Here is a 72,089-nt window from a genome sequence, read left to right as displayed (position 1 = left end):
AGGCTACTACCGAAGGTTCATCCCCAGGTTCACCAAGATGGCAGCCCCTATGCAGGACCTCCTTATAGGACAATCTAAGACCAGAAGCCAAAAGCCACCCTTCAAGTGGGACAAGCCGGAAGAGGAGTCCTTCCGCCAGCTGAAGATGGCCCTCACGGGGATGAGATCCTGGCCTACCCTGATTATGGCCAGCCTTTTATCCTCCACACAGACGCCAGTAATGTGGGGCTGGGAGCCGTACTGTCACAGAACCAACAGGGCAGAGAAAGGGTGATCGCGTACGCCAGCCGGAAGCTGAGGCCCACCGAGAGAAACCCGGAGAATTACAGCTCCTTTAAGCTGGAGTCCTTGGCAGTGGTGTGGGCCGTAACAGAACGTTTCAAGCATTACCTGGCCTCTGTGAAGTTCACTGTGTACACAGACAACAATCCGTAGACACATCTGGACAATGCGAGACTTGGTGCCCTAGAGCAGCAGTGGATGGCCCGGCTAGCAAACTATGACTTCACCATCAAGTACCGGGCAGGCCGAGCCAATGCCAATGCAGATGCCCTATCGAGAATGCCCCACTTGCCCGATGAGGGAGAAGATCCAGGCGAGTTGGAGGAAATAGACCTCCCTGCATTCCACCGGTACGAGGCCACTCAGTACTCCCACCGTGTAAGAGACAAAGACTTGACCACTGTCATGTTCAATCCCTTACCTCACCACGGCTGGGCTAAAGCGCAAGATAGTGACCCTGCAATTCGCCTGGTGAAAGACCTGTTGACCCAGGCAGACGCTAGCCCTGGCTCGGACGCTCCAGAGGAAGCCAAGCAGTTATGGAAGGAGAAAAGCAGGCTATTCCTCTACGAAGGTAAGCTGTGCAGAAGGCTTGTCAACCACCGGACGCACGAGCTGACCTGGCAGGTAGTGGTCCCGAGTCGAGATGCAGCAATGGTCCTGGAGGCCTACCATGACAGAGCGGGACACTTTGGGTGGAAGAAACTGGAGTTCCTACTGAGAGAGCGGTTCTACTGGGTCGGAATGAGAGGGGCCATAGAGAAGTGGTGCAGGGACTGCGGCCCATGTAACCTCAGAAGGAAGGACGGTACCAGCCAGAAGACGCCCTTGATGCCCATCGTCACCAGGCAGCCTCTTGAGCGGGTAGCTCTGGACCATGTGAAACTGGCTCCAAGCTGGTCGGGCTACGTCTATGCCCTGACAATAGTGGACCACTATTCCCGGTTCCTGGTGGTGGTTCCTGTTAAAGACTTGACAGCCCAAACAGCGGCCAGAGCCTTCCAACAACACTTCTGCCAAAAACACGGGTATCCGGAACAGGTCTTGACAGATCAAGGTCCAGCGTTTGAGGCTGAAATCTTCCAGGAGTTCTGCAACCTCTACGGCTGTAAGAAGATTCGGACAACATCTTACCACCTACAAACCAACGGGCTGTGTGAGAAAATGAATAATATCGTCATTGATCTCCTCAAAACGTTGCCCTTGGAAGAACGCAGCCTGTGGCCGGAGAAGCTGCCAGACCTGATAGACTTATACAACCATATCCCGGTGAATGCTACAAATTGCACCCCGGCTTACCTGATGAGGGCAAGACCAGGTAAGCTGCCGATAGACCTGGAGATGGGAGTCCTGACCCCCGAGGACACCTCCCCAGACGCGGACTGGGATACGGAACGGCGGCTACAGTACAAGAAGGTACAGGAGAGTGTGGAGAGGAGTCTGGCTCAAGCGAGAGAAAAGCAAGAGAGGCTCTTCAACCAACACGCCCCTGCTGGTCCCCTGGAACCTGGTGAGCAGGTCCTGAAGCGGAAGAGAAGGCTTCACAAGCTAGATGACCAGTGGGAGAGCGACCCGTACACAGTACTGCACTCCATCCACAACAACCCGAAGGTATGTGTAATTACCAAGGATGGAGGAGAAACCACTAGCACCGTCTCCAGAGACCACCTAAAAAGGTGCCCCAAGCAACTACAGAGTGCAGGGGAAGATCAAGATGACCTTGAACCCACAGAAGACAAGAAAGAAATGATCAGCACAGTTCTTGGAGAGTTCCCCCGGAACTGGACTCGGATAAATGATGCAATAGTGGTACCCGTCCTACACTTCCTTCAACCAACCCAGCAGGAACCTACAGGAGAGCAGGAGGAATCAGAAGACCAAGCAGCACTAGAGGCAGAAGACCCCATGCCAGCAGCCCAAGAGAGTCAACCCTCTGCTGACAGTGAGCCTGCCATACCTGCGGTAAGCCAAAGGACCCGCAGATAGCTGCCTGCACTGCCTGTAAACCCAGCTAGTATCTGTACCCTGAATGCTAGTGGGGAAAGTCAGGTTAGACCACCACCAGACAGTGGGTTACGCAGGTCAACCCGGAGCACTAGGAGGCAAATACCAGCTCGCTGGAAGATCTAAATGCTGTATATTGTAAATGTTTTATGTTTGTTGCCTGGTTGCTAATTATGTTTTTCCAGTCTTTCTAGTTCATGGACTAACAGGTTATGGACGCTGAATAACCGGAACTGTCTTTTAGATAGTTGCACTTGGTGCCCTCTTTCGAAGATGGCCAAGCAAGAAAAATCTGTCCGGTGTGGCCTCCTTGTGGCCCAAAGTAGAGAGCTCAGCCTTGTCGCCACGCCCAAGGCCAGGAACTTGGGGTTTATGGAAACAGGTCCCCACACCGTGGAAAACTTCACCTTTTTGGGTGACATGGTCATGGAAGCGCCGTGACCTCAAGGACAAAATATACTTGTATATATGTTATGTTGTCATTTATACCCTGTATTTGTGTTTCCTATTTAGTCCGGAGTACTACATTTTACTAGGGGAGAATGTGTCACCCCAGGCCTGGATGCCACAAACAATAATCTGTGTCTGAGAACAGGAGGGAGGTCCCCTGGTTAGGGACAATTAGCATACAGCACCTCCTGTCCCAGGCCAGCAGGGGGAGCTGGCTGCCCCTATAAAAGCTGGAACTGGGGGCAGGGTTAGAGAGAACTGGAAGACCTAGCTCAGGAGTGAGACTAGTCCCAGAGAAGGAGGGACAGTTCAGCTGTAGCTGAGGAGTCCGTGAGGCAGAGGAGAAACTGCAAGCTAGGGACAGAGGTGACGAGAGCCGGTCCTGGAAGAGAACCAATCTACCGGACATTGGGGTCCGGGGCTGTCAGGGTTACAAGCCCAGCAGCAAAGAACCAACCTGCGAGTGATTTCAGGTCCCTTGGCTTAAGAAGCCTGGAGGCTCCACCACACAGAGGGACCAGTACATCGAGGAGCAAGCAACAGGTACCCAAGGCCCTAGTCGCATGCCATACAGGAGAGAAGTACACGGCCAGCTCAGGGACGTGGGCTATTACACCACGAAAAGGGGGATAGTCAGAAAGAGCATAGAGAGAACGGTAGGCCTACACACTCACCCTGACCAGTGGGGCTCGCCCGAATGCTCTCAGACACCCAGGCCCATTCCTAACCGGTACTGTTGGGTCATTAATAATATCTACAATAAAGACCCTGAACTGTTTGAAGCAGACTCTGAACTCTTACTATTGCGGCCTGCACTATCACCCCCAACATCCACCTACACTGCCCTGAGGCAACACTCTTCCCGTGGGGAGTTATCCTACACCTGTGCTGCACACCAACACCAGCCTCAGCAGTCTGCCTCGCAGCGGCGGTTATCCCTGGCCGCAATCCATGGGTGGCGTAGTCGGACATTCAAAACACTGATAAATAGACTGCCACCATTTGGTCTGACCACCCTGAGCCACGAGATCGGGTTGCCACTACTACCCCCATCAGCACCGTACACTAGAAGGCCCGGTTCCGTGTACCCCACGGCCCAGGGGGCGAGTCATGTGCATCAAATTATACATACACATATGGGGCAGTGGGGCTTCATACTATATACAGGTGCTTCTCACAAAATTACAAAATAATCAAAAGTTAGTTTATTTCAGTTCTTCAATGCAAAAAGTGAAACTCCTATATTATATAGAGTCATTACACACAGAGTGATCTATTATATAGAGTCATTACACAGAGGGATCTATTATATAGAGTCATTACACACAGAGGGATCTATTATATAGAGTCTTTATACACAGAGGGATCTATTATATAGAGTCATTACACACAGAGGGATCTATTATATACAGTCATTACACACAGAGGGATCTATTATATACAGTCATTACACACAGAGGGATCTATTATATAGAGTCATTACACACAGAGGGATCTATTATATAGAGTCATTACACAGAGGGATCTATTATATAGAGTCATTACACACAGAGGGATCTATTATATAGAGTCATTACACAAAGGGATCTATTATATAGAGTAATTACACACAGAGGGATCTATTATATAGAGTCATTACACACAGAGGGATCTATTATATAGAGTCATTACACACAGAGGGATCTATTATATAGAGTCATTACACACAGAGGGATCTATTATATAGAGTCATTACACAGAGGGATCTATTATATAGAGTCATTACACACAGAGGGATCTATTATATACAGTCATTACACACAGAGGGATCTATTTTAAGTGTTTATTTCTGTTAATGTTGATGATTATGGCTTACAGCCAATGAAAACACAAACGTCATTATCTCAGTAAATTAGAATACTTCATAACAACAGCTTGAAAAATGTTTTTAAAATCCGAAAAGTTGGCCTACTGAAATGTATGTTTAGTAAATGCCCTCAATACTTGTTCGGGCTCCTTGTGCATCAATTACTGCATCAATGTGGCAATGTGGCATGGAGGGATCAGCCTGTGGCACTGCTGAGGTGTTATGGAAGCCCAGGTGGCTTTGATAGCAGCCTTCAGCTCATCTGTATTGTGGGTTCTGGGGTCTCATCTTCCTCTTGACAATACCCCATAGATTCTCTATAATAGATTCTCTATGGGGTTAAGGTCAGGCGAGTTTGCTGCCAATCAAGCACAGCTATACTGTTGTGTGTAAACCAGGTATTGGTACTTTTGGCCGTGTGGACAGGGGCCAAGTCCTGCTGGAGAATGACATTTCCATCTCCATAAAGCTTGTGGGCAGAGGGAAGCATGAAGTGCTGTAAAATGTCCTGGTAGACTGCTGCACTGAATTTGGTCTTGATAAAACACAGTGGACCTCCACCAGCAGATGACATGGCTCCCCAAACCATCACTGATTGTGGAGACTTCACACTAGACCTCCAGCAGCTTGGATTGTGGCCTCTCCACTCTTCCTCCAGACTCTGGGACCTTGATTTCCAAATGAAATGCAAAATTTACTTTTCATCTGAAAACAACTCCTTGGGCCACTGAGCATCAGTCCAGGTCTTTTTCTCTTTGGCCCAGGTAAGACGCTTCTGGCGTTGTCTATTGGTCATGAGGGGCTTGACACAAGCAATGCGACACTTGTAGCCCATGTCCTGGATACGTCTGTGTGTGGTGGCTCTTGAAGCAGTGACTCCAGCAACAGTCCACTCCTTGTGAATCTCCCCCAAATTTTTGAATGGCCTTTTCTTAGCAATCCTTTCAAGGCTGCGGTTATCCCAGTTGCTTGTGCACCTTTTTCTACCACACTTTTTCATTCCACGTCCATTAATATGCTCGGATACAGCACTCTGTGAACAGCTGCTTCTTTAGCAATGACCTTTTGTGGCTTACCCTCCTTGAGAAGTGTGTCAATGACTGCCTTCTGGACATCTGTCAAGTCAGCAGTCTTGCCCATGATTGTGGAGCCTGCTGAAACTGACTAAGAGACCTTTTTAAATGCTTAGGAAGCCTTTGCAGGTGTTTCTTATTAATTCTCATTTACTGAGATAGTGACTTTTGTGTTTTCATTGGCTGTAAGCCATAATCATCAACATTAGCAGAAATAAACACTTAAAACATATCACTCTGTTTGTATTGACTCTGTATAACATATGAGTTTCACTTTTTGGATTGAAGAACTGAAATAAATTCACTTTTTGATGATATTCAAATTTTCTGAGAAGCACCTGTATGTAGCAGTGCGGCAATTATACTATATACAGTCAGGAGTATAAGTACTTGATACACTGACAATTTCGAAAGTTTTTCCACCTACAAAGAATGAAGAGGTCTGTTTTGTTCTACTTAACTGCTGCAACTTGGACCTTTAACAGGATTTATATTTCACCTATGAGAAAGCATACTATGTGTATTTGGCAGATTAACTCAGGCATGTTTATGATAAACGGAATACCTGGATTGGAGTCCTATTTGTATACAGAATATTGACTATTAATGCTGGCAGAGTAAGTCTTAGGCTATATTCACACTAGGTGTTTTTTTTCTGCAGCAAAACATAATCTCTTGGCAGGAAAGAAGTAGCTTAAAAAAACGCAGGTTTTGGTGTGTTTTTTGCAGTGGTTCTTGGTGCATTTTTGGTGCGTTTTTCAGGATCCCAAAGTTCAGCTTTGCTTCCACCATAGACACATGAAAACAGGTCACCATTGCAAGACATATGTTCATGAAAAAGTACACATTACAAATGTAATGGGGGGTGGTGAATTGGTCTGGAATGGTTTATCTAAGACCCTGGCAGTGCATTGAATTTGTAGGACACTATTTACTTTCACATTATGGTTTGCCATTGAGTTGCTCAGGCATTGTTCATTTTCACACCTCCCTGGGCCACACGTGTTGTTCAATCTCACACCTAGCTCAACCAATGTTTACTTTTTAGGCATTACTAATTTAATTAAACTGTAATAATCCAAGCTGCTATCTCAGGTGACCAAGACAAGATGGTTTAAACTTGGGAAAATCACAAGAATAAATGTGTGTCACATACTTGCTTTTTTCACTAAAAACGCAGCAAAATTTTCACACTAGGCTTTTTTTCAGCATTTTTTTCCACCACCCTTTTTTTTAATGGGTGAAAAACGCTGAAACAAGTGACATACTCTACTGCAAAAAGCCATGGAAAGCACAAAATACTGAGGACAAATAAGCAAGCTTTGTGCATGAGATTTCGGAAATCTCATAGACTTTGTTGGTACTGTAAAACGCAGCTGAAAATTTGCATAAAAAAGCCAGCTAAAAAAACGTCTAGTGTGAATATAGCCTTGTATAACAGTTTGCCAATGAGTTAGGATTAGTGTTGAGCGATACCTTCCGATATCAGGAAATATCGTATCGGATTGGATCGGGCCGATACCTAAAAAGTATCGGATATCGCCGATTCCGATACCGGAAACCAATGCAAGTCAATGGGACACAAATATCGGAATGAAAATAAACCCTTTCTTTCCTTGTAGGTTAATTCTACATGAAGTAAAACGACTAAGAATAATGTAGAATGACATGAAAAGCCGGCAATTCATCAGCGGCATTCACCGGTACCCGACAATATACAACAGAAAGAATAGAGCTTCACACATAGATTAGATAGATAGAAACATGTCAGTCACATATCTATGAAGTACAGTGACAGTGTTGCTTACTGTACTTGTCATTTAGTGTAAAGGATTTATTAAAAAAAATATTAGTGTTTTCGTGCACCGTCTCTTTAAAAAAGCCGGCCGGCAATTCAGCACCGGTACCCGACAATTTATAACAGACAGAATAGAGCTTCACACATAGATTAGATAGATAGAAACATGTCAGCCACATATATATGAAGTACAGTGACAGTGTTGCTTACTGTACTTGTCATTTAGTGTAAAGGATTTATTTAAAAAAATAATAGTGTTTTCATGCACCGTCTCTTTAAGAAAGCCGGCCGGCAATTCAGCATCTGTACCCGACAATTTAGAATAGAAGGAATAGAGAATCACACATAGATTAGATAGATAGAAACATGTCAGCCACATATATACGAAGTACAGTGACAGTGTTGATTACTGTACTTGTCATTTAGTGTTAAAATAAAGGATTTATTTAAAAAAAAATTGGCGTGGGGTTCCCCTTAATTTTAGTCTCTAGCGGAGGTTAAGCAGACAGCTGGGGCAAATGTTTGAAGCCTGGGAAGGGGGTAATACCCACGGAGCTTCCCAGGCTACTAATATCAGCCCCCAGCGGAATACCTAGCCTTTACTAGCTATTAAAATGGGGGAACCCCCCAAAAAAAATAACGTGGGGTCCCCCCTAATTTAATAGCTAGCACAGGCTAGGCAGACAGCTGGGGGCTGATATTAATAGCCCAGGAAGGGTGCCATGAATATTGGCCCCCTCCCAGGCTAGAAACACCAGCCGTCAGCCGCCCCAGAAATGGCGCATCCATAGGATGCGCCAATTCTGGCACTTAGCCTCGCTCTTCCACGCTGCCCTGGTGCGGTGGCAGGGGGTAATAGGGTTGGGGTTGATGTCAGCTTATAATGCCAGCTGACATCAAGCCCAGGTTAGTAATGGAGAGGCGTCTATAAGACACCCCCATTACTAACCCCATAGTCAAAGTTAAAAAAAAACACAAACACCCAGAATAAAGTCCTTTAATTGAAATAAAGACACAATTCTTTATTGTTCTAAATTAAACCATACTTACCGTCACGCCCATTCCAGCTGAAGCCAACGATCTCCTGCAATAAAAGTAAAATAATAAAGCAACCTCATCCTTACCTTTCCATGATTCCCACGACAGCTTCAGCTCTGCTACATCGAGATGACAGGCTGGACCGCAGCAGAACGCTGCCATCCAGCCTGTCATCCCGCAGACACTGAGAAGCGCAGGCATGCTTGCGCTCCTCAGTGTCTCTCTGTGACGTCATCCAGATGAGCCGAGTTCATGTCCAATGAACTCAGCTCACCTCATGCACGTCACTGACAGCGTGGGAAAATTCTCCTGCACTCAGCGCTTCAGCGTGAGAATTCTCCCACGCTGTCAGTGACATACATGAGGTGAGGTCATGTCCAATGAACTCAGCTCACCTCATGCACGTCACTGACAGCGTGGGAAAATTCTCACGCTGAAGTGCTGAGTGCAGGAGAATTCTCCCACGCTGTCAGTGACGTACATGAGGTGAGCTGAGTTCATTGGACATGACCTCGGCTCATCTGGATGCCGTCACAGCCAGACACTGAGGAGTGGAAGTATGCCTGCGCTTCTCAGTGTCTGCGGGATGACAGGATGGATGGCAGCGTTCTGCTGCGGTCCAGCCTGTCATCTCGATGTAGCAGAGCTGAAGCTGTCGTGGGAGCCATGGAAAGGTAAGGATGAGGTTGCTTTATTATTTTTCTTTTATTGCAGGAGATCATTGGCTTCAGCTGGAATGGGCGTGACGGTAAGTATGGTTTAATTTAGAACAATAAAGAATTGTGTGTTTATTTCAATTAAAGGACTTTTTTCTGGGTGTTGTGTTTTTTTAAATACTTTACTAGAAATTCATGGTGGTCATGTCTAATATTGGCGTGACCCCATGAATTTCGGGCTTAGGGCCAGCTGATAATGCCAAGCTGGCCTTAACCCCTTTATTACCCAGTGAGCCACCGCACCAGGGCCCTGGATGAGTTGGGTACAGCGCCAGAAGATGGCGCTTCTATGAACGCGCCATTTTCTGGGGCGGCTGCGGACTGCAATTTGCAGCGGGGGTGGCCCAGAAAGCTTGGGTCTCCCTGCGCTGCGGATTCCAGCCCCCAGCTGCCTAGTTGTATCTGGCTGGGCACAAAAATAGGGCGAAGCCCCACGCATTTTTTTTTTTAATTATTTCATGAAATTCATGGAATAATTAAGAAAAAAAGGGCTTCCCTATATTGTTGTGTCCAACCAGGTACAAATAGGCAGCTGGTGGTTGGGGGCAGCCTGTTCCTGCCTGCTGTACCTGGCTGGACACAAATATAGGGCGAAGCCCCACGTCAATTTTTTTTAAAATAAATCCTTTATTTTAACACTAAATGACATTTGAGGAGTTAATAAAGATGCAGTCCCTAAATTATTATTTATTTTTTAATTAATTTTTCCCAAAACTTTTGACGTGGGCTTCGCCATATTTTTGTATGCCAGCCAGGTACAGCATCCAGCTTCTATGAACGCGCCATTTTCCGGGGTGGCTGCGGACTGCAATTTTCAGCGGGGGGGGGGGGGGCAGAAAGCTTGGGCCTCCCTGCGCTGCAGATTCCATCCCCCAGCTGCCTAGTTGTACCTGGCTGGACACAAAAATAGGGCGAAGCCCCACGTATTTTTTTTTTTAATTATTTCATGAAATTCATGGAATAATTAAGAAAAAAAGGGCTTCCCTATATTGTTGTGTCCGGCTAGGTACAAATAGGCAGCTGGTGGTTGGGGGCAGCCCGTTCCTGCCTGCTGTACCTGACTGGACACAAATATAGGGCGAAGCCCCACATAATTTTTTTTTAATTATTTCATGAATTTCCTGAAATAATTAAAAAAAAATTGACGTGGGGCTTTGCACTATATTTGGGTCCAGCCAGGTACAGCAGGCAGGAACGGGCTGCCCCCAACCACCAGCTGCCTATTTGTACCTGGTTGGACACAACAATATAGGGAAGCCCTTTTTTTCTTAATTATTCCATGAATTTCATGAAATAATTAAAAAAAAAAAAACGTGGAGCTTCTCCCTATTTTTGTGTCCAGCCAGGTACAACTAGGCAGCTGGGGGATGGAATCTGCAGCGCAGGGAGGCCCAAGCTTTCTGCCCCCTGCTGAAAATTGCAGTCCGCAGCCGCCCCGGAAAATGGCGCGTTCATAGAAGCTGGATGCTGTACCTGGCTGGCATACAAAAATATGGCGAAGCCCACGTCAAAAGTTTTGGGAAAAATTAATTAAAAAATAAATAATAATTTAGGGACTGCATCTTTATTAACTCCTCAAATGTCATTTAGTGTTAAAATAATGGATTTATTTTAAAAAAAAATGGCGTGGGATCCCCCATAATTTTAGTCTCTAGCGGAGGTTAAGCAGACGGCTGGGGCAGATGTTTGAAGCCTGGGAAGGGGGTAAAACCCACGGAGCTTCCCAGGCTACTAATATCAGCCCCCAGCTGAATACCTAGCCTTTACTAGCTATTAAAATGGGGGACCCCCCCCAAAAAAATGACGTGGGGTCCCCCTATTTTAATAGCTAGCAAAGGCTAGGCAGACAGCTGGGGGCTGATATTAATAGCCCAGGAAGGGTGCCATGAATATTGGCCCCCTCCCAGGCTAGAAACACCAGCCGTCAGCCGCCCCAGAAATGGCGCATCCATAGGATGCGCCAACTCTGGCACTTAGCCTCGCTCTTCCACGCTGCCCTGGTGCGGTGGCAGGGGGTAATAGTGGTGGGGTTCATGTCAGCGCCAGCTGCCATGAAGCCCAGGTTAGTAATGATGGGCGTCTATAAGACACCCCCATTACTAACCTACAAAGTGTTAAAAAGAAAAAACACACTACACCCAGAAAAAAATAATTTATTTGAAATAAAACACACAATTTTATTTAATTCTTAGTTTACTAAAAATAATAGTTACCTGTCCACGTTCCTGCGCTGATCTCCCATGCACAGCTGTCACATCTGGAGATGGTGACAGCTGTGCATGGCTGCTGTAAGCTCACGCTGCCGGGAACACGTCCGCTCCCGGCAGCGGGAGCAACTGACTGAGGTCACCGGAGTGCATTCAGGCAGCGCAGCTCCGGAGACCTCCTTTACGGCACTGCTGTACCGTGGGAATTTCTCATGATACAGCAGGGCCGTAAAGGAGCTAACCGGAGCAGCGCTGCCTGAACTCCGGTGAACCCTTACGGCCCCGTCATTCTAGCGGCGGCAGCGGTTCAGAGCGGTCACATTCTATGTGGCTGCTCTGAACTGGAGATCTTCGTGGGACACTCGTGGACTGCTACGGAGGGGTAAGGATAAGGTTGTGGTTTATTATTTTATATTTTATTACAGGAGATCGATGGCTTCGGGGAATTAGGTGTCTTGGTGAGTATAGGTGTAGTTTTTTATTTTTTACTTTATTTTAGGTGGCGATCGGCGGGGACAGGTAATGTATGAACTAATTTCTTTTAGGTAACCACTGGCCACCAATGACATGTATTTAACATTTATTGGGGACACAGTAGGGCAATTTAAATAGCAGGATCAGTCTGATGGGAACTACTGCTCCCATCGAGCTGATCCTGCTGGCAGGAGTGGACGGGGGACAGACATAGGCCGATGGGAGTAGTAGTGTCACATCGGCCTATGTCTGCCTGCACGCACACACCCGCACACACACCGCACACACCCGCACACATCGCACAGACACCGCGCACACCCGCACAAACATCGCGCACACACCCCGCACACACACTAATCATGACGGTCTGATCGTCTGGGAGGTGAGGCTGACCTGTGCGGCCGTGGGAAAGTTCATGTGAGTTCATGCAGTCAAGCATGAACTCACATGAACCCTCTGAGGGCAACGCGGCGACTTCAAATGAACAGCTGATCGGCATCAGCTGATACCTCAGCTGTTCATTTGAAATAACCGGCGGGAAAGCGCAGCACAGAACGGGAAAGCCGACGGTGAAGTCTTTTCACTGCGGGCTTCCCCGCCCGGGTCCTTCACTCCCCGCTCCTTGGAGCTGCGCTCCCCGCCCGGTCCTAACTTACGATCGGGATGGGAGTTGGCGAGGGGAGCGGAGGATCGGGGTGGGAGGCTGCGGGGAAGCAGTATGGGGCTGTGTGATTGTTTAAAAGCCGGCGGCTTTATACCGCCCGCCGGCTTTTAAACAATCAGGAGAATTCTCCCCCGCTGGGATGGCATTCTGATGACAGGCTGGATCGTGCTGCCATCCAACTTGTCATCCTTCACAGACACTGCAGAGCGCAGGCATTATGGGAACTTCCGATTCCGGTATCCGATATTGTAAAAGTATCGGAATTAAGTATCGGAATTCCGATACCGCGAATATCGGCCGATACCCGATATTACAGTATCGGAATGCTCAACACTAGTTAGGATATATGACCACGATGCAGAAATGATGCGGATTTTTCCTAAGCGTTTCTGCATCTCCCTGGGTTGTCAAGCGCTTTGCCAAGTGATTTTATCATCACTTGGAAAAGTGCTTGACAACTTGGTCACACTATATAATTCCATGCAACCGGCATGGATTTATATAGTGTGACCAAGTTACAATGCTGCAAATGCAGCATCAATAATAAAAAAAAAGAATAATAATGGTGAACAATAAAAAAAACCCATTATACTCATCTTCCGATGGTCCTCGATCTCCTTCTCCGGTGCGTCCGGTGTCTTCGGCGGATCACGGTGCTGTAAAAGGACCTTCCATGACGTCATTTAGTCATGTGACAGGTCACGCGACCGCCGATGTCAGCGGTCGCGTGACCTGTCACATGACTAAATGGCGTCATGGAAGGTCCTTTTACCACCGCGAGCAGCCGAAGAGCCAGCAGCACCGCCGGGAGCAGACAGGGGCCATCAGAAGGTAAGTATATGTTTATTTTTTATTTTAATTCTATTTTAACTACAGGTACTATGGTACCCGGGTCTGGAGGAGAGTCTCTTCATCTCCAGACCCGGGTACCATCCACGCATTGAGTCGCATAATATCCACATGTGTATTTGTAGTCATGCGGATGTTATGCGTTCCAATGCAAGTCAATGGCGGCTAAATCGCAGCGACTCTGCAAAATTAAAGGAAGAGCTGCGGATTTTTCATTGGGAACCATTGCAGACCTATCTCCAAGCGTTTTTTAAGTGTTTCCGCGGCGGAAGTTACGCTGCAGAAACGCCTAAAAAACGCATAGTGGGCACACAGCCTTAAAAGTTCTATGGTGAAGAAAAACACGTGAGATAATAAATGCGAAATATACAATATTTCCCATAATATGACTGAGGATATCTTCACGGTGTATTCACTGTTTTTTCTTCTGCAGCAAAAATGCTGTGTTTTACAGTACCATCTTAGTGAATGACATTTCTGAAATCTCATTCACATGCTGTTTTTTTTGCATTTTTTTTAAATCTGCAGCTTGTCAAGTCTTTCAGAGGTTTTGCAGCATTTTTCACCCATTCAAATGAATGGAAAAAAAAACACAAGTAAAAACACCTGAATTTTAAGCAGCGTTTTTCCTGCCTCCTTTGATTTTTGAGGTAGAAATAAAATGCTGCCAAAATCCAACTTGTGAACACACCTTTATCCTGGTTGTGTTCTAATTGGATATAAAATAGAACGGTCATGATAACATGGGTAGTTAATTGTATGGTGTTTTCACTTTATATATTACCAGGCCGCATTCTATTTGCGCAGAGCTGCTCCGTGAAGATTCTATCACAAGATTCCGCGATGACATCACAGGTGATGGTGACATCACTGCTCACAGTCGCTATATATACAATGCACATAGGCTCACCCGTGCCTTTATTGGCTCTATAGTGACTGATAGCACTTGCAGTTTTTCACTATGGCTGGAATTGTTTTGGACATTCTTCAGGTAAAAGCACTATTGTTGATCCTTATGATCAATCGTCCTAACAGTGTGCTTCTACCACCCGATGGCGTCCTCAGCTTCACTCACCGGCTGGTGATGGAGCTAGTAAAGGATTGCCTGCCCAAACACCGACAACGTCGTCTAACGTCAGACTATCTGACGGATTTACTTCAGAACATCAGGACATTACTACACCAGGTAAGTGGCGGACACTCTGCACAGAACATCTCAATATTAATAGATAATAATGGAGGGATAGAAGCTTTTTCTTCTAATATATCGTATTTTGCAGACCATAAGACGCACCAAAAATTTTTGGGAGGTAAATAGGAAAAACATTTATTATAATAAAATGGGGTTCTGTCTTATAGTCCTGTCTTATAGTCCGAATTTTCGGTTGCTTACTGAGGGGGGTGGTGGCAGTGGAGCGAGGTCACAGGAGGCAGAGTCGCTGCTGCAGGAAGTCGGCAGTAGGAGTGGGGCACTGCTGCGGGCCCCAAGCTGGGAGGAGCGGGTTGTCCAGAAGGTGCGAGGCTGCGAGCCCTGGGCTTCAAGGAAATGTTAGCGGTAATTCAGGAGGGGAGGCCCTGCTCTGCTTATTGATTTCTCTGCAGTGGGCTTCAAGAAGTAGGCTGCTGGAGATGGCCAATACGCAGATTGAGATCTCAGCTCCTCATTGAGCCGAGGTCTAAATCTGCACATGCACTGCCTCCAGCGGCCATTTGCTTGAAGCCCACCGCCAGAAAATCAATGGGCAGAGCGGGGACTCCCCTCCTAAATCACCGCTAACATTTCCTTGAAGCCCAGGGCCCGCAGCCTCGCACCTCCTGGATACCCTGCTCCTCCCAGCTCGGGGCCCGCAGCAGCGCCCCACTTCTACTGCCGGCTTCCTACAGCAGTGACCCTACCTCCTGTGACCTCACTCCACCACAGCCACCCCCCTGGTAAGCTACATTCAGACAATTATTATTATTAATAATCTGTCTGATATGCTGGGGTGGAGAGTTCCAGAGTAGGGGGGATGCACGGGAGAAATCTTGTATGCGATTGTGGGAAGAGGAGATAAGAGGGGAGTAGAGAAGAAGATCTTGTGAGGATCGGAGGTTGCGTGCAGGTAAGTACCGGGAGACTAGGTCACAGATATATGGAGGAGACAGGTTGTGGGTGGCTTTGCATGCCAAGGTTAGGGTCTTGAACTGGAGTCTCTGGGTAATGTGGAGCCAGTGAAGGGATTGGCGGAGCGAGGGGAGAAGCCAGGGAATAGCGGGGGGACAGGTGGATTAGTCAGACAGCAGAGTTTAGGATAGATTGGAGGGGTGCGAGAGTGTTAGAAGGGAGGTCAAACATTTTGGAAAAAAAGGCATCTTATAGTCCAAAAAATACGGTAAAACACAACGAGTCCCCAAATACAGTATGTAGTCATTGTATCTGCAGACAGAGAACCGATGTCACATACAATTTCCGCCTCCATTCTGACCGCTCTCATCTCAAAATTCTCCTTTCCATTTTTCCTTCTTTATAGGCTGAAGAAAGATCTCAGACTGAAGATTTGGCTGTCTTTAAAGAACTGGCCGAAAAAGTCCTGTCTATACTAGAACGCTCATTGGAACGCCCGGTAAGGATCAATATTAATAGACGTATCTTAATCCACCATATCTGAGGAGACTTTCTGAGAAAAGGTCTGAAGATGGCGCGGGATTTGTATCGTTACAATTGGTGCATCTGTAAATGTTGGTTTAGTCCTTCATGATTTATGTATTTGGTGATTTAGTGAAATCTTCCACATATTAATTATATATATTATATCTATCAGGAAACAACAGGAGGCGACGCCAAATATGGGCAAAATGTGACCCCGAAAATCCCTGACCCTAATAGGAGTCAGCCGGAGCTGAACAGCGATCTGATTACAGGTGAGCGATCACCCGACCTTCTACAAGGAATGTCCAGATATTACAGAGGACGGAGGATAATGTTAGATTTACTCTCTACTCTGTGTAATGGGAACCTGGCAGCACATTGTTACATATAGAAGTAGTGGTGTGACGGTATAGGCCATTGTCCCCTAATAATAATTGTTTGTAGAAATCCAATGTGCCAGTCAGGAGAAATGTAAAGTAGACACCATATACAAATCAGAATGGAAGTGCGCTGGGGGCGAGAAAGAAGAAATCCAAGTGCAGTGACACGCCCCCAGTGCACTTCCAGGCTAATTTGCAAATCTCTCCTATGTTTCAGCTCTCTTACCATCACTCATATGTGCAGCGTGGGTGGGGGGTTCCTCATTCATGTGATGGAGGGTCCATTCTGCAGTGCTATAGCAAGTAACATGAAATAAATTAAATTTAAATTGCATTACTGCTCTAGAAAATGGGAAAAAACTAAGATACTGAGCACATAATTTGGCCAATTCATGAATGCCCAGCAGCCAATGACAAGGCGATCTTTTTGTTGGAATCCTCTCCTAATGTGAATCCTCTCCTAGGCTGAAGCCTACATTTATATGGGTAGGTAGGATCCTGTTGTAATTAAAACCACCCCGGGCTGATGGGTGGAGATAGGTTCTCAGCAAAAAAGGTCGCCTTGCCGTGACTGCTGGGCATGCACCGAGCAAAAGAAGGTCGCCTTGCCGTGGCTGCTAGGCATGCACCCAGCAAAAGAAGGTCGCCTTGTCGTGACTGCTGGGCATGCACCCAGCAAAAGAAGGTCGCCTTGTCGTGACTGCTGGGCATGCACCCAGCAAAAGAAGGTCGTCTTGCCGTGACTGCTGGGCATGCACCCAGCAAAAAAAAGGTCACCTTGCCGTGGCTACTTGGCATGCACCCAGAAAAAGAAGGTCGCCTTGCCGTGGCTGCTGGCCATGCATGAATTGGCCAAATTATGCGCTAAGTATCTTCCTTTTATCCTATTTTCTACAGCAGTAATGCAATTCAAATTTCATTTATTTCATGTTTACATGCTATAGCGTTACAGAGTGCAACTTTGTTAGTTATGTATTTGGATGGCTACCCTTAGTATGCACCTGTTCACCCATTTTCTTTTCGGAAGTGATGGTCAGTCTTTTGTTATTTATGAAGGGGTTCCTCCATCATTTACATTACATTTATCTATGGATTCCCCGTATATTCTCATATTTAGAATCCCCATATAACGAGTATTAATCCCATTTACAGACATCTTGTCATTTCTCCGTTATATTGCTGTATTATCTATGTAGGAATAATATCCTCTAATACATTTCATTTCTTCATCATTATTTTAGAAACAACTGAGCTGTCGAATCCTAACAATGGAATTAGTGAGATCCCGGAGATCCAAGAATCCGTAAGTATCATAGAGGGGGATGCGTGTGTGTCATCAGATCATGGGGTGTGAATGACTCGTCCAGTATTATCCCCCATACAACCATGGGACGTCTCTATTCTAAGTGTAGATGACCCTATGGTGTTAATTACGTTTGAATTACAGGGAATCTGTCACCAGGTTTATGCTATTTGGTCTGAGAGAAGCATGATGCAGGGACAGAGACCCTGATTCCATGTGTTGATTACTTTACTCGGTGGAGCAGTTGTGATAAAATCACTATTTTTTTCTGCTGCAGAGCTCTGAATGCTGAGTCTTGTATAACCCCGCCCACACCATTGATTGGCAGCTTTCTGTGTACACTGTGCATAGGCAGAAAGCTGCTAATCAGTGGTGGAGGCAGGGGTACAGAGCAATAGGACTACCTGGCTAGACAGATAGTCTTCTAGTGATAATCTACTGATTTTATTGAAACAGCCACACACAGCCTAGTAAGTAACACATCACTGGAATCAGGGTCGCTGCCCCTAGATCATGGTGCTTTCAGAATACATAGCAAACACCTGGTGACAGATTACCTGTAAGTTCTCCTCTGTGTGATCTCCCACATTATCCAGAATGTTATAGTAATGTATGATGACCGTTGCAGGGCGGCTCCAGGATTTCGTGGGCCCTGGGCGAAAGAGTCTCAGTGGCCCCTTTAACACATACCACGATTCATGATGCACAGATACCGCAGATAAATATATATATATATATTTATATATATATATATATATATATATAGTACAAGCCCGAAGATTTCACTTCTTACATTACATGAGCGATATCTATTGTAAATTCCACAATAACTCAGAAAGCGGCGAATCCTCACAGCTCACAGTGCAGACCGGACAGTAATGTCCTCCACACAGTATAATGGCACCACATAGTCCTCTATACCGTATTATGAGCTCCATATATTGCTCCATATAGAATAATGGACCCCATAAAATGCTCCACGCAGGCTGTGCCCCCATATAATGCCCCATGCAGGCTGTGACCCCACACATAATGACCCATGCAGGCTTTGCCTCCCACATGATGCCCCATGCAGGCTTTGACCCCCCACATAATGCTCCATGCAGGCTGTGACCCCCACATAATGCCCCATGCAGGCTGTGCCCCCCCCCACATAATGCCCCATGCAGGATGTCCCCCTCCCACATAATGGCCCATGCAGGATGTCACCCCCCATATAATTCCCCATGCAGAATGTCCCTCCCACATAATGCCCCACGCAGGCTGTGCCCCCCCACATAATGCCCCATGCAGGCTGTGCCCCCCCCACATAATGGCCCATGCAGGATGTCACCCCCCATATAATTCCCCATGCAGGATGTCCCCTCCACATAATGCCCCATGCAGGATGTCCCACCCCAAATAATGCCCCATGCAGGATGTCCCCCACACATAATGCCCCATGCAGGATATCCCCCCCACATAATGTCCCATGCAGGATGTCACCCCCCATATAATTCCCCATGCAGGATGTCCCCCCCACATAATGCTCCATGCAGGATGTCCCACGCCACATAATGGCCCATACAGGATGTCTCCCCCCATACAATGCCCCATGCAGGATGTCACCCCCCCATATAATGCCCCATGCAGGATGTCCCCCCAACACATACGGCCCCATGTAGGATGTCACCTCTCACCCCATATATTGCCCCATGCAGGATGTCACCTCTCACCCCATATAATGCCCCATGCAGGATGTCACTTCTCCCCCCATATAATGCCCCATGCAGGATGTCACCCCCCCATATAATGCCCCATGCAGGATGTCCCCCCAACACATACGGCCCCATGTAGGATGTCACCTCTCACCCCATATATTGCCCCATGCAGGATGTCACCTCTCACCCCATATAATGCCCCATGCAGGATGTCACTTCTCCCCCCATATAATACCCCATGCAGGATGTCACTCCCCCCATATAATGCCCCATGCAGGATGTCACCCCCCATATAATGCCCCATGCAGAATGTCACCTCTCACCCCATATAAAGCCCTATGCTGCATGTCACTTCCCCCCCCCATATAATGACCCATGCAGGATGTCACTTCTCCCCCTCATATAATACCCCATGCAGGATGTCACCCCCCTATATAATGCCCCATGCAGGATGTCCCCCCCATATAATGCCTCATGTAGGATGTCACCTCTCACCCCATATAATGCCCCATGCAGAATGTCACTCCCCCCCATATAATGCCCCATGCAGGATGTCACTTCTCCCCCCCCATATAATACCCCACGCAGGATGTCCCTACCTCCCCCCCATATAATGCCCCATGCAGGATGTCACTTCTCCCCCCATATAATGCCCCATACCTCCATACATAAAAAAAAAAAAAATCAAATGCTCACCTCACTGCTCACCAGCTGTGGAGAGGTAAGTATTGTGCCGGCCGTGGTCCTGGGCAAGCATTGGGGGGGGGGAGCAAGGCCCACTAGCTGGCGCTGGCACCACTCTCCTCTGCTCACCGGTCCCATAGCGCGCCAGGGTGCCCGACAGCAAGTGGGCCACTCGCCTACTCAGGGCCCCGGCACTTGCCTGGGTGTGCTGGGTGCTAGCGCCAGGTCTGCCCAGCGTCCGGTTTGTATCCTCCCAACATCATATCAGTGTAAATCCCTCACTGAGCTTTATAAAAGGGTTGTCATTGGTGAGTAGAATAAACCGATCATTGCGTTGATTGGTTACATTTGTTTAGTTATTTCCTTTGCTTTATGTTACAGTCCAGTAAAGAAGTTTTATTTTCTGTAATTTTCTATGTAACAGGAGAACTAATTTGGAATTGTGATCGCGCTCCACCCCTGGATGCTCAGAATCTCATCACTGAGCTGCTCAGAAGAAATCCTGTGCGTAGACTTGGGACAGGTAACAGATATACTAGTATTAATATTCCCTTATTAGACCAAGGACATATCGCTCATGTTCATGAAGATCAGCATTTCTCTATCAGCTCATCTACTGTATTTCTAGTTCTCCACACTAAGACTTTCAGTTTATTTCCTTCATGTCGGCTCAGTTTTGCCATTAGTTCAGATTACGATAAACTGTTCAGATATGGAGCCATCCCTGACTATGCCCGCATCACTTTTGTTTTTCTTTTTCTAGGAGGAGCATTTGAGATCAAGGTTCATCCATTCCTGAGTGACTTGGACTTTGAAAACATTCTGAGCCAGGAGCTGGAGTATGTTCCTCAGCTTGTTTCAGACGCAGACACCAGCTTATTTATCAGTAAGTAGAAGGAGACGTCATCTAGACTAAGCGACTGTTTGTCTCATCTTCCCTAATATGTGATCATCTGTTCCCATTAATATTAGTGATAAATAGTGACTGTGCTATACTGACAATCTCTAATAATACTTCATTACCTATTTCTTGTAGATCATTCTGATATAAACAAACATCTGGTCTCAAAGGATGAGGAAGGCACAAGTGAGAACAATGAGAGCCTTGACTTCCAAAATTTTACGTCATCTTCTGAAAAGCTTTGTAAAGTAAGTATGTGATTAATAAATCCAAAATATGTAAAAAAAATGTAAAAAAAACTCTAAAAGTACATTAAAAAAATATTTTATATCTTATTTTTATCCGTATTTAGCTCTGTATCATCGCTACCAGGATGTTGAACAATGAGGATCCCAATGCCCCTCCAGAGTATACACCAGAAACCAACACAAACATCTCAGAAATGTGAGTAGATTATAAAGAGTCATTACTTCATTACTGGGAGTTCCAGGCTGATCTATGTACACAACACCAAATATAGGACATAAATATCAGAATATCAAATTCAGCATTCACCGCTTCATGGTTAACGGTCATTGTACTTTTGGCTTCAGAAAATGCAGAAGATAACAGCCCATAATTGTGGCAGGTCATGCATTTTTAGCACTGCCTACTCTGTAGGAGAGCTGTAGTATTACTTGCCAGCCATTCTTGGTAGTTGTGTTCTGATCCATGGAAGGTAGTTTTGAGCAGAAAACCTTCCCCACTATGACAGTCATATGTCCTATTAGGCCTTATAGTCAGTGTTCTTATAGTGAGACAACCCATTTTATACTGTGTTTACTTACGATTTACATGTTTTTCTTCTTCAAACAGGCAGAAAGAATCTGTTCCTGTATGTAATACAGACGATGCTGTTACCATTTTGCCACCCTCGTCCCCATTGCCAGGTATGTACATGTCTACAGCACCAACAATGTGAATGTTGACTTCAAGGCTCAAATATTTCCACATGGTTTTTCTGGTCTACTATGTTATCCATGTTTCATGGATCTCAGCTATGTTGACCATGGGTTCGTACTGTATCCCTATTTCCCTAATTTTGTACAGGAGTTTTTTTTCATGTATTCTGTATATTACGTTGTATCATCTAGTAACCTAGTGAGATATAGCGACTGTGTTATACTGACACCCTCTAACAATCCTTCCTTACCTATGTCTTGTAGATCACTCTGATGAAAACAACCATCTGATCTCAGAGGATAAGGAGGGCACAAGTGAGGACGATGAGAACTTTATCTTCCGAATATTTGCATCATCATCTTCTGAGAGGCTTTCTAAAGTAAGTATGTGATCGATAAATCCAAAATATGTACAAAAAAAGGATCTATAAAATTAAAAAGTATGTATATTTAATAACTTATTGTTATCCACATTTAGCACTCTACCACCACTAACGGGATGGTGAACAACGAGGATCCCAAGGCCCCTCCAGAGTGTACACCAGAATCCAACACAAACATCTCAGAAATGTGAGTAGATTATGGGGTCATTACTGGGAGCTCCAGGCTGATATATGTGCACAACACCAAATATAGGACATAAATACCATAATATCAAATGCAGCATCCACCGCCCCATGGTTATGGGTCATTGTGCTTTCAGCTTTCGGAATTGTTGGAGATAACAGCCCATAATTGTGGCCGGTCATGCACTTTTAGTGCTGCCCTCACTGTAGGAGAGATGTAGTATGAAATGCCGGCCATTTTTGGTAGTTGTTTTCCTCTCAGCTCTCTATAAAAGGTAGTCTTGAGCAGAAGACCTTCCCCACTATGACAGTCATATGTCCTACTAGGCCTTATAGTCGGTGTTCATCTAGTGAGACAACCCCTTTTATACGGAGTTTACTTGAGATTTACATGTTTTTCTTCTTCAAACAGGCAGAAAGTATCTGTTCCTGTATGTAATACAGACAATGCTGTTACCATCTTGCCACCCTCGTCCCCATTGCCAGGTATGTACATGTCTACAGCACCAGCAATGTGAATGTTGACTTCAAGGCTCAAATATTCCCACATGGTTTTATACAATACTATAGGTCTCTTATGTTATCCATATTATGACAAAGCAGATCCTATAAGAAGATATTGTTATTGATTTTTTTTTAAATTTTTCATCAGAATTTCCATCTCATGAAGAAAGAAAATCGGCAATAAATCTGAGTATGGAGCAACAAAACTCAGAAAATGGAAAAAATGGGAAAAAGAGACGAGGTAAGTGTGAGAATCAACTCCATGTTGTGTGATGTCAGTGAGAATAATTCATGTGGAGTAGATGTCATCTGTCAGTGATGGGATTGTCACATGTATGATTGCTGACAATGACCCCTGACCTCTGTATGATAATATTCCTCTGCCGTCCGGCCACAGTGACTGCACAGCATTATCATGTAATATGGAGTCCCATCACTTACATTATATTTATTTCTCTTCTCATAGGTTCCATCTTCCGCCGGATCTTATCATCCTGCCGGCGTGGATTATCCAGGGCTGCTCGCGCATTTGCATGCTGTCACTGTTGCCCTAAAACCATCTAAAAGACGGGACACCTAAGCATCCAGCGTCCTGAAGTCCAGCAGATCCATCATCACTGCTGGAGCTGTATAGAAGGACCTTCACCATCTACCTGTGGCCTTCTGACTGGTCAACCTGGACAAGTTTCAGTAACGCCTCTGTCATCGGGCTCCGCGGTATTCATACTGCTCGTCTGACTTGTCATTTACTGATCACCTGGTATCTGACCTCGACTATCTTCCTGACTTTGATTTAGTCTATTGATAATGTTCACGATTTTATTCATCCCATTATTAATTAAAAAAAAGTAAAATCTGTTACTCTTGCTCTGATTCCTTTTTGTCTTGAATTCACAAATACTTGTAACTCACTAATTGCTCTTCTTCTCACTAAATGTATTTCTCATTATCCTTAATGCAGCAGTCAGTCTCATATTTCTGTCCAGCAGTTACACTGGTGCCTCCACCCTGTACCAGTCATTACACTCATCCACAAACCTCTCCACACTGCTGCACAGTCCTGCATCTCTACCATATCTACACTCCAATGAGCTAATATTAACATCCTCCCTAATCAGGACCTCCCACTCTCATGTCCAAGACATTTTCTCTGCTGCACCAGCTCTCAGGAGTGCACTACTGCAGGCAATCATGTTCATTACCACTATCAGAGATTTTAAGTGTGCAGTAGAAACAGATTATTTGTGGCAGGACTATCAAATCACCTCACTATTCTAAGTTTTTCCTACAGCACTCAGTAGCACTTAATATTTGTACATATACAGATAATGGTTGGTGACTGGTTCATGCAGCCTTAATTCCACAAAGATAGAAATAAAAGGTCAACATGTTTCATACATCCAAACCATCCTTATTCATGGCAGAAAAACATAATTTTAAGTTCCCACTATGAATATTTGGTGAGATATCACAGCTGTGTATTTTCACAGCACAAAGAACGCATCTTACAGATCAGCAAATCACAGTGTGCTGACGCTTAGTGTTGTAGTTTTGAACAACACCATTCATTTTATCATATAATGTGTTGAAAAATGAGAAAAAATGCCAGGTTTGGGTTCCTTCATTTTACAGTGTGTATTGTGTTGTAAAAACAAACTGACAAAATGATTCAGAGTCAGTAGTACGATTACCGTGATACCAAACTTATAAGGTTTTTTTATATATATATATATATATATATATATATATATATATATATATATATACAGTGTTTAGCATAAATCAGTACACCCAAATAGATTTGTCAGCAAACCTGTAGTTTCCTTTTAGAATCATCATTTTATATGGGATACCATACTACAAAATACTCTCACAAATTTGAGCCATTGAATGCAAACAAGATTTGGTATTTTGCAGACCCCAAAAAAGTAATTTTCTTAACAAACTCATTCAAGATCATGTTTCAAAAATGAGAACATCCCAGTAACAGTCTTAAGAGAAAAGCTAAGTTTAGACAACAAAATTCTAATTAACAAGAACTGAACCACAGGTAAGTGTAATTATTCATTAAACAGATGTCCAGCAGACAGGTGTCTGTAAAAGGAAGTTACTTAATAAAGAAAACTCCTTCCCATTTCATGCTATCAGCAATGGCACCACATAGAAGGGAAATGTCACAAAACCTGAGAAAGAAAATAATTTCTTTGCAATAAATGTGAAGTCTACAAGAAGATCAGCAAAACTTTACTTATCAGTCAGAATACTGTAGCAAAAGTGATGCAAAACTATAACAAAGATGGAACTGCAACCATCTTACAGAGACGTCCAGGCCGACTATGGAAGTTAACACCTAAACAAAAGCGTCCTCTGATGAGAATGGTAAGTGGCACCACATAGAAGAGAAATGTCACAAGACATTTCTGAGAAAGAAAATAATTTCTTTACAAAAAATGTGAAGTCTACAAGAAGATCAGCAAAGCTTTTCTTATCAGTCAGATGGAAGTTAACATCTAAACAAAAGCATCTTCTGATGAGAAGAAAATCGACAGGCAAATTCATTGCTATTAGCTGAAGAAGTAGAAAGCCAAACTAGGGTGAGTGTTTTCCATGACACGACACAGTGTACACTGCAAATGAATGGCATTCATGAGTGTCCTCCACAAAGGAAGCCTCTCTCCCTTAAAGCCCATGAACAATAAAAGTCCGTCTACAATTTGCCAGGGTCCATGCTTAAAACTATGAGGACTACCGGGACTCTATACTGTGTATGTGCATCTTATGTGTATGTCCGTATTTTATGTTTGTGTGCACTATGTATATGCATACGTTAAAATGTGTATAGAGTATTAGCATGTACAAATTTTATATGTGTGCCTAATATAAATATACATGGAAATGTATATGTAGGTGGTGCCTGATGGAGGGTGGGGGGCCCAGATCAGAAGTCCTGATTAAGGGCCCTTCACTGTCATTGTCTGCCCCTTATATAAACAGTAAAATCTCCTTTAATAAGTGGACTTCCATTGGGGTGGACTTCTCATAGATGGCCAGTATGCATACTATATTGTGAATCTGGGCATCTCTCACAGAAAATCTGATCTGGATATGAGGGTGGTCTTCTATAAGCGGTGATGTTTTGGAGAGATTTAGGGAAAAGTCCCAATGCTTATCCATCGATCTGGTAATTTGAGTAAAATATTTGTGTTGATAACTAGAGATGAGCGTTGTTCTACTCGAACTGTTCGCCAATCTCAAATTCGAGCTGTTTTGCCCGGTGTTCGAGCCGGTCGGCGAACACGAACAATTTGAGAAAAATTCGGCTGTTCGAGGTTATGTTCGATAACGGTTCGTGCACCAAAATCATAACTGGATTTTTTCTCAGTAATGATGAAAATTAATGTTAATACGCAGTTTGAGTGTACAGCGGGGCGGGGGGAGGGGCAGGGGATGGATCTCTGCAGGAACAATGAAGATCTCCATTTTTTTTTCTCTTTCCCGCATTTGCAGTGGGGAGGTGCAATCTGTCAGCCTATCAGCAGCGCACACACGGAGCGAAGTGCTTTTTTTCACACAAGCAAGGGCATGTGTGATTGGCAGTGTATGTCACATGTCCTTGCCCTATAAGACCAAGCCATTTTCCCCGTCGCCACCATTTTCTCACTGCTGCAGCTGCGTGTTAGACGGCACCGCTGTTGCTGTGTGCGCTATACCTTGTTAATTTCAAGCCAATTTTCGCACAAATATACAGATAGCTTGGGAGTAGGGAATAGTTGTGATTGCAGTCCTTTTAAGGACTAGGTTACAGCATTTCCTACGACTTTTATCAGGCAGGTCTGTGCTCTTAAATAGATAGATTGTGGGAGTAAAGACTAATTGTAATTGGAGTCCTTTTCAGGACTAGGTTACATCAGTTCCTATCAGTTTTTGCCAGGCAGGTCTGTGCCAGTGCTGTGCAAGTTTTTTTCACAGCATTTGGCTGAATCTAGCAAAGCTAATCCTTTTTGGCCTATTGCAGAGTGTGTTAGTCAGTGGAGTAGCCTATCTGTGTTGCAAGATATACCACCTGTGTATAGAATACCAATTTTTTTACTGCACCTAGTGAAGTAAAATCTTTTGGGCATAGCATCATTCTATTAGTCCATCTATACTGACCTCCATCAGGTTGCAAACTGAATATAATTTTTTTCTGCATCTAGCTCTGAAAAAATATTTGGGCTTCTAGCAGTGTGTGGGACTTGGTCTATTAGTCCATCTATACTGACCTCCATCAGGTTGCAAATTAAAAATAATTTTTTTCTTCATTTAGCTCTGAAAAAATATTTGGGCTTCTAGCAGTGTGTGGGACTTGTTCTATCAGTCCTTCTATACTGACCTCCAGCAGGTTGCAAATTGAATATAATTTTTTTCTGCATCTAGCTCTGAAAAAATATTTGGGCTTCTAGCGGTGTGTGGGACTTGGTCTATTAGTCCATCTATACTGACCTCCATCAGGTTGCAAATTAAAAATAATTTTTTTCTGCATCTAGCTCTGAAAAAATATTTGGGCTTCTAGCAGTGTGTGGGACTTGGTCTATTAGTCCATCTATACTGACCTCCATCAGGTTGCAAATTAAAAATAATTTTTTTCTTCATTTATTTCTGAAAAAATATTTGGGCTTCTAGCAGCGTGTGGGACTTGTTCTATTAGTCCATCTATACTGACCTCCATCAGGTTGCAAATTAAAAATAATTTTTTTCTGCATCTAGCTCTGAAAAAATATTTGGGCTTCTAGCAGTGTGTGGGACTTGGTCTATTAGTCCATCTATACTGACCTCCATCAGGTTGCAAATTAAAAATAATTTTTTTCTGCATCTAGCTCTGAAAAAATATTTGGGCTTCTAGCAGTGTGTGGGACTTGGTCTATTAGGCCATCTATACTGACCTCCATCAGGTTGCAAATTGAATAAAAAAATTTTCTGCATCTAGCTCTGAAAAAATATTTGGGCTTCTAGCGGTGTGTGGGACTTGGTCTATTAGTCCATCTATACTGACCTCCATCAGGTTGCAAATTAAAAATAATTTTTTTCTGCATCTAGCTCTGAAAAAATATTTGGGCTTCTAGCAGTGTGTGGGACTTGGTCTATTAGTCCATCTATACTGACCTCCATCAGGTTGCAAATTAAAAATAATTTTTTTCTTCATTTAGCTCTCAAAAAATATTTGGGCTTCTAGCAGTGTGTGGGACTTGTTCTATTAGTCCTTCTATACTGACGTCCAGCAGGTTGCAAATTGAATATAATTTTTTTCTGCATCTAGCTCTGAAAAAATATTTGGGCTTCTAGCGGTGTGTGGGACTTGGTCTATTAGTCCATCTATACTGACCTCCATCAGGTTGCAAATTAAAAATAATTTTTTTCTGCATCTAGCTCTGAAAAAATATTTGGGCTTCTAGCAGTGTGTGGGACTTGGTCTATTAGTACATCTATACTGACCTCCATCAGGTTGCAAATTAAAAATAATTTTTTTCTGCATCTAGCTCTGAAAAAATATTTGGGCTTCTAGCAGTGTGTGGGACTTGGTCTATTAGTCCATCTATACTGACCTCCATCAGGTTGCAAATTAAAAATAATTTTTTTCTTCATTTAGCTCTGAAAAAATATTTGGGCTTCTAGCAGTGTGTGGGACTTGTTCTATTAGTCCTTCTATACTGACCTCCAGCAGGTTGCAAATTGAATATAATTTTTTTCTGCATCTAGCTCTGAAAAAATATTTGGGCTTCTAGCGGTGTGTGGGACTTGGTCTATTAGTCCATCTATACTGACCTCCATCAGGTTGCAAATTAAAAATAATTTTTTTCTGCATCTAGCTCTGAAAAAATATTTGGGCTTCTAGCGGTGTGTGGGACTTGGTCTATTAGTCCATCTATACTGACCTCCATCAGGTTGCAAATTAAAAATAATTTTTTTCTTCATTTAGCTCTGAAAAAATATTTGGGCTTATAGCAGTGTGTCGGACTTGTTCTATTAGTCCTTCTATACTGACCTCCAGCAGGTTGCAAATTGAATATAATTTTTTTCTGCATCTAGCTCTGAAAAAATATTTGGGCTTCTAGCGGTGTGTGGGACTTGGTCTATTAGTCCATCTATACTGACCTCCATCAGGTTGCAAATTAAAAATAATTTTTTTCTACATCTAGCTCTGAAAAAATATTTGGGCTTCTAGCAGTGTGTGGGACTTGGTCTATTAGTCCATCTATACTGACCTCCATCAGGTTGCAAATTAAAAATAATTTTTTTCTTCATTTATCTCTGAAAAAATATTTGGGCTTCTAGCAGCGTGTGGGACTTGTTCTATTAGTCCATCTATACTGACCTCCATCAGGTTGCAAATTAAAAATAATTTTTTTCTGCATCTAGCTCTGAAAAAATATTTGGGCTTCTAGCAGTGTGTGGGACTTGGTCTATTAGTCCATCTATACTGACCTCCATCAGGTTGCAAATTAAAAATAATTTTTTTCTGCATCTAGCTCTGAAAAAATATTTGGGCTTCTAGCAGTGTGTGGGACTTGGTCTATTAGTCCATCTATACTGACCTCCATCAGGTTGCAAATTGAATAAAAAAATTTTCTGCATCTAGCTCTGAAAAAATATTTGGGCTTCTAGCGGTGTGTGGGACTTGGTCTATTAGTCCATCTATACTGACCTCCATCAGGTTGCAAATTAAAAATAATTTTTTTCTGCATCTAGCTCTGAAAAAATATTTGGGCTTCTAGCAGTGTGTGGGACTTGGTCTATTAGTCCATCTATACTGACCTCCATCAGGTTGCAAATTAAAAATAATTTTTTTCTTCATTTAGCTCTGAAAAAATATTTGGGCTTCTAGCAGTGTGTGGGACTTGTTCTATTAGTCCTTCTATACTGACGTCCAGCAGGTTGCAAATTGAATATAATTTTTTTCTGCATCTAGCTCTGAAAAAATATTTGGGCTTCTAGCGGTGTGTGGGACTTGGTCTATTAGTCCATCTATACTGACCTCCATCAGGTTGCAAATTAAAAATAATTTTTTTCTGCATCTAGCTCTGAAAAAATATTTGGGCTTCTAGCAGTGTGTGGGACTTGGTCTATTAGTCCATCTATACTGACCTCCATCAGGTTGCAAATTAAAAATAATTTTTTTCTGCATCTAGCTCTGAAAAAATATTTGGGCTTCTAGCAGTGTGTGGGACTTGGTCTATTAGTCCATCTATACTGACCTCCATCAGGTTGCAAATTAAAAATAATTTTTTTCTTCATTTAGCTCTGAAAAAATATTTGGGCTTCTAGCAGTGTGTGGGACTTGTTCTATTAGTCCTTCTATACTGACCTCCAGCAGGTTGCAAATTGAATATAATTTTTTTCTGCATCTAGCTCTGAAAAAATATTTGGGCTTCTAGCGGTGTGTGGGACTTGGTCTATTAGTCCATCTATACTGACCTCCATCAGGTTGCAAATTAAAAATAATTTTTTTCTGCATCTAGCTCTGAAAAAATATTTGGGCTTCTAGCGGTGTGTGGGACTTGGTCTATTAGTCCATCTATACTGACCTCCATCAGGTTGCAAATTAAAAATAATTTTTTTCTGCATCTAGCTCTGAAAAAATATTTGGGCTTCTAGCAGTGTGTGGGACTTGGTCTATTAGTCCATCTATACTGACCTCCATCAGGTTGCAAATTGAATAAAAAAATTTTCTGCATCTAGCTCTGAAAAAATATTTGGGCTTCTAGCGGTGTGTGGGACTTGGTCTATTAGTCCATCTATACTGACCTCCATCAGGTTGCAAATTAAAAATAATTTTTTTCTGCATCTAACCCAGCCAATAGTTTTGGCCTAATACCACAGTTTGGCCACTCAGCTCTGCTCGGTTACCATCCATTGTTTTTTTGTGCAAACAACTCCAGAGTTGTGAATTAGTTAACCACCAAAATGAGTGGAAAAAGGCCTGCTGCTGGTGGAAAGGGGAATAGGCGTGTTGGGAAGGGGAAAAAAGGTTGTGTCCGTGGGGTAGGTGCAGAAGAAAGACCATCTTCCAGCCAAACTAAAATGTCTACTTCTTTTAGCGGACAATGTGATAAGATCCCTTTCTTACGGCCACGCCAATCGCTACAAATTCCAGATGAGGCACAAAAACAGCAGGTGCTTCAACGGATATCAAGTGCTCCTTTAAGTGGGCTCTCCTCCACATCAACTTCAACATCACAAATACTCCAGTCCTCAAAGGTGTCACCCAAATCGCACTTGCTTCCTCACAGCTCCCAAATCTCCAGCTGCCCGTCTGAGTATGAGGTAGAACAGATGGTTGAGTCTGCAGAGCTGTTTACTCATACTATAGCCTGGGAATCAGAGGTCGACTCCAGCGCTTCTGTGAATCCAGACGAGGAAATGATCTGCACTGATGCCCAGAATCTTTATGAGTCGGATCCAGGACCAGACGCAGAAGGTTCTGACCATAATGTAGACCCTCATTCCCAAACTGTAACTCCTGTTGGTGGAGACAATGAGGAAGACGATGATAAGACTCAAATACCTGATTGGAGCGACAACTTTAGTTTTTTGTCAGGGCAGGAACAGGTTGGCTCTGAGGACGACGGGTGTGATAACGCACAGGGTGATGATGATGAGGTCGGAGATCCCACTCAACCCACAGTCAGCCAAGAGATGAGGTCAGCAGAGGAGGTGGAGGAAGATGCTAGTGACGACGAGGTCAGGTTGCGCCTTCCTGGACATAGACGTAGTACTGGAAGCACGTCAACAACTGCATCCTCAAACACAACTCTGCCTCTCACCACAAGTCGTGGTGGCTCTTCAGGTCGCATGGGTGCTAAGCCTTGCATAGCCTGGGCATTTTTTCAGATCGATAAAGATGACCCAACTCGTGTTATCTGTAACATTTGTCAGCAAAAGCTAAGTAGAGGCCAAAAAATACATAGTTTGAGTACTTCATGCATGAACCGGCACATGGACATGAAGCATAAGTTGCAGTGGGAAGCTCAGTGTGCTACAATGCGGTCTAGCCGGCCGGGCCAACCACCGTCTGCCATATCTTGTGCATCCGCGGCCTCTTCATCCTCTGTGACTGGGGGGACAGCAGTCACACCTGTTTTGGGGCGCAGACCTGCCACCTCTTTACCCGCAACAGCCAGCGTGATTGGCAGGTCATCATTTTCTTTGGAGGTGGTAACACCACCTGGTCTTGAGCGCTGTCCGACATCGATAGCACCACCTTTGGATCAAGGCAACCTAACATGTCCGCCTGCATCTTCCTCACAGACCGGCAGTTTGCCGGGGACACCCTTATCAACCCCGTCTAAGCACAATAGCCAGCCCTCGGTCCCTCAGATGTGGACAAGTAAAAGACCATTTCCTCCTAGCCATGAGAAAGCTAAGAGGTTGAATTTCACCATCTGCAAGCTCTTGGCTACAGAAATGCTGCCTTTCCGCCTGGTGGACACAGAGGATTTTCGAGACCTTATGTCCGTCGCAGTGCCCCAGTACCAGATGCCCAGTCGGCACTACTTCTCAAAGAAAGGTGTGCCTGCGCTCCACCAGCATGTCGCACACAACATCACCGCTTCTTTGAGAAACTCTGTGTGTGACAGGGTGCATTTCACCACAGACACTTGGACGAGTAGGCATGGACAGGGGCGTTACATGTCGCTGACTGGGCACTGGGTAACTATGGTGACAGCAGGACAAGGGGCTGCTGTCCAAGTCTTGCCGTCCCCACGAGTTGTGCGTCAATCCTCTTTATGTCATTTTTCCTCCACTGCTTCTGCCTCCTCAACCTCCTCTCGGTCTTCCACCTGCACCCAAAGCCTGTCTGGTCATGCCACAAGCTTTCTAACTGCGCAGAAGGGATCCTGCACACCTCCTTACTATGCTGGCAGTAGGGCTCAACGTCATCAGGCGGTTTTTACATTGAAATGTCTGGGAAATGTGAGTCACACAGCTGAGGAGTTGTGGTCAGCTCTGGAGAACCAATTTCATGAATGGTTGTCTCCACTGGACCTGAAACCAGGGAAGGCCGTGTGCGACAATGCTGCAAACCTGGGTGCGGCCCTTCGCCGGGGCAATGTCACACACGTGCCTTGTATGGCTCACGTGTTGAACCTGGTTGTCCAGCAATTTTTAGCCCACTATCCCAGACTAGATGGCCTTCTGCAGAGGGCACGGTCGCTGTGTGCTCACTTCCGCCGTTCGCATCCCGCAGCTCAGCGACTTACATCTCTACAGAAGTCGTTGGGCCTGCCACTTCACCGGCTAAAATGCGATGTGCCTACCCGGTGGAATTCAACTCTGCACATGTTGCAGCGACTGTGGCAGCTCCGACAAGCCCTGGTGCAATACGTTCTGACGTATAGCCTGGGCCAACGAGATTCAGAGGTGGGGCAAATCACGCTGGAGGAGTGGTCTCAGATCAGGGACCTATGCACCCTTCTGCACAGTTTTGAAATGGCGACGAAGATGTTTAGTGCTGACGATGCCATTATCAGCATGACTATTCCGGTGATTTACATGCTGGAGCACATGTTAAACAGAATTCGGAGTCAGGTGGTGGCACAAGAGGAGGTGGAGGAAGTAGAGGAGGAGGAGTTGTATGCGGAAGGGCTAACATCTGCAAGGTCCAGACGGTCGGCAGCACCAGGGCGGCAGGCATGTGAGGGTGGGGGAGATGATTTTACCAGGGCGCATGGTAGCAGCCAAACTAGTGAGGAAGGTGCAGGAGCCCAGGAAGAAGTGGAGGACGAACTGATGGAAGACTCATCAGATGAGGGAGACCTTGATCACATTTCTGTTGTGCGAGGTTGGGGGGAGAGGACAGAGGAAGGAAGCATGATTGTTACCTCGCCACCAACACAACAGGGACTTGGTGCTCCTGGATGCGCAACACACATGAGTGCCTTCTTGCTGCACTACCTGCAACATGACCCTCGAATTGTGAGAATTAGAAATAATCCTGACTACTGGGTTGCCACACTGTTAGATCCCCGGTACAAAAGTAAATTTGCAGAAATTATTCCTGCCATAGAAAGGGATGCACGCATGCAGGAGTATCAGCAGAGACTGTTGCAGAATCTTACATGTGCTTTTCCACAAAATACCAGTGGTGCACGTAGTGAATCTCACAGTTCCAACTTGCCAACCGTGGGACCGTCAAGTGTTCAGCACTCAAACCGTAACAGAACCACAGTATCTGCTGGTAACATCAATTTTGCGGAATCATTTCACCACTTTTTTAGCCCATCCTTTGCAAGGCCACAGGAGACAAGAAGTCTGACACATAGTCAACGCCTAGAGACGATGGTACAGGAGTATCTCCAAGTAAACATTGAAGCCACGACTGTGTCACTGGACCCTTGCTCTTTTTGGGCTTCCAATCTGGATAAATGGCCGGAGCTAGCCACTTACGCCTTGGAGATCTTGTCATGCCCCGCAGCCAGCGTTCTGTCTGAACGTGTGTTCAGCGCTGCTGGTGTGTGCTGACAGATAAGCGCACGCGGCTCTCCACTGATAATGTAGACAGACTCACGTTCATAAAGATGAACAAATCATGGATCCGAAACGACTTTTCTACCCCTGTGTCATCCTGGGGAGAGTAAAAGCTTGATGATTGGTTAAAATCACCCTACCAACCGTTTTAAGCTTTCAAATTACTAATCATGTTTATCTGTATCTTGACTGGAAAATAATTTGGGCTTTGTAGCAGTGTGCAGCACTGATCCTATTAGGCCATCTATAATAAGCTTCACCAGATTTAAAATTAAAAATAATTTTTAGCTGCATCTAGCCCGGAAAATAATTTTGGGGCTCCGAGATGCGCAAGACACATAAGTGCCTTCTTGCTGCACTACCTGCAGCATGACCCTCATATTGTCAGAATTCGAAGTAATCATGACTACTGGGTTGCCACACTCTTAGATCCCCCAAACTTTTCGATCAACCTTTTCATTTTAATAAAGACCAAAAAAATGGTCATTTTTGAAATTATAAGCATTAGCAGGTTGTTAGAAACTGAAATCAAACAGTTTTCAACTCAAAACTTTATTCTAGGTGATGTTACATTTTCACATAGGACCCCTTGTTCGAAAGGAGCTTCTGAACTCTCTCGTCCATTGAATTTGTCAGGTTTTGGATGGTTTCTGCTTCAATTGTTTTGCATGAGGACAGAATACCCTCCCAGAGCTGTTGCTTAGATGTGAACTGCCTCCCGCCATCATAGACACTCCTTTTAATGATGCTCCAAAGGTTCTGAATGGGGTAGAGGTCAGGGGAGCATGGGGGTCACACCATAAGTTTGTCCCCTTTTATGCCCATATCAGCCAGAGATGCAGATGTTTTATGTGCAGCATGAGATGGTGCATTATCATGCAGAAAAATGATCTTGCTGTGAAATACACGGTTCTTCTTCTTGAACCATGGCAGGAAGTGCTGTTTGAGAAAATCCACATACATTATGGAGTTCATCTTTAGCGCCTTCAGGGATCCTAAAGGGGCCGACAATCTCTCTCCCCATGATTCCAGCCCAAAACATTACTCCACCTCCTCCTTGTTGGCGATGTAGCCGTGTTTGCGTGGGGTGTCCATCAACCAGCCATCCTCCACTCCATTCATCTGGACCATCGAGCGCTGCACGGCACTCATCCGTGAACAAAACAGTTTTGAAATCAGTCTTCATGTAATGTTTGGCCCACTGGAGCCGTTTCTGCTTGTGTGAAGTGGATAGAGGAGGTCGACAGGATGGCGTATGCACAGCTGCAAACCTCTGAAGGACCCTGCATCTTGTTGTTCGGGGGACGTTGGAGGCACAAGCAGCTTCAAAAACTTGTCTGCTGCTATGACAAGGCTTTTTTGCCGCTGCTCTTTCAACCTGACGTAATTGCCTGTAGGAAAGAGTCCTCAATTTGCCCTTATCAGCACGCACACGTGTGTACTGTGAATCAGCTACATACTTCTTGATTGCCAAGACACTTCATCCTGATCATCGCACAATGTTGATTGTAGTCATGCCTTGACCTAAACACTCCACAATTTGTTGCTTCTCAGCAGCCGACACATCCTTTTTCTTTCCCATTTTGGCAGAAAATGTAGGCTGCTTAATAATGTGAGAGAGCCTTCTTAAGTAGTCTTGCCTTTCATTGGACACCTGCCAAACTAATTAGCACAGGTGTCTGCAATTGCTTACAGTGATATAAAGAGCCCTGACACACATCACCATCAATGAGTTTAACTGACAAACAAACAAATTCTTCCCTTATCACTCCTAAACACTTTTTGCATAATAATTTGGAACGCGGTGTACATGTGCTTTTCCACAAAACACCAGTGGTTCACGTAGTGAATCTTACAGTTCTAACTTGCCAACCGTGGTCTGTATGGAATTGTTCAATAAAGGGCCCAAAATTAAGATAACATAGATGGGAGAGGTCTCTATGAATAGGAATTCCTAAGTATTTGATACCCTGTGAGGGCCAGGCAAAGGGAAAGTTGGACTGGATGGAATCCTATATGGATTTAGGGAGGGAGACATCGAGGGCCTCAGACTTCGCTGCATTGATTTTAAAATTTTACCATGTAACAAAGTGATCTATTTCAGCCATAACAGCAGGGATGGATATATGTGATTGAGTGATATATACTAGGACATCATCAGCAAATAGAGAGCACTTGTACTCGGTGCCTCCCACCTCAATCCACCTAATATTGGGGTTATGGCGAATTGATGAGAGCAGGTGCTCCGTCACTAGGATGTATAAGAGAGGGGACAGAGGACATCCCTGCCTTGTCCCATTGGTGATTGTGAAAGGTGATGAAAATGTTCTGACGCACCCCCTGGGCCTTGGGACACCCGGAGCCGGACCCTTTTTGGTGGATGCTGGTGGTTGTAGTCTTCGTGGCGGCGATCCGGTTCCGTGGCTCAGGGCGGTCAAACCAGTGGCGGAACTATTTATGTGGTTTTGATGTTTAAATGTCCGACTACGCCACCCGTGGATTGCGGTCAGAGTGAACCGCCGCTACAGGGCAGACCGCTAAGGCTGGTGTTGTGGGTGCAGCAGAGCGTAGCATAACTCCCCACGGGAGGAGTATAGCCTCAGGGCAGTGTATGCGGAGGATGGGGGTGATGGTGCAGGGCAGCAGCAGTAACGACACGGAGTCAGTGATGCAGTTCAGGGCCTTTACTCACAGTTCTTATTATCCAGACCACGTCTGCAGGTAACGGCTGCCCACGTCGTACTGTGCTCACCAGGTGAGGGGCTCAGACAACTCCCAGATAACTTTGGAGCGCTTCACAGGACCCCCTTTGTGTGTCCTTTGTCTGGCCTTTCTTACCAACACTTCTGTCCGGCTGCCTCGGGCCTCCTCTTGGTAAACTTGGCGCCAGTTTCCCTGACCCTATGTGGTGCCTTCCTAGCGGGTGGAGCAAGGGGCTGCGCCACATAAAATGTCAGAGCCTCCGGTTTCTAGCTGAGGGTCGTTTCCTGCCTCCACTAGTTCGGGGACCGGTCTCCCCCTTTGGCCTGACCCCTCCACGCAGGTGGATTCGGGCGTGCGGTGGCGACTCGCCCGTCCGCACCCCTGGGATCCCTTCATTCCTCGTTCCTGGAGCCTTCTCCGCTCCTCTTCCTTCCTTCTCCCTCTTGCAGGCCTGGGCCTCTGTTACTAGGCCCGCCTCCGGAGCAGAGCTCATGCAGAGCCCCTGCTCCCTGCCACTTCTGCTCAGACTTCTCTGCACTGAACTAAGATGGTGCCCACCTTTTATACTCCCTTCTCAATGCACCCAGGAACTGCTTCCTTCCTGCTCCTGCACTGCAGGGTTCCCCTTCCTCAGTGTTCCCTCCCCCCACTCCAGCCAGGGACAGGGACTGTCGTGCCCATCTCAGGGGCATATTGGTCGCCCTGCCCCACGGCAATGTGGTGTAATGCATGCAGGTGTTGGGTCCTGATCCACACTCCATCCTTATCTGAGAGTGAGATATCACACCTCTGGGTGAGGTGCAATACGTCTGTAGCAACCGAGCCCTCGGTGCTACAGTTCCATTTATCTTCAGCCTAGGTGACGTATTGTGATACAGGGCCGTGATTTTGGCTATAAAAGGGTCCCCTAGACCCCTACCCCAAGCTTTTTAAGAGAATCATATATGGCGTGCCAGGAGACTCTATGGAATGCTTTCTCAGCATCCAACGAGAGTATCTACTTACAAATTTTTAACTGCATCTAGCCCAGGAAATACTTTGTGCCTAGTAGCAGTGTCTGCTAGTCAGCGGATTATCCCGGCTGTTAAGCAAGCTACACCACCTGTAGTTTGGACACTTAATTTTTTCAAAGGAAATGCTTCGGGACCACGGGATACTTAGTGAAGAGCATCAGGAGGCACCCCAAGGCATAGGGGCTGGGACTGGCACTAGGATGCCTTGCGGTGGACAGCCGAGCTCGATTCTTATAAAAGCTTTTTAACTGCAGCAGCTTTAGTGGACGCTACTGGAGCTGGAATTACGCGGCTGCTGGCATGAGACTTGCCCTCCAATAGATCCTTGTAAATGGATTTAAAGTGTATTCATTCAAATTAGAGGGACAATTTAAATTAAAAAGCTTAGAGCTGCCTCCACCACAGGGGGGCTCTCTCGACCCACCAGCGGACAGGCACCAGTATTGGGAGAGGGGGGCTGGCCGTCAGGGTTCACCGCGGCTCTGGCACAAACCCGGCGACACGGAGGTGGCACGGGCAGGAGCGGACTGGCCGTCTCGGCTTCTCACTTTTTGGTTTTTAGAAGGGCATGACATGCCTATATCTGTGTCTCCCCCTCCTTTTACTCCTCCACCTCTTTTCTTTTCGCATGACTATATGTACTTGTCACTTTTCCATGTGTTAGTTGTGTCTTCTGAGCAGTTTGTCAGCTTTTGGACACCTTTGAAGGTGTTTTCTATGTGTTTCTATGTGTTTTTGTTTGCCTGCCATTGGTTTTAACGGTGTTCGAAGGTGTTCGACGAACAGTTCGACGAACAGTTCGGCGAACACACGGGTGTTCGACGAACCGAACCGAACTCGAACACTACGGGGGTGGCTCAACACTATTGATAACTGATCACAAAGTCACAAAATATGTAAGATTTGGCATAACCTGGTTCATTTTTCAAAAAGTTATGCTCAATTTTTTTAGCACCAAGTTTTGTTGCTTTTTTGTAGACTTACACTAACTTAGTATATTGTGTGAGAATTAAATAAATTATGAATTAGTTGGCGCATTTTACCACACTCTGGGGGTCCCTGACAGTCATTCTTCACCGGCCCTGTAGTGATGCCAATGTAAACTTCCAAGTGACCGCGCAGTCAATCACTGTCACGAATGCAGGACAACCTATGATTAGCTAATTTTTGGGAAATCCTTATAACAAAAGGGGATTGAAAATATTTACAATTATTTTAAAAGCATTAAAAAAAAAAACAGACCCAATACTTATAATTAGTTTGTTGAAAGTAGTCTAATTAAAGGGATCTGAAAGGATTAGAGATTATGAACCCGATTCACCAGTGTTTTTGCTAGAAAACTGGCATAAAGCTCTTGAAAAGTTGCAAAGTTTTGTGACTTTTCCCATTTTCACATAATTTTAACTTCTTTAAAGCCCAAGACGTACTGATACGTATCTGCGCCCTGGGACTTAAGAGCCTGATACGTATTAGTACATCTTTGCGATCGCGCACACAGGCTGTGCGGGCGTAATCGCCGCCCGGTGTCAACTGATTGTCACAGCTGACACCCGGTGCTATGTGCTGGGAGAGGTCCCGCACATTAACCCCCGCAATGCTGGGATCGAAGTCGTTCGCAGCATTGCGGGGGCAAGGGGAGGTGATCGGGATAGTCACCTCTCCTGCCGGCGTCCAGCAATGTGTGCCGCGGCTTCCCTGATGTTGCCATGATGACCCGATTCACTGAGGGGTGCAGTTTTAAGAATGGTGTCACTTTTGGGTATTTTCAGTCATAAAGACCCCTCAAAGTGACTTCAAATGTGATGCGGTCCCTAATAAAATGGTTTTGTAAATTTTGTTGGAAAAATGAGAAATCGCTGCTCAATTTTAACCCTTATAGCTACCTAATAAAAATAAATTTGGGTTCCAAAATTGTGCTGATGTAAAGTAGACATATGGGAAATGTTATTTATTAACTTTTTTTGTGTGACATATCTCTCCGATTTAGGGGCATAAAAATTCAAATTTTGAAAATTGCAAAATTTTCTAAATTTTTGCCAAATATCTGTTTTTTTCACAAATAAACACAAGTGATATCGAAGAAATTTTACCACAATCATAAAGTACAATATGTCATGAAAAAATATTCTCAGAACCAGGGGGATCCGTTGAAGCGTTCCAGAGTAATTACCTCATAAAACAACAGTGGTCAGAATTGTAAAAATTGGCCTTCTCATTAACGTGCAAACCACTTTGGGTTGTAAAGGGGTTAAGGACTCTACCTGCATATACAGTCATGGCGGAAAGTGCTGGCACCCTTGAAATTGTTTCAGAAAATTACACATGTTTTATTACACGCATGTTTATTTCCTTTGTGTTTATTGGAACAACACAAAAAAACTGAGAAAAAAAAGGCAAATTGGACATAATTTCACACAAAACTCCAAAAATGGGCCGGAATACATATATATATTTTTGATGGGACAACACTGAAGATGCGACACTTTGATACAATGTACAGTAGTCAGTGTACAGCTTGTTTAACTGTAAATTTGGTGTGCCTGCAAAATAACTCAACACACAGCCATTAATGTCTAAACCGCTGGCAACAAAAGTGAGTACACCCCTAAGTGTGTTCTCAGCTGATGTTATTTGTTGGTCTTTCTTTGCATCCCGAACAATTTTCTTGGCAGTTGTGGCTGAAATTTTTGTTGGTCTACCTGACTGTGGTTTGGTTTTTACAGAGCATCTGATTTTCCATTTGTTAATCACAGTTTGAACACTGCAGACTGGCATTATCAATTCCTGGGATATCTTTTTGTATCCCTTGCCTGTGTTATACTCTTTTTGCCTCCCTTTCCTGTGTTATACAGTTCAACTACCTTTTCCCGTAGATCCATTGATAATTCTTTTGCTTTCTCCATCTCAAAATCCAGAAACGTCAGTGGCTGGATCCCAGAAACTCACTCAGCTTTATGCACACACACTGATTACAAGCAAACAGGTCATAGGTGAGGATGTTACCTTTAGTAGCCATTCAAACCCATTTGTGTCAAATTCTGTGCATGTTATCAGGCCAAAATCACCAGGGTATGTGAACTTTTTGATCAGGATTATTTGGATGTTTTTGGTTGTCATTAGTGATGAGCGAGCACTAAAATGCTCGAGTACTCGTTGCTCGGGTCGAGCAAATTGAAATACTCGGGTGCTCAACCCGAGCAATGAGCCCAATATAAGTCTAGGGGAAACTTGAGCATTTTTCAGGTGGCTCCCCACGGCGGTCTGCAGAGGGCCTAAAAATTGCCCAAATCGATGGGAACTGTGCTCAAATGACATGGGAACAGCATGGGGAAGACCCCTGGAAGCATCTCTGACTCCCAGAACACTGCTGTCAACAACGTCGTCAGAGTATTACGACACTTTTACGGCGTAAGGAACATCCTTTCCAGGGTGATGACTTGTATATAAGGCAAAATAAATAAACAAAAACAAAAATACTCCTACACACGTAGCATTTTTGACTCGTTTTTGCACTTTTGCATTGCTTTCAACCAAGACAAATGCATTCACCAGGAAATGTAATTTTAACATTTTACAACCTTATCTGGCCATGTGGTGTGTGACACATCATCAGACACATGCATACAGTGCTGAAAAGACATGGGAACAGCAAGGGGAAGACCTCTGGAAACATCTCTGACTCCCAGGTCACTGCCTAAATGTGTGCCCATCAAAAGTGATCCTTGGCACATGCGAAGATGACTCCCGCCATGCACCTGTCGTTGCAGACTTGAAACAATCACCATCCACGTCCTTGTCCCACTGCAGTGTTCAGTTGTCCCTACCCCATTCCTTGGAATGCAAGCACAAGAATGCCGGCAGCCACACAACCACAGGCTGCAATACTATACTGCCAAATTTTGACAGCTGCTTGCACTTGAAATGTGGCCTTTTAGGCTTGTGGAGGCGGAAGCTTTTCATAACCTCATGCTGGCGGCGGCCGGGTGTCCATACTCGGTCCCCAGCCGCCACTATATTTCCCGGTATCGCCTCCGCCTTCCACAATCACGGGTCCCATAACATTACCCGTGCCCTCCCCAGTGCACTTACTGGGAAGGACCGCCTAACCACAAACACGTGGACAGGTGAATGTGGCCAGGGACGGTACGGAGCCAGTCCACAACTTTTTTTGCTAAGAGTTGTATTTAGCTCGGTGAAAGGACTGGCATAGAGGGAAACCGTATCTACCCTGCGTGTCATTTCTCCCAGAAAATCCTGTAAATGAGCTTGTTGCAGAAGCAATGGCAGCCCATCCAACATCAACTCGCACTTGTCAATGGTGCTTTGACACACACACATCTTTCTTTGCGCATTTAATTTCTTGAATACAGAGTTGGAAAATGGCCTGATCCGTAATGCGTTTTGAGAAATAACATGCATAAGTGACGCGCCCCCTGGGCCATGTTTGGGAAATACCCGGAGCCGGATCCGTTGGGGGTGGTAGTCCTCGTGGCGGTGACCCGGTCCGTGCCCAGGGTGTCAAACTAAGTGGCGATGTTTTTAGTGGCAGATGTGATATTGTTCGACTACGCCACCCGTGGATTGCGGTCAGTGGGGACCGCCGCTGCACTGCAGACCGCTGAGGCTGATGTTGTTTGTGCAGCTTAGTATGAGATCACTCCCCACGGGAGGAGTATTGCCTCAGGGCAGCTAGTGTGGATAATGATGGGAGTGATGGTGCGAGTGTCCCAGTACTGATGGTGCTGGTGCGGCAAGGAACCACAGAGACGGGTGGTGCAGTTTCCAAAGCTTTACTCACAGTTGTTGCTCCGGTCACTTCGGCCAACAGTGACCACCCGAGCCGTGCTGCGCCCACCAGGTGCGGGACTCGGCCAACTCCCAGGCAATTTCAGAGCGTGGTCCAGGGCTCCCTTCTCTTCCTCTCTACTGGCCGTCCCCACCAGGGACCCACCTTTGTCCAGCTTCCTCGGGCCTTTTGTTGGTCAAACCTCTCTCCGGTTTCCCTGACCCTATATGGCGTGCCTTCCTGGTGGATATGGTGAGGGGTCGCGCCAAGACTTGACCACGACCTCCGGTTCCTGGCTGAGGATAATTGGCCTCCACCAGTTTGGGATCCGGTACCCTGCTCTGCCAACCCTTCACCCGGTATCTTGTGGGATCTCAGGGTTCCCTCTGTGCTTGCGTCTCTGGGCCTTTCCTTGTGTTTCTGTTCCTTCTCTCTCTCTGTCTCAGGTCTCCACTTCAGGCTTGCCTCTGGAGCTGGGCCCAGACTGAGCCACAGCTCCCTGTCAGCCCTCTCTGGCTGAGCTCCTCTCAGAACTGACCCGGACTGAACTGAACCCTGATCTAAGATGGTGCCCACCTTATATACTCCCTTCTGACACCCGAGCCCAGGTGACCAGCACCCAATGGGCTCCTACCTATGCCCAGAGTCCCTCCCCTCTCTGCTGCTACACCACTGGGATGTTCCCCCCCCCCCCCCACTCCAGCCAGGGACAGACGCTGTCGTACCTGCACATCTATCTGGTGGGAGTACCGTTGATCTGTCCCCCGGAAATGGGGTGTGTGTGGTGTATGCAGCTAACTGAGCCCCGTTCCACACTCCATCCTTACCCGGGAGTGGAATACCACACCTCTGGTTCGAGGTGCAATACTCCTGTAGCAGCCGAGTCCTCGGGGTGCTACATAAGCATGGCCGATCCGCATTAAAAAATCAGCCATAGAGTGTCCAGGAACCTTCCCCCACACTTTTCTTAGCCAGGGCTGCTTTTCGGCAGGGTTGGACGGGCCCACCAGAGAACCGGAGACTCCTCCGGCGGGCCCTGGCTTCTCCTTCAGGAGAATTCATAGTGCCGAGGTGAGGCCATGATGATGATAGAGGCCATCATCTGCTTAGTTTTCTGTTACTTGGAATGCAAATGCAAGTATGCAGCCAGCCACCCACCCACCCACAGACCGCAACACTAAACTGACAGATTTCTGGGCAGCTCTTTGCACTTGAAATATGGCCTTTTAAGCTTGTGGAGGTGGAAGCTTTTCACAACCTCATGCAGGCGGCAGCCGGGTGTCCATACTCGGTCCCCAGCCGCCAGTATTTTTCCCGGTATCGCCTTCGCATTCCACAAGCACGGGTCCCACAACATTACCCATGCCCTACCCAGTGCACTTACTAAGAAGGACTGCCTAACCACAAACACGTGGACAGGTGAATGTGGCCAGGGACGGTACGGAGCCAGTCCACAACTTTTTTTGATAACAGTTGTATTTAGCTCAGTGAAAGGACTGGCATAGAGGGAAACCGTATCTACCCTGCGAGTCATTTCTCCCAGGAAGTCCTCTAAAGCTGCTTGCACTTGAAATGTGGCCTGAACATTACTGCTGGTACTTTTCTGTGGGAATTTTCTTGCCTCCTACCAGCCTGGAATATTTCCAGCAAACTATGGTACAACACTATGGTATTAACACTGCCCCCAGTACCAGTAGCGAAGCCATCCTCAATTTCCTTCTCTGGAATTTTATTTGGTAGACTGAGTGGCTGCCCAAATACATTTTCTCACAAAGGAGCTGATGATAGAGTGGCAGTAGGTTCAAGTTTCTCCAGCCTGTTAGATATTAGAGGGTGAACGGCAGCACATTGGATCAGTGGTTAGCACTGAAGTTTTGCAGCACTGGGATCCTGGGTTCAAATCCCAGCATCGACAACATCTGCAAGAAATTTGTATGTTCTCCCCATGTTTGCATGTGTTTCCTCCTCAGTAAAAATAGAGTGTCCTGGAATCTTCCCACACACTTTTCTTAGCCAGGACTGCTTCTCGGCAGGGTTGGACAGTCCCACCAGAGAATTCTCTGGTGTGCCTTGGCTTCTACCTCAGGAGAGTTCATGATAGCGCTAACTTTGCAGCTGCTATGGGCTCTTGAGCGGGTGAGAAAGGTTAGCTCTCAGAAACAAATCCTCTGGTGGGCACAATGTTTTCAATCTGAAACAGCTTCTCAGAGGGAGTTGTATTTCACCACAGCCATATTCTTTAGCTCTGTGAAAGGACTGGCATAGTGGGAAACCTTATCTACCCGGTTGTCATTTCTCCGTCACCAGGTTCCGCCCATTGTAACACACGACCATGCCTGGCTGTATGTTCAGCGGTGAGAGTCACAGATCAAGCTGCTATGTTACAGCTTTCAACAACTATGCAGCGCTGGGCGGTTTGTCAATTAAGCATTAAGCATGTTATCTTCAGCACAGCCTGTTGCTCTTTGGCCAAGGCAAGCTTGTGACTGATGTGGTCATTTCGGAGATGGAGGAGGAGGTGCATGAGCTGAACAATGTGATTACATTGAGGTTAAATTGGTGATGCTGTTTTTTATACTAAAGAAAGATCCTATTGTTATGCTTTTTTATGTTATTTTTTATGAAAAATGCATTCACCGGGAAATGTCATTTAAACATTTTACAACCTCATCTGGCAATGTGGTGTCATCAGACACATCCTGTTTTATTTATGATGGAGGGACTCTGAAAGTCATAAAGCCTATTTTTATAGGGACATCAGACGGCCCTTACTATTCTTAAAAGGCCAGCAGTCGGCCCTAGCTATTGTTAGAGAGCCATCAGAGGGCTATGCTTTGTTGTTCCCATTATTAACAAGTGGGTTTCCTATACTGTTATTGCGCATCCAGTGACAGCAAGGGTTGTCAAAAATTTGGACGCAATTTAATACCCCTTTGAAGAGACATAGAGGAGGGTCTCAGTAAAAAAAATGTTCCCATTATAAAGGAGCGGGTCTTCTATAGTGGTAATGCCCATGCTGTGACTGCAAGGGTGGCCAAAATTTTTGAAAAAAAACACTAACAATTTAAAGACACACAGAGCATGGCCACAGTAACAAAGTACGACATGTTCCCATTAGAAAGGAGAGGGTCTGCTATACAGTTATAGGGTATGCAGTGAATCCAACGGCTGACAAATTTTAGGAAAAACCCCACTAAGAATTTAAGGACACACAGAGCATGGCCACAGTAACAAGGTACGACATGTTCCCGTTAGAAATGAGAGGGTCTGCTATACAGTTATAGGGTATGCAGTGAATCCAACGGCTGACAAATTTTAGGAAAAACCCCACTAAGAATTTAAGGACACACAGAGCAGGGCCACAGTAACAAGGTACGACATGTTCCCATTAGAAAGTAGAGGGTCTGCTATACAGTTATAGGGTATGCAGTGAATCCAACGGCTGACAAATTTTAATGAAAAACCTCAATAAGAATTTAAAGACACACAGAGCAGGGCCACAGTAACAAGGTACGACATGCTCCCATTAGAAAGGACAGGGTCTGCTATACAGTTATAGGGTATGCAGTGAGTCCAACGACTGACCAATTTTAGGAAAAAACCCACTAAGAATTTAAAGACACATAGACCAGGCCACAGTAATGACAAATTCCCATTAGAAATGATAGGGTCGGCTATACTGTTATAGGGTATGCAGTGAGTCCAACGGCTGACAGATTTTAGGAAAATCCCCACTAAGAATTTAAAGACACACAGAGCAGGGCCACAGTAACAAGATATGACATGTTCCCATTAGAAAGGAGAGGGTCTGCTATACAGTTATAGGGTATGCAGAGAGTCCAACGGCTGACCAAGTTTAGGAAAAAACCCACTAAGAATTTAAAGACACATAGACCAGGCCACAGTAATGACAAATTCCCATTAGAAAGGAGAGAGTCTCCCATGGTGTTGGACTATGCAGTGACTGCAAGGGCTGCCAAAAATTTGGAGGCACTTCAATGGCCCTTGGAAGAGACGTGGAGGAGCGCATCATAAAATTTTTTTACCATTAGAAAGGAGCGGGCCTCCTATACATGTAATGCCATGCACTAAGTGTATGGACTGACAAACATTTACTCCTGGGGGGTATACATGAACATACTGTATAAAATTTTTTTTTTACGGGCATCATAAAAATGTAGCGCCCCGAGGGCTCGGCCGCTACAGGGGTATTGCACCTCTGCCAGAGGTGTGATATTCCACTCCCGGGTAAGGATGGAGTATGGACCAGGGTTCAGTTAGCTGCATACAGCACACTCACCCGATTTCCGAGGGACAGCTCAACGGTGCTCCCATTAGACAGAAATGCAGGCACGACAGACCATGTTCCTGGCTGGAGTGGGGAGGGGGTAGGAATACCCAGTGATGTAGGAGCAGATAGGGGTTGGTTCCTGAGCGTAGATAGGAGCCCATTGTTTGCTGGTCACCTGGGCTCATGTTCTAGAGGGAGGTATAAAAGGTGGGCACCATCTTAGAACAGTGTTCAGTCAGAGAGAAGAAGTGACAGAGTGGGGGCCTTGGTTGTCGAACGAAGTGTGCCCTCTGCCTCCAGCGTTTTTAGATGGGAATTTTTTTAATAGTTCCGCAATAAGGGCCTTCTGGTACTGCCTCATTTTTGTACACCTGTCCGCCTCAGGAATAAGAGATATAAAGTTCTCCTTGTAGAGTGGGTCTAGAAGTGTCACCAACCAGTAATGACCTAAAATTTTGAGAATGCGAGGGTCATGGGAAAAGCAGCATAACATAAACTCAGCCATGCGTGCCAGACTACTAACAGGCAAGACTTCCGTGTCCTCACCAAGAGGATGACTGACCATGCTCTCCTCCTCCTCTCTGTCCTCTGGCCATCCACGCTGAACAGACGGTATGACAGCTGTGCAGATAGCACCGTCTATAGTGCATGAAACTAGTTCCTGTCCTTCCTCCTCCTCCTCTTCCTCATTGTCACCCAATCCACGTTGGGATGAGATGAGGCTTGGCTGTGTGTAATCACCCTGTATGGTTAATTGCTCCATCTTACTGTGCTCCGCCTGCAATGCATCATCTTTGATTGTGAGCAAAGAGCGTTTCAGAAGACAGAGAAGCGGGATGGTGACGCTAATTATGGCGTCATCGCCGCTCACCATCTTGGTGGAGTCCTCAAAGTTTTGGAGGATGGTATATATGTCTGACATCCACGTCCACTACTGAGGTCTTATGTGTGGAGTCTGAACTGAATACCGATAGCCTTTTTGATGCTGGTACTCAACAACTGCCCTCTTCTGCTCACAAATCCTTCCCAACATCTGCAATGTAGAGTTCCAACGTGTGGGGACATCACACACCAGTCTGTGAGCCAGAAGCTGCAAACGCTGCTGAAACACTGCAAGGGCGGCGGAAGCTGTAGCTGACTTTCTAAAATGGGCACACATGCAGCTCCGGGAAGGATTTGAGTAACCGCTGAACCACGAGGTTAAGCACATGGGCCAGGCATGGTACGTGTGTGAGCTCGCCTCGCCTCAGAGCCGCCACCAGGTTCCGGCCATTGTCACACACGACCATGCCTGGCTGTAGGTTCAGCGGTTTGAGCCACAGATCTGCCTGCTCTTTCAGAGCTGTCCATAACTCTTCAGCATTGTGTGTTTTTGCACCTAAGCATATTAGCTTCAGCACAGCCTGTTGCCGCTTGGCCGAGGCAGTGCTGCAGTGCTTCCAGCTTGTGACTGATGTGGTCATTTCGGAGATAGAGGCCGAGGAGGAGGAGGAGGCTGAGGAGCATGAGGTTCAGGAGCTGTAGACCGTGGGGGCAACCCTGATTGACCTAGGGCCTGCAATCCTTGGCGTCGGGAGGACGTGTTCCGTCCCAAGGTCCGACTGGGTCCCGGCTTCCACTATGTTAACCCAGTGTGCCATCAGCGAGATGTACCGTCCCTGCCCACAAGCACTTGTCCACGTGTCCGTGGTTAGGTGGACTTTACCGGTAACTGCGTTGTTGAGGGCACGGCTAATGTTTTGGGACACGTGCTTGTGTAATGTGGGGACGGCACACTGGGAGAAATAGTGGCGGCTGGGCATAGAGTACCGAGGGTCGGCCGCCGCCATCAGGTTGCGGAATGCTTCTGTCTCCACAAGCCTAAAAGGCAACATTTCGAGCCAAGCAGTCGTGAATTGTGAGAATTTAGTAGTGTGGCCTGTGGGACGTTGGCTGCATATTTGCGCTTGCATTCCAAGGACTGGAGTGTGAACAACTGAACGCTGCGCTGGGACAAGGACATGGACGTGCTTCCTGATGCTGCTACTTGAGAGTGTGCAATGACAGGTGCAGGGCAGGAGGCATCTTTGCATGCACTATGAACAGGGGATTGACTTGCATGCACAACAGCAGAAGAAGCAATGGTGCCACCTGTAGACACTGTTCCTGGACCCTGGTGTTCGGCCCACAAAGTCGAGTGCTTTGCTGCCATGTGCCTGATCATGCTGGTGGTGGTCAGGCTGGTCGTTTTGCCACCCCTGCTGATGCTGGTCTGGCTCGTGATGCAAATGGCCTTTTTGGAGTTATCGGCAGAGTCTTTAAAAAACAACCAGACTCGGGAAGACCTAACAGTTGTAGTGGCAACTTCCTTCGTGTTGGTGTTACAGGAAACGGTAGCCTGCCTTCTGTCTGCGGCCACCACACTGCTTCTTCCTGCCTGTTGGGGTGCTCTGCCTACCTCCCCCTGTGTGCTGCTGTCCTTGCTCTGCATGTCCTCCTGCCAGGTTGGGTCAGTTACTATATCATCCACCACCTCGTCTCCCACTTCTGCACCCTGGTACTATTCCTGACTTTCTGCCAATTGTGTCTCATCATCGTCCACCTCTTGTGACAGTTTCCCACCGTTGCCTTCGTGTGACCGTGGCTGCTCAAATATTTGGGCATCGCTACACGTGATCTCCTCTTGCCCCGCTTCAAGTGGACCGGGCGAGAGGCCCGAATCTATAAATGGAAAAGTGAACAGCTCTTCAGATTGTCCAAGTGTGGGATCAGTTGTCTCTGGGTACTCGGCATGGTGGGAGGAAGGAGGATCAGGGTGAGGAATATGAGGTCCAGACTCATGGCTACTGAGACTTGACCGTGTGGAAGACAGGGTGGTGGTGGTGGTGGCTAAGTGACTGGAAGTGTGACACCCCAGGGGTCTGGTTGTCACAGTGATAGAGATATTACGTCTGAGAGCAGGTGGGAGGTCCTTTGGTCAGGGATCCTGTGCATGCCACACCTCCTGCCCAGCCTTGGGAGGGGAAGAACTTCCCCTGTATAAACCCGGGGCTGAGGCAGGGTTAGGGAGTCCAGGAAGAGTAGAGACAAGAGCAGCATAGGAAGCAGCAGAGTCACAAGGAGTCAGGGGCTGGCAGCTAAAGAGCTCGCCCTGACTAAGAAGATTCTTTACCGGACCCGGAGTCCGAGGCTGTGGGGACTAACTTCTACCCAGCAGCAGAATCCGTCAGGCAGGGGATTTCAGGTCCCCTGGCCCAGAAGCCCGAAGGCCCGGTCACACGCGTGGGACCAGCACCGCCATCGTGGAGCGGAAGCCATTAGAAGGCCCCGAGTCACCGGCCATACGGGTGAGCACCACACGGTACACTCAGGGACGTGGGCTACTTACATCAGCTTCTAGCAAGGTAGCTAGAAGAGTACAGTCAGCTTGGGAGGCCTACAACTACGCCTGGCCAGGGGAGATCCCATCTGCTCAAGGACTGACCAGGCCCCGTTCGCTAGCAAGTACTCCGGGAGGGTCTATCGTTGTTACCAGTAAAGACCCTGAACGCTACCATACCGTCTCTGAGTGGTTCCTGCTACCCCCATCATCCACGTCGGCTGCCCTGAGGCCATACCCCTCCCGTTGGGGGTTATACTATCACGCTGCACCATCCTTCCACCGGCCTCAGCGGTCTGCCCTGCAGCAGCAGCCCCCTGGCTGCATTCAACGGGTGGCGTAGTCATCAACCATTTTCTACCGCTAACAGACTGCCGTCCAGTTTGACTCCCTGGGCACGGACCGGGTCACCGCCACGAGACTACAACCCTAAACAGATCCGGCTCCGGGTAAGCTCCCGCGTGCGCAACGCAGCGCGACACAGGCCCAGGGGCGCGTCAACTTTGGCGTAGTCGGCAGGATCACGTGCCCGCAACCACCGGGTACTGCGTGCCTGAAAAGCAAAGACTGTTCAAACTTACCAGTGGTGAAGATTCCCGCCATCGGTGAAGATTCCCGCCATCCGGCGCCATCTTCAGCCTTCTTCCCGCCATCGGTGAAGTTTCCCGCCATCCGGCGCCATCTTCAGCCTTCTTCCCGCCATCCGTGGAGTTGAGGACGCCGCGCGGGAAGAAGAGGGGCGTGGACTCCGAAAGCGCGCGAGAACTGAAGCCCCGCCTCACGTCCGGACGTTGCGTAAGGTCCTGGAAGGAGCCCAGCAGACGCCGACGTCACAGGAGCGCGACGAAGGTCCTCAACCCTGACGATCCACTGCGGAGCCGCGGCCTACGGAACAGGATCATCGCAAGGTAGGCCACGGTCCACTAGGGGGGAGGAAGATGTCGGATACGGAGGAGAGCTCCACTGCCTCAACCCCCGCCAGCGCTACCGCTGTTGCAGTTATGCCCTTCACCATGCCCTATATCCCGGGAGCAGCTTGGCTACCCCAGTACTCAGGGGAGTCACATACCCTGCATGACTTTAGAGAAAAGCTGGATAGCCTCTTCCAGGTGTACCCCCTCACAGAAGAGCAAAAAGTGAGCATCCTGGTGGCCCAACTAACTGGGGCAGCCAAAAGGGAAGTAAAATCCTGGCCACCTGGGAGGAAGACTGTCGCAGGGATACTAACCCGGCTGAAGGACACGTTTGATACCCGCACCTCAGCCGAGATTAAACTTAGATTCTACGGGTGCAAGCAGCGAGCGCATGAGAGTATAAGGGACTATGCACTCAACCTACAAGAGGCCCTGAGGGCCATTAAGCAGACCGACCCTAATGGAGTGGGAAACGAGGACAGGCTGTTGACCGAACAATTTATAGAGGGTTTATATTGCAATGCCCACCGCACCCAGTTGCGGGCAATGGCCTTACAGGACCCTCATCTAGAATTTGCACAGTTCAAGGACAGAGCCATCCGGGTGCTCCGAGAACCGGCACCAGGTGGCGTTGTGACCCACAGACGCCCCACTACCACTTACTACCAGGAGGCGGCGCCCTTGTCAGCAGGGCCTGTGGGAGCTGATGCGCAGGCTTTGGACAATGACCCGGCTCCAGACCTACACCATCAGGTCCAAGAGCTAGCTAAAAGCGTTGCTGCGCTAACCCGAACTGTGCAGTCTTTACAGGTTTCCACTCCAGGGAAGATCCAGCTGGCATCCGGACCGGAGGACATCCCGTGGCGTCGACCAAGGAGGACCCCACCGGCCAGAGGAAGACCCAGTGACCGATACAGCGAGGACGGACGACCCATCTGCCGCCGCTGCAATCAACCCGGACATATGGAAAGGTACTGTTCTTTAAACGGGCACAACCTGGGGTAGAGGGCCAACCCCCAGGAAAAAGATCACCAGGCCCATCGAACTGGCGCGACAGATATGTGGGAGGACGTCCAGTCTTGCCTGTGGTACTGGATGGCATTCCCATGAGTGCCCTACTGGACACCGGGTCACAGGTCACCACCATCCCGTACGTGCTCTTCAAGCAGTACTGGAATGACTCGGATATTACCCGCTACCCTGACGACGATTTGAGTATCATCGCCAGCAATGGTCAGCCCGTGCCACAGATCGGATTTAAAGAGGTGACCATCAAAATTGGTAGAGTCGAACTGGCCGCACAGGGACTGATCATTGTAGATATTGACAAACATGAGAGTCACCCAAAAATAACTCTAGGAACTAATGTAATTGAAAATTGTCTTGCAGAGGTGATTTTCCTTTTACAGCAGGTTGCCAAGAATGCCAGCTCCGGCGAGCAGCGGGTGCTCCAGAAAGAGATCCGGGCACTGATGCAACGGCAACAAGTGGAACTCTCCGGCGGTGAGATTGGTAGCGTAAGAATGTGTGACCCTTTTCCTATTGCCATGCCCCCAAAAAGTGAAATGATGATTTGGTGCCGGGCAGCTATTGGTCTGAGAGGTAGAGATTACCAGGCAATGGTAGAACCAGTTTACTCAGACAGTAGGCCCACCATTTTGACAGCACGGGGGGTGGTCAATGTACGCCATGGGAGGGTGCCCGTTCGCATAATAAATATCGGGGAGAGGGAAGTGTACCTGCCCCGGTATGCCACGCTAGCCAAATTATATACCACTAATCAAAATTCTATACAATCTGTGGAACCCTTGCCTCCATCTCACCCGGAGGAAGGTAACGGCTCTAAGAAAGACATGGAGGACTGGTGTCAGCAACTACATCTGGGTACTGACTCCACTCCCTCACACCAGAAACAAGGAGTCTATCGGGTGGTTCAAGAGTATGAGAGAGTGTTTAGTAAACACCCGTTAGACTTCGGGCGAGTCAAGGGGGTAGAACACCGCATCCCCACGGGAGATCATCCTCCCATAAAAGAGAGGTATCGACCCGTACCCCCTGCACATTACCAACACGCCAAGGGGATGCTTAGAGACATGAAGGAGGCTGGGGTAATCCGGGATAGCTGTAGCCCCTGGGCAGCCCCACTAGTTTTAGTCAAAAAGAAAGACAACACCATGAGGATGTGTGTAGATTACCGGAAAATCAACCGTATCACACACAAGGATGCGTACCCCTTACCAAGGATAGAGGAGTCATTGGCTGCTTTAAGATCTGCTAACTTCTTCTCTACCTTGGATCTCACTAGCGGGTACTGGCAGGTTCCTGTAGCAGAGGCGGACCGGGAGAAGACCGCATTCACCACCCCGATGGGACTTAGCGAGTTCACCTGCATGCCGTTCGGACTCTGCAACGCCCCAGGAACCTTCCAACGATTAATGGAGTGCTGTCTGGGCCACAGAAACTTCGAGACGGTCCTGTTGTACCTGGACGATGTCATCGTATACTCCAAAACTTATGAGGACCACCTGAAACACCTGGCGGAGGTGTTCGAAGCTCTGGCGAGTTACGGCCTAAAGGTGAAACCCTCCAAGTGTCACCTCCTGAAACCAAAGGTGCAATACCTGGGACACGTGGTGAGCGCTGACGGAGTGGCTCCCGACCCCGATAAGATCACCGCAATTAAGGGATGGCCAAGCCCCTCCAGCGTAAAAGAAGTGCGGCAGTTCCTAGGGTTGGTAGGCTACTACCGAAGGTTTATTCCCGGTTTCACCAAAAAGGCAGCACCTATGCAGGACCTCCTGATAGGCCAGTCCCGGAAGGCCAAGAACCAGAAGCCGCCCTTCAAATGGGAAAAGCTAGAAGAAGAGTCCTTCCGCCAGCTGAAGATGGCCCTCACGGGGGATGAAATCTTGGCGTACCCGGACTATAGCCAGCCCTTCATCCTCTACACCGACGCCAGTAACATCGGGCTAGGAGCTGTACTGTCCCAGATTCAGCAGGGGAGAGAACGAGTAATCTCCTATGCCAGCCGAAAACTGCGACCCACCGAAAGGAACCCCGAAAATTACAGCTCATTTAAGCTAGAGTTCCTGGCCGTGGTATGGGCAGTCACCGAGCGCTTTAGGCATTACCTCGCTTCTTCCCGGTTCACCGTATACACGGATAACAACCCGCTGACACACCTGGACACGGCAAGACTTGGTGCCCTGGAGCAGAGGTGGATGGCCCGTCTGTCCAACTACGAGTTCACAATTAAATACCGGGCAGGGCGCTCCAATACCAACGCGGACGCCCTGTCCAGGATGCCCAACCTGCCGGACGGAGGAGAAGATCCGGAGGGACTGGAAGAAGTTGAACTCCCTGCGTTCCACCGTCATGGGACTATCCAGTATTCCCACCGGGTAAGGAGTAAGCAGGCTGCTACGTTGAACCCCTTACCTCACTACAACTGGGCGGAAACGCAAGACAGCGACCCTGCCGTCCGACTGGTGAAGGAGATGCTGACTCGCCCGGAGGCTAGCCTGGAATCAGACGCTCCAGAGGAAGCCAAACAACTATGGGCAGAGAAGAGTCGACTGTTCCTTTACAAGGGGAAGTTGTGCCGCAGAATGGTTAACTCCAGGACGCATGAACTACTCTGGCAAGTAGTGGTGCCACGAAGAGACGCAGCCATGGTGATGGAGGCATACCACGACGGAGCTGGACACTTCGGGTGGAAAAAGCTGGAGTTCCTGCTGCGCGAGCGGTTCCACTGGGTAGGCATGAGGGGAACCATCGAGAAGTGGTGCAGAGACTGTGGCCCGTGCAATCTGAGAAGGAAGGACCGGGCCAGCCAGAAGACTCCCCTGCAGTCCATCGTCACCCGGCAACCGTTGGAACTGGTAGCCTTGGATCATGTAAAACTGACCCCCAGCAGAAGTGGCTACGTCTACGCGTTAACCATCGTGGATCATTACTCCCGGTTTCTGGTTGTCGTCCCCGTCAAGGACTTAACGGCTCGAACAGCAGCTAGAGCCTTCCAGCAGCACTTTTGCCGTCCACACGGGTACCCGGACCAAGTGCTGACGGACCAGGGACCTGCCTTTGAAGCGGAGGTCTTCCAGGAATTCTGCAATCTGTATGGCTGCCGGAAGATAAGGACGACACCCTACCATCCGCAAACTAATGGACTTTGTGAGAAAATGAACCAGGTGGTAATGGATCTTCTAAAAACGTTGCCCCTGGAAGAACGCAGTCTGTGGCCTGAGAAGTTGCCCGATCTGGTGGACCTATACAACCACATCCCGGTAGGTTCCACCAACTGTACCCCGGCTTACCTAATGAGGGCAAGACCTGGTAAGTTACCTGTTGACCTGGAAATGGGAGTCCTGACGCCCGAGGACACTTCACCAGAAACGGACTGGGACACAGAGAGGCAGCAGCAGTACCGGAAAGTACAGGAGAGCGTGGAGCGAAGTCTCTGTCAGGCTAGGGAAAGACAAGAGAAGACTTACAACCAGTATGCTCCCGCTGTTCCCCTGGTACCCGGAGAGCAGGTCTTGAAGAGGAAGAGACGGCTCCACAAGTTGGACGACCAGTGGGAGAAGGACCCGTACACCGTACTGCCCTCAAGCCACGAGAACCCGAAGGTCTGTACCATCAGTAAAGACGGAGGGGAAACCACAGCCATTGTATCCCGGGACCACCTGAAGAAGTGCCCCGAACAACTGAGGAACCCTGAGGAGGAACAGGAAGACCATCGACCCGTGGAAGAAAGGGAAGATATGGTTAGTACCGTGCTCGGGGACTTCCCTCGGTCTTGGACTCAAGTCAATGGTGCAGTTGTGGTACCCGTACTCACCTTCCTCCAACCATCATCCCAAGAACCTACGGAGCAACGGGTAGAGCTGGAAGAGCAGCCGGTCCAGGAGGCAGAAGACTCCACCCAAGCGGAACAGGAGAATCCACCCTCTGCTTATAGTGAGCCTGCCGTACCCCTAGTGAGACAAAGAGCCGGTAGACAGCTGCCCAGTTTACCCTTGACAGCTCCTACACCCTGTAGTTCAGGGCCAGACAGTCAGCTCCGTAGGTCCACTAGGGCCACTAGAGGCCAGTTACCCGCACGTTGGAGGATCTAAATGTTTAAGTTGTTTTACAATGTTTACCTGTTTATTGTTGCTTGTGTGTAATTTTGTGTTTCTAGTTGTTTTTAGGAGTCTTCGGTGGATTTACCGGGAATCCTTTGTATATAGTTGGAGCGTAACCCAGGATGGACTAGAGACTGTTAAGGACTCGGGGTAGGACAGACCCCTACCTGGTTACGTCTCCCTGTGTTGGTGAAATGGACACCTTTGCTTTTCTTCAAAGACTGCACCCGGTTGCGGACATCCGTGACCATCTTATTGTGTTTCCTTATTGTATTTTATTGTTCTTTGATATACCTTGTTATATTTTTCTAAAAAAGTGTTTAGTCCCGGAGTACTAAATTTCACTAGGGGGGAGTGTGACACCCCAGGGGTCTGGTTGTCACAGTGATAGAGATATTACGTCTGAGAGCAGGTGGGAGGTCCTTTGGTCAGGGATCCTGTGCATGCCACACCTCCTGCCCAGCCTTGGGAGGGGAAGAACTTCCCCTGTATAAACCCGGGGCTGAGGCAGGGTTAGGGAGTCCAGGAAGAGTAGAGACAAGAGCAGCATAGGAAGCAGCAGAGTCACAAGGAGTCAGGGGCTGGCAGCTAAAGAGCTCGCCCTGACTAAGAAGATTCTTTACCGGACCCGGAGTCCGAGGCTGTGGGGACTAACTTCTACCCAGCAGCAGAATCCGTCAGGCAGGGGATTTCAGGTCCCCTGGCCCAGAAGCCCGAAGGCCCGGTCACACGCGTGGGACCAGCACCGCCATCGTGGAGCGGAAGCCATTAGAAGGCCCCGAGTCACCGGCCATACGGGTGAGCACCACACGGTACACTCAGGGACGTGGGCTACTTACATCAGCTTCTAGCAAGGTAGCCAGAAGAGTACAGTCAGCTTGGGAGGCCTACAACTACGCCTGGCCAGGGGAGATCCCATCTGCTCAAGGACTGACCAGGCCCCGTTCGCTAGCAAGTACTCCGGGAGGGTCTATCGTTGTTACCAGTAAAGACCCTGAACGCTACCATACCGTCTCTGAGTGGTTCCTGCTACCCCCATCATCCACGTCGGCTGCCCTGAGGCCATACCCCTCCCGTTGGGGGTTATACTATCACGCTGCACCATCCTTCCACCGGCCTCAGCGGTCTGCCCTGCAGCAGCAGCCCCCTGGCTGCATTCAACGGGTGGCGTAGTCATCAACCATTTTCTACCGCTAACAGACTGCCGTCCAGTTTGACTCCCTGGGCACGGACCGGGTCACCGCCACGAGACTACAACCCTAAACAGATCCGGCTCCGGGTAAGCTCCCGCGTGCGCAACGCAGCGCGACACAGGCCCAGGGGCGCGTCAGAAGCATTATCCGCTATCCAACCAACAACCTTTTGACACTGATCTGGGTTCAATAGTGGTGTGCTGCGGTCCCCTAGAAATTGGGACAGGAATGTCAAGCGAGAAGATGTGGGTGTTTGTTGTGGCACAATTTCGGCTTGCCCACGGCCTTGTCCTTGGCCTCTGCATGCACCATTACCATCACGTCCAGTTCCCCGTCCCTTGCCACGTGCCTTGCCCATTTTAAATGGAGGATAGTATCTTCCACGCTCACTACAAATGACTGAGTTTGAAGCGAAGTTATATGTGATCGGTGTGATGGAGAAAACAGAGTTTTAAATACCTGGCCTGTAGGTAAGTAATGTGAACAGCAAACTGCTGTGAATTGCTTCACTGACACACTGAAAAAATGGAGGCCAGAAAGGGCAGTATTTTCTGACAACGTATATGTGATCCGTGTGACGGAGAAAACACAGTTTTAAATAGCTGGATTTCTAGCGCTGTAATATGGAAAGGACCTGGCTGTATTCTGCAGTGCCAACAAGTAAATGGCGCAGAAAAACGGTGTTCTCTGGATTGCTTTATAAGCAAATAATGAGGATTAAGATCCAAAGAAAAGTATTCCTCGCCCCTGAGACCTGGGCCTTTGTATAGAAATATCTAACAGCAGCAGAAGGCAGAATTGGAATGGAGCCTCTTGTGCTATATGCACTGCAGTCTGCTATATACACTGCCTGCCTGCCTATATACACTGCCTGCCTGATATCTCTGCAGATGGATTAGTCCTCAGAAGGACTGTTTGTTGAGATGGATATGTGTAATGTGCGGTTTTTCTCACTACACTACCTAATGCACGATCAAATCTCTCCCTAACGCAGCAGCAGCTCTCCCTACACTGTCTGATCCGGAGTGACTGTGATGAGCATGGCGGCGCCAGGTCAGATATAGACCTGATGACGCTGTGCGGCCAGCCAATCACTGTAATGCCCACAACCAACATGGCTATGGCATTACAGTGCATGGCAGGCAATCCCTGCATGTTCATTGGCTCTGTAAAGAGCGCCAAACATGCAAGGAGTGGACCCGACTTCCCGCCCGACCAACCCGGAAATACTCGGTGAGCGCAGAGCATCTCGAGCAGTGAGATACTCGGGCGAGCACCGAGCAGTAGCGAGCATGCTCGCTCATCACTAGTTGTCATTAAGATTTAAAAAGAGAAAACACAGAAATGTGACAGTAAATGGCTTCCTCCAACCAATAACCATGAGTGGAGAAAAAGTGTTTTTGTTATCATTCATTTTCTCTGAAACAAGGCCAAGAAAGCAAAAATTCTGCTGGGGTATGTAAACTTTTGAGCAGAACTGTATATGCGCCAGCCCCAGTGTCTACTATTCTATATACTCCAGCCCCCGTGTCTCCTATTCTATATACTCCAGCCCCAGTGTCTCCTATTCTATATACTCCAGCTTCTTCTGTGATGTATATGCTCTAGCCCCAATGTATCCTGTGATGAATATACGCCAGCCCCAGTGTCTCCTATTCTATATACTCCAGCCCCAGTGTCTCCTATTCTATATAATCCAGCTTCTTCTGTGATGTATATGCTCTAGCACCAATGTATCCTGTGATGAATATACGCCAGCCCCAGTGTCTCCTATTCTATATACTCCAGCTCCAGTGTCTTCTGTGTCGTAGCTAATGTAGCCCTAATGTCTCTTATGCAGAGGCGTCGCATGATAAAGCAGTGGGACACAAGCTCCCTGCCCTATCACTATCTCTTTCATATGCCACAGATCGCCATAGGCCTGCGGTTAACGAGATGTCAGCATACTCACGCAGGTGGCTCGGTGACATCATTGCATCGCTCTGCTCTGCTGTCCCGCCATGGAAGAGGAGACAGAGGCCGTGATGTAGGGAATCAGGATTAAGTGAGAATAAACTTTATTTTTTAAATGATCGGGCAGTGGAGCCATCCTACTATATATCTGGAGTAGTGGGTCCATCATACTACATATGGAGTAGTGGGGCCATTATACTATATGTATGTGGGGCAGTGGGACCATCATAGTATATACAGGTGCATCTCACTAAATTAGAATATCTTCAAAAAGTTAATTTATTCCAGTTTTTCAATACTGTTTCAGTATGCTCCACAATCATGAGGAAGACTGCTGACTTGACAGATGTCCAGAAGGCAGTCATTGACACACTCCACAAGGTCCTAGAGTTCCAATTTTCATTTGGAAATCAAGGTCCCAGAGTCTGGAGGAAGAGTGGAGAGTCCACAATCCAAGCTGCTTGAGGTCTAGTGTGAAGGCTCCACAATCAGTGATGGTTTGGGGGGCCATGTCATCTGCTGGTGTAGGTCCACTGTGTTTTATCAAGACCAAAGTCAGCACAGCCGGCTACCAGGACATTTTACAGCACTTCATGCTTCCCTCTGCCGACAAGCTTTTTGGAGATGGAAATGTCATTCTCCAGCAGGACTTGGCCCCTGTCCACACGGCCAAAAGTACCAATACCTGGTTTACACACAACAGTGTCACTGTGCTTGATTGGCAGAAAACTCGCCTGACCTTAACCCCATAGAGAATCTATTATAGAGAATCTATTATAGAGAATCTATGGGGTATTGTCAAGAGGAAGATGAGAGACACCAGACCCAACAATGCAGATGAGCTGAAAGACAGCTTTTTGTATTGAAGAACTGAAATAAATTAACTTTTTGATGATATTCTAATTTAGTGAGATGCACCTGTATATGGAGCAGTGGGACCATCATGCTATATATATGGAGGAGTGGGGGCATCATACTAAATATAGAGCAGTGTGTGTGTCACCCCAGGCCTGGATGCCACAAACAATAATCTGTTTCTGAAAGCAGGAGGGAGGTCCCTGGTTAGGGACAATTAGCATACAGCACCTCCTGTCCCAAGCCAGCAGGGGGAGCTGGCTGCCCCAATAAAAGCTGGAACAAGGGGCAGGGTTAGAGAAAACTGGACGACCTAGCTCAGGAGTGAGACTAGTCCCAGAGAAGGAGGGACAGTTCAGCTGTAGCTGAGGAGTCCGTGAGGTCCTGGCAGAGAACCAATCTACTGGACATTGGGGTCCGAGGCTGTCAGAGTTACAAGCCCAGCAGCAGAGAACCAACCTGCGAGGGATTTCAGGTCCCTTGGCCTAAGAAGCCTGGAGGCTCCGCCACACAGAGGGACCAGTACATCGAGGAGCAAGCAACAGGTACCCAAGGCCTGAGTCGCAAGCCATACAGGAGAGAAGTACACGGCCAGCTCAGGGACGTGGGCTATTACACCACGAAAAGGGGGATAGTCAGAAAGAGCATAGAGAGAACGGTAGGCCTACACACTCACCCTGACCAGTGGGGCTCGCCCGAATGCTCTCAGACACCCAGGCCCATTCCTAACCGGTACTGTTGGGTCATTAATAATATCTACAATAAAGACCCTGAACTGTTTGAAGCGGACTCTGAACTCTTACTATTGCGGCCTGCACTATCACCCCCAACATCCACCTACACTGCCCTGAGGCTACACTCTTCCCGGAGGGAGTTATCCTACCCCTGTGCTGCACACCAACACCAGCCTCAGCGGTCTGCCTTGCAGCGGCGGTTATCTTCAACCGCAATCCACGGGTGGCGTAGTCGGACATTCAAAACACTGATAAATAGACTGCCACCATTTGGTCTGACCACCCTGAGCCACGGGATCGGGTTGCCACTACTACCCCCATCAGCACCGTACACTAGAAGGCCCGGTTCTGGGTACCCCACGGCCCAGGGGGCGAGTCAGCTTTGGCGTAGTTGGCAGAATTGTGACCAACCCGCCACAAACAGGTATTGCGTGCCTGGAAAAGACTCTATACATATCTGAGTGAAGTTTCCCGCCATTCGGGGCCATTTCCCGCCAATCGGAGCCGTTTCCCGCCATCGGGCGCCATCTTCGGGACGCCGCGCGGGAAGAAGAGGGGCGTGGACGTCCAAAAACGCGCGAGACCTGAAGCCCTGCCCTACGCTGAGACGCTGCTCAAGGTCCTGGAAGGAGATCCAGCGGATGCCAACGTCATCACCGAGCAACGCAAGGTCCTCGGCCAGAGCATCGCGAGCGGAGCCGCGGCCTACAGAAGAGGATCGCCAGAAGGTAGGCCACGGTTAACTAGGGGGGAGGAAGATGTCGGACGCGGAGGGACCCTCTACCACCAGCGTAGCCGCTGCAGCTGTGATGCCGTTTTCCATGCCCTATATCCATAGGCGGATTATAATGAGGGCAATCCGGGCGACCGCCCAGGGCACCGAGCCTGCAGGGGGCCCGCGGCTCCAGGCGGGGTGTCTAATGCCGGATTGCCCTCATTATATGTGCGGGCCGCCGCGGCACATAGCAGTAGCAGTGGCGGGAGGGGGGGGCCCGGACCGCTCCCCCAGCAGCGGCCGCCGCTACTTCTTCATCGGCTGGACCAGCACTGCAGCAGTTAACTTCCCTGTGCTGGCCCGGCCACGTCACTGCTAGGAGACATGGCCCTGTGCGTGGCTGTGTCTCCTAGCTGTGACGTCACGCAGTGCGTCCCGACCTGCAGTGCTGCACCGGAAAAGAGAGAGAGCAGGCAGGAGGAATTGAGCCGGGGGATGGTGAGTGTGTGTGTGTGTGGGCAGGTGTGTGTGTGTTTGTGGGCAGGTGTCTGTGGGGGCAGGTGTCTGTGTGGGCAGGTGTGTGTGTGTGTGTATATGTGTGTGTGTGTGTATATGTGTGTGTGTCTGTGTGGGCAGGTGTGTGTGTGTGTGTATATGTGTGTGTGTGTGTGTGAGTGTGTGGGCAGGTGTCTGTGTGGGCAGGTGTCTGTGTGGGCAGGTGTGGGTGTGTGTATGGGCAGGTGTGTGTGTGTGTGTGGGCAGGTGTGTGTGTGGGCAGGTGTGTGTATATGGGTGTGTGTGTGTGTTTGTGGGCAGGTGTCTGTGTGGGCAGATGTGTGTGTGGGCAGGTGTGTGTGTGTGTGTGGGCAGGTGTGTGTGTGTGTGGGGGCAGGTGTGTGTGTGTGTGGGCAGGTGTGTGTGTGTGTGGGCAGGTGTTTGTGTGTGTGTGTGGGCAGGTGTGTATGTGTGTGGGCAGGTGTGTGTGTGTGTGTGGGCAGGTGTGTTTGTGTGTGGGCAGGTGTGCGTGTGTGTGGGCAGGTGTGTGTGTGTGTATGTGGGCAGGTGTGTATGTGTGTGGGCAGGTGTGTGTGTGTGTGTGTGGGCAGGTGTGTGTGTGTCTGTGTGGGCAGGTGTGTGTGTGTGTATATGTGTGTGTGTGTGTGTGTGTGTGGGCAGGTTAGAAAGTTTTGCCCTGTTGAACACTACACCTGACTTGAGGCCACCACCTCTTGGTTGTCCAATGTTCTTGCTTCTCTAGGGCTCTTCTCAGATATTCATTATACCAGCTCCCCAGAATACCAAAGTTAGGGTGGGTGAACGCGAGCCCTGGTGGTGGTCATAACTGCGGCCACCCAGGGGCAATAGTCCATAACAACAATCCCCTGAGGTGGTGTAGGATGTAAGGACCTATTCACACTACATTCAGCTCTGCATTCAGGTCTTTACACAAGGCTTACAACTGAATCCCTGAAATTCAGGATTGTGCTGTCTGAAATGAGACATCTGAAAGCAGAGAAAATGGAGCCTAAAGATTCAGACTTTAGCCTCGGTTTGCCTTTGTTCAAATCAATGGCTATGTCAAGGCACATCTGAATGCCATTTTTCAGGGATTTAGATAGAAGCCTGGAAAGAGGAGATGAATGCATTGCAAAATTCAGTGTGAATAGGCCCTTATATCTGAAGTCTTGATATTTATGCCACAAGCATTTTACTTGTTTTTAACTTAAAAAAAAAAAACACACACACAAATTATACACACACACACACACACACTATACATACACACACACTATACATACACACACATTATACACACACACTATACATACACACACACAGATGTGTATGTGGGCAGGTGTGTGTGTGTGGGCAGGTGTGTGTGTGTGTGGGCAGGTGTGTGTGTGTGTGATGTCTGTCTGTTTGTGTGTGTGTGTGTGGGCAGATGTCATTGTGTGATGTTTGTTTGTATGTATTTTTGTGTTTCAAATGTGTTTATGCGTGTCTGTATATGTTTGTGTGTGTGTATGACTGCATGCGGCCTCCTGCTGAGTATAGTTGGCGCCGTGCGGCCTCCTGATGTCTCTGGGGGGGCTCCGTGCACCCTCCCGCTGTGTATAGATGGCTACGTGCGGCCCCCCACTGTTTATAGACGGCGCCGTGCGGCCCCCCGCTGTGTATAGATGGCTACGTGCACCCCCCGCTGTGTATAGATGGCTACGTGCGGCCCCCCGCTGAGTATAGATGTCGCCGTGCAGCCTCCTGCTGTGTATAGATGGCTACGTGCGGTCTCCCGCTGAGTATAGATGGCGCTGTGCGGCCTCCTGCTGTCTCTGGGGGGAGCATCTATACTCAGCAGGAGGCCGCACGTAGCCATCTATACACGTATACTCAGCAGGAGGCCGCACGTAGCCATCTATACGGTGCCATCTATACACAGCAGGAGGCCGCACGGCGCCATCTATACACAGCGGGAGGCCGCACGGCGCCATCTATACACAGCGGGAGGCCGCACGGCGCCATCTATACACAGCGGGAGTCTCAGTGCTTTGCAAGAGCAGTCAATAAATTCTGCTTGACTAATTCTGAGCACCATAAAGTCTGGTTCGCTTCTAACCTGCTGTCTTCATTTTCAGCTTGCTGAGTTCTAACTCATTTACTGTCATTCGAGACGATGCCTTTGCTGGTCTCTTTCACCTTGAATACCTGTAAGTGCTCCACTTAATGTCAAATTTTTGATTCTGTTCTTCTTCATCTTTTGGCATGTGCAATTGTATGAGCAAGTATTCATATGAATTTATGACCTACTTAAACCTTTGAGGACCTTAAATTTTATTCAATCAAATTTTTTTCCAGTTTAAAACTATGGGACATATATGTGCCTTGGTCCTCAAAGGGTTTTTAAAGGGGCTGCAAACATAAATACGAAAAAAATAATTCAATTAGTGCTTTTTGTGTTCATTTAATTTTTATTTGAAGTCCATTTTTTTATATACCTTGAAATTAAGCCCTACCCCGTGGAATGAAGCCCTACCTTCATGACATCTGAGAGCTACATGGATCCCGCTTGTGAGGTGCCTGTCCGTCACTACTATTCAGTTTTAGGGTCCACTCACTAAGCCATATATTCTCTCATGCAAGAGAATAGGGCCAATTATGCTAATGACACTGGGCTCAAACTCTGTCAGAGCTTCAACTGAGTGTGATCCGATTCTCTCGCAGCACAGATATGGAGAAGATGGAGAACTTAATTTCTCCATCTTCTCCATAGTCTCTGTGAGTGTTCATCGGACTGCACTTGGATGACATCCGAGTGCATTCCAATGTTTTACGTGCACCCATAGACTTGTATGGGTGCACATGGTCCGAATATCGAATGAGATTATTTTCTCATGCCAATAATCGCACTGTCCCATAGTATAACATAGGGCCGAGTCCTATCCGATAAATCATCACATAGCATTCGGCCGTGTTATACGACAGTGTGAGCGAGCCCTTAGAGTCAAGGAATATTTACATGCAGATGGTGATATTACTCTCCAAGTGTATATTTTTTTAGGCGAGTTCATAGTAAATGCTTTGCATTTTTGACATGTGATCAACTAAAGAACAAGAAAGATTTAGGACCTCCCCTATAGAGAAACGGAAAATAGTTTGGAGGACTTGCATGTCCTTTTTTATTTATTATGAGAAAATCATAAAAGATCCCGTTTTTTAACCATGCTGTGACTTTCTGCTGAGGGAGAGGGGGAGAGCTGCCCTATTCAGAGTCTGTAATAAGACCTGCTGACAAAAGTGTTGAAGATACAGTCTAATGTGAATTAACAATGAAAAAAAGTTAATTTAACAAATGGCTTGTATTTTTTTTAATACAAACTTTTTTGTCTTTACAGTTCCTTTAAAGGGAATCTGTCATCAGGTTTTTGCCACCTAATCTGGGAGCAGCATAATGTAGGGTTAGAGGCACTGATTCCAGTAATGTGTCACTTACTGGGCTGCTTAGTGTTGTTTTGATAAAATCATTGATTTGTCAGAAGGTAATTATTACTAGATGACTAGTAAGTTCTGTAGGACCCCACCCCCATCACTGATCAGTAGATTTCTGTGTACACTGAGCATGGGCAGAAAGCTGCCAATCAGTGGTGTGGGTGGGGCTATACAGAGCGCAGCATTCAGAGAGCTGCTAGATCTGCAGCAGATAAAACGGTGATTTTCTCAAAATGACAACAAACAGCTGAAAAAGTGACACATCGCTGGAATCAGGGTATCTGCCCCAATATTGTGCTGCTCTCAGATGAGGCAGCACAATTAATATTATGCCAAATTAATTTCCCATGAACTATCACATGATCTATCACAGGGGATCATGTGACATGTCACGTGATAAATCAGGTGTGTGGAGGGGGCCCGCGCCTTCTAAACTGCCCGGGGCCCTTGCTACTCTTAATCCACCCCTGCCTATATCCCCGGAGCGGCCTGGCTGCCCCAGTATGCCGACGAGTCGCATACCTTGGGCGACTTTAAAGAAAGGCTGTATAGACTGTTCAAAGTTTATCCCCTGACAGAAGAACAGAAAGTAAGCATACTGATAGGGCAGTTAACTGGTGCGGCCCAGCGGGAGGTAAAGTCTTGGACAGCTGAGGAGAAAGGGACTGTAAGGGGGGTTCTGACCCGTCTACGGGACACCTTTGATACCCGTACCTCAGCAGAAATCAAAATGCGGTTCTATGGATGTAAGCAGCGAGCTCAAGATAGCATCCGAGATTATGCCCTAAATTTACAGGAAGCCTTGGGGGCAATTAAGCAAGCTGACCCTGGCAGCGTGCAGGATACAGATAAACTATTGACTGACCAGTTCATAGAAGGTCTGCTGTCCAGCGCCCACAGAACCCAGCTGCGCCTCATGGCCCTACAGAACCCCGATTTGACTTTTGCACAGTTCAAAGATAGGGCCATCCGGGTGCTCCTAGAACCTGCACCGGGTGGCGCTGTAGCTTCCCGGCGCCCTGCCATCCCTTACCACCAGGGGGCGGCGCCCTATCCCGCAGACCTTGTGGGGGCTGATGCGCAGGCCCTAAATCCATCCCTGCCTGCAAACCTGCACCATCAGTTCCAAGAACTAACAAAGAGTGTTGCTGCATTGACCAGGACCGTACAGTCGTTACAGATGGACCCGTCAGGACCAATCAAGCTGGCTTCCAGTCCGGAGGATGTCCCGTGGCGTCGACGGAGGAGGATCCCATCGTTCAGAGGGAGGCCCGCCGATCATTACACTGAGGATGGACAGCCGATTTGCCGCCGTTGCAGCCAGCCGGGACACGTAGCCAGGTACTGTACTTTAAATGGGTCCGACCTGGGGCAAAGGGCCAACCCCCAGGCATAAGGTCATCAGGCCCATCTAATTGGCGTGATAAGTACGTAGGGGGACGCCCGGTTTTACCCATAGTGCTGGACGGTATCCCCATGAGTGCACTGCTGGACACCGGGTCCCAAGTGACTACCATCCCCTATGTACTTTTCAAGCAGTACTGGAGTGACACTGATATAACTCGTTATCCAGACGATGACTTGAGCATCATCGCCAGCAATGGTCAACCCGTGCCGCAGGTGGGGTTCAGACAGATGACCATTAAGATTGGTAAAGTTGAACTGCCGGCACAGGGAGTGATCATTGTGGACATTGACCGTCGAGAAAGTCACCCTAAAATAACCTTGGGTACTAATGTGATTGAAAATTGTCTTTCAGAAGCAATTGTTATTTTGCAGCAGGTGGCGATGAATGGGAGCTCCAGCCAACAGAGGGTCCTCCAGAAGGAGATAAGAGCCCTGATGAGATGGCAACAGGTAGAACTGTCTGGTGGTGAGATCGGTAGCGTGAGGATGAGCGACCCGTTCCCCATTGCCATGCCCCCCAACAGTGAAATGATTTGGTGTCGGACTGCAATCGGGTTAAGAGGGAGAGACTACCAAGCCATGGTAGAACCCGTGTACTCAGACAGCAGGCCCACCATTTTGACAGCCCGGGGGGTGGTCGATGTCCGCCATGGAAGGGTGCCCGTCCGGATCTTAAACATTGGGGAAAGGGAAGTACTCTTGCCCCGGTACGCTACACTAGCCAAATTGTATACTGTTGAACACAATGCTGTCAGGGCCATGGTACCCTTGCCTCCATCTCCCCAGGCAGAGGGTAATGGTTCCCAGAAACCCAAGGAGGACTGGTGCCAGAAACTCCACGTGGGTGCTGACTCCACTCCCTTGCACCAAAAACAAGGAGTCTACCGGGTGGTTCAAGAGTACGAGAGAATCTTTAGTAAGCACCCGCTAGACTTCGGCAGAGTGAAAGGGGTAGAACACCACATCCCCACGGGGAGCCACCCACCAATAAAAGAAAGATACAGACCTGTACCACCCCGCACACTATCAGAACGCAAAGGGCATGCTGAGAGAAATGAAGGAAGCCGGGGTCATTAGAGACAGTTGTAGCCCCTGGGAAGCCCCCTTGATTCTGGTAAAAAAGAAAGACTGTACTATGAGAATGTGCGTGGACTATAGAGAAGTCAATCGTATCACCCATAAAGACGCATACCCGTTGCCTAGAATAGAGGAGTCTTTGGTCGCACTAAAATCAGCTAATTTCTTCTCTACTTTGGACCTTACTAGTGGGTACTGGCAGGTTCCTGTGGCAGAGGCTGATAAGGAGAAGACCGCCTTCACCACCCCGATGGGATTAAGTGAATTCAACTATATGCCGTTCGGGCTCTGAAACGCACCCGGGACCTTCCAGAGGCTGATGGAATGCTGTCTAGGGCACCGAAACTTTGAGACGGTCCTACTTTACCTGGACGACGTGATTGTCTATTCGAAGACTTACGAGGACCATCTAAAGCACCTGGCCGAGGTGTTCGAGGCCCTGGCAGGCTTTGGCATGAAAGTGAAACCCTCCAAGTGCCATCTGTTAAAGCCGAAGGTACAGTACCTGGGACACGTGGTGAGTGCAGAAGGAGTAGCCCCCGACCCTGACAAAATCACGGCAATAAAGAACTGGCCAAGCCCCTCTAACATAAAAGAAGTGAGGCAGTTCCTCGGGTTGGTAGGCTACTACCGAAGGTTCATCCCCAGGTTCACCAAGATGGCAGCCCCTATGCAGGACCTCCTTATAGGACAATCTAAGACCAGAAGCCAAAAGCCACCCTTCAAGTGAGACAAGCCGGAAGAGGAGTCCTTCCGCCAGCTGAAGATGGCCCTCACGGGGGATGAGATCCTGGCCTACCCTGATTATGGCCAGCCTTTTATCCTCCACACAGACGCCAGTAATGTGGGGCTGGGAGCCGTACTGTGACAGAACCAACAGGGCAGAGAAAGGGTGATCGCGTACGCCAGCCGGAAGCTGAGGCCCACCGAGAGAAACCCGGAGAATTACAGCTCCTTTAAGCTGGAGTCCTTGGCAGTGGTGTGGGCCGTAACAGAACGTTTCAAGCATTACCTGGCCTCTGTGAAGTTCACTGTGTACACGTACAACAATCCGTAGACACATCTGGACAATGCGAGACTTGGTGCCCTAGAGCAGCGGTGGATGGCCCGGCTAGCAAACTATGACTTCACCATCAAGTACCGGGCAGGCCGAGCCAATACCAATGCAGATGCCCTATCGAGAATGCCCCACTTGCCTGATGAAGGAGAAGATCCAGACGAGTTGGAGGAAATAGAGCTCCCTGCATTCCACCGGTACGGGGCCACTCAGTACTCCCACCGTGTAAGAGACAAAGACTTGACCACTGTCATGTTCAATCCCTTACCTCACCACGGCTGGGCTGAAACGCAAGATAGTGACCCTGCAATTCGCCTGGTGAAAGACCTGTTGACCCAGGCAGACGCTAGCCCTGGCTCGGACGCTCCAGAGGAAGCCAAGCAGTTATGGAAGGAGAAAAGCAGGCTATTCCTCTACGAAGGTAAGCTGTGCAGAAGGCTTGTCAACCACCGGACGCACGAGCTGACCTGGCAGGTAGTGGTCCCGAGACGAGATGCAGCAATGGTCCTGGAGGCCTACCATGACAGAGCGGGACACTTCGGGTGGAAGAAACTGGAGTTCCTACTGAGAGCGGTTCTACTGGGTCGGAATGAGAGGGGCCATAGAGAAGTGGTGCAGGGACTGCGGCCCATGTAACCTCAGAAGGAAGGACGGTACCAGCCAGAAGACGCCCTTGATGCCCATCATCACCAGGCAGCCTCTTGAGCTGGTAGCTCTGGACCATGAGAAACTGGCTCCAAGCCGGTCGGGCTACGTCTATGCCCTGACAATAGTGGACCACTATTCCCGGTTCCTGGTGGTGGTTCCTGTTAAAGACTTGACAGCCCAAACAGCGGCCAGAGCCTTCCAACAACACTTCTGCCGTCCACGGGTATCCGGAACAGGTCTTGACAGATCAAGGTCCAGGGTTTGAGGCTGAAATCTTCCAGGAGTTCTGCAACCTCTACGGCTGTAAGAAGATTCGGACAACGTCTTACCACCCACAAACCAACGGGCTATGTGAGAAAATGAATAATATCGTCATTGATCTCCTCAAATTGTTGCCCCTGGAAGAACGCAGCCTGTGGCCGGAGAAGCTGCCAGACCTGATAGACTTATACAACCATATCCCGGTGAATGCTACAAATTGCACCCCGGCTTACCTGATGAGGGCAAGACCAGGTAAGCTGCCGATAGACCTGGGGATGGGAGTCCTGACCCCCGAGGACACCTCCCCAGACGCGGACTGGGATACGGAACGGCGGCTACAGTACAAGAAGGTACAGGAGAGTGTGGAGAGGAGTCTGGCTCAAGCGAGAGAAAAGCAAGAGAGGCTCTTCAACCAACACGCCCTTGCTGGTCCCCTGGAACCTGGTGAGCAGGTCCTGAAGCGGAAGAGAAGGCTTCACAAGCTAGATGACCAGTGGGAGAGCGACCCGTACACAGTACTGCAGTCCAACCACAACAACCCGAAGGCATGTGTAATTAACAAGGATGGAGGAGAAACCACTAGCACCGTCTCCAGAGACCACCTAAGAAGGTGCCCCAAGCAACTACAGAGTGCAGGAGAAGATCAAGATGACCTTGAACCCGCAGAAGACAAGAAAGAAATGATCAGCACAGGTCTTGGAGAGTTCCCCCGGTCCTGGACTCGGATAAATGATGCAATAGTGGTACCCGTCCTACACTTCCTTCAACCAACCCAGCAAGAGCCTACAGGAGAGCAGGAGGAATTAGAAGACCAAGCAGCCCTAGAGGCAGAAGAACCCATGCCAGCAGCCCAGGAGAGTCAACCCTCTGCTGACAGTGAGCCTGCCATACCTGCGGTAAGCCAAAGGACCCGCAGATAGCTGCCTGCACTGCCTGTAAACCCAGCTAGTAGCTGTACCCTGAATGCTAGTGGGGAAAGTCAGGTTAGACCACCACCAGACAGTTTGTTACGCAGGTCAACCCGGAGCACTAGGTGGCAAATACCAGCTCGCTGGAAGGTCTAAATGCTGTATATTGTAAATGTTTTATGTTTGTTGCCTGGTTGCTAATTATGTTTTTCCAGTCTTTCTAGTTCATGGACTAACAGGTTATGGACGCTGAATAACCGGAACTGTCTTGTAGATTGTTGCACTTGGTGCCCTCTTTCGAAGATGGCCACGGAAGAAAAATCTGTCCGGTGTGGCATCCTTGTGGCCCAAAGTAGAGAGCTCAGCCTTGTCGCCACGCCCAAGGCCAGGAACTTGGGGTTTATGGAAACAGGTCCCCACACCGTGGAAAACTTCACCTTGTTGGGTGACATGGACACCCGGTCACGGAAGCGCCGTGACGTCAAGGACAAAATATACTTGTATATATGTTATGTTGTCATTTATACCCTGTATTTGTGTTTCCTGTTTAGTCCGAAGTACTAAATTTTACTAGGGGAGAATGTGTCACCCC

This window comes from Phyllobates terribilis, unplaced genomic scaffold (assembly GCF_046119375.1).
Source record: "Phyllobates terribilis strain yellow unplaced genomic scaffold, ASM4611937v1 Scaffold_47__1_contigs__length_9908305, whole genome shotgun sequence".
Taxonomy (NCBI): Eukaryota; Metazoa; Chordata; class Amphibia; order Anura; family Dendrobatidae; genus Phyllobates; species Phyllobates terribilis.
This window is presented reverse-complemented; position numbering follows the sequence as displayed.